We start from the raw sequence: 60,948 nt of genomic DNA on the forward strand, positions 1-60,948 counted from the left end.
AGTGTTATGAGAGCAGCAAATATGAATCATTATGTCCGTTCAAACGGAACCTCAATTCAATTTCATCTTATTGATGGAAACGGGATCTAATGTAAATCTAGTTGACAAATGGAGGTAATATTCCAGAGTATCATTTCCATCCCACTCAGCCCTGAGGTGGTTCACATTTTAGAGAATGTATTTCATAAAACACTGCCAAATGTTATAATGTTAAATGTTCGTTGTACAGTGCATTCGGAAAGTATTGACTTTTTCCACATTTTGTTACATTACAGCCTTATTCTAAAATGGATTCAATAGTCCCCCCCCCCCCCCCCCTCTCATCAATCTACACACAATACCCCATAATGACAAAGCAAAACAGGTTTTTAGAAATGCTTGCACATTTATTAAAAATTAAAAATCAGAAATATCACATCCCCATAAGTATTCAGACCCTTAGTACTTTGTTGAAGCACCTTTGGCAGCGATTACAGTCTTCTTGAGAATGACACCAAAAGCTTGGCACACCTGTATTTGAGGAGTTTCTCCCATTCTTCTCTGCAGATCCTCTCAAGCTCTGTCAGGCTGGATGAGGAGCGTCACTGCACAGCTATTTTCAGGTCTCTCCAGAGATGTTTGATGGGTTTCAAGTCCGGGCTCTGTCTGGGCCACTCAAGGACATTCAGAGACTTGTCCCGAAGCCACTCCTGCGCTGTCTTGGCTGTGTGCTTATTGTCGTTGACCTGTTGGAAGGTGAACCTTTGCCCAGTCTGAGGTCCTGAGTGCTCTGGAGCAGGTTTTCATCAAGGATCTCTCTGTACTTTGCTCCGTTCATCTTCCCCTCAATCCTGACTAGTCTCCCAGTCCCTGCCGCTGAAAAACATTCCCACAGCATGATGCTGCCACCCCCACCATGCTTCACCATAGGAATGGTGCCGGGTTTCCTCCAGATGTGAGGCTTGGCATTCATGTCAAAGAGTTCAATCTTGGTTTCATCAGACCAGAGAATATTGTTTCTATTGGTCTGAGAGTCCTTTAGGTGGCTTTTGGCAAACTCCAAGCGGGCTGTAATGTGCCTTTTATTGAGGAGTGGCTTCCATCTGGCCACTCTATCATAAAGGTCTGATTGGTGGAGTGCTGCAGAGGTTGATGTCCTTCTGGAAGGTTCTCCCATCTCCACAGAGGAACTCTGGTGCTCTGTTAGAGTGACCATTGGGTTCTTGGTCACCTCCCTGACCAAGGCCCTTCCCCCCCGATAGCTCGGTTTGGGCAGGCGGGTGGCCAGCTCTAGAAAGAGTCTTGTTGGTTACAAACTTCTTCCATTTAAGAATGATGGAGGCTACTGTGTTCATGGGGATCTTCAGCATACGTTTTTTGTTACCCTTCCCCAGATATGTGCTTCGACCCAATCCTGTCTCGGTGCTCTACGGATAATTCCTTTGACCTCATGGCTTGGTTTTTACTCTGACATGCTCGGTCACCTGTGGGATCTTATAGACAGGTGTGTGCCTTTCCAAATGATGTCTTATCAATTGAATTTACCACAGGTGGACTCCAATTAAGTTGTAGAAACATCTGAAGCATGATCAATGGAAACAGGATGCACCTGAGCTCAATTTCGAGTTAGCAAAGGGTCTGAATACTTGTGTAAATAAGGTATTTCTGTTTTTTTATGATTAATACTTTAGCAAACATTTCTATAAATCTGTTTTCGCTTTCTCATTATGTGGTATTGTGTGTAGATTGATGAGCCAAAACATGTATTTAATCGATTTTAGAATGAGGCTGTAACGTAACAAAATGTGGAACAAGTCAAGGCGTCTGAATACTTTCCGAATGCATTGTATATTACTGTACTCGCCCTTCTCCTTTACTGGGTGGCGCTGGGTTTTTTCTGTATGTATTATTCATGACAAAGTCAGCCATGGGTTATTCTGATTATTTTCATAACATATCAGAAAAGGGACAAGCCTCCCTGATGGTTTACATTGATTGTCATCCTGTATCCATCCCACTCCTGGACTACACTGTCTGAGTGGGTCTTACTGGACTGCCATAGGCTACTTGCACTCAACCGGAACATAGTTGAAAATTCATAGTGGCTCTTCTCACCGCAATGCTTTGAGTGTGTGTGTGTGTGTGTGTGTGTGTGTGTGTGTGTGTGTGTGTGTGTGTGTGTGTGTGTGTGTGTGTGTGTGTGTGTGTGTGTGTGTGTGTGTGTGTGTGTGTGTGTGTGTGTGTGTGTGTGTGTGTGTGTGTGCGTGTGTGCGTGTGTGCGTGCACACTGTGAGAGTCTAATGTAAGCTGATAGGGTTTCTCTGCATTTCCATCATGGGAAATTAGAGCCCCATTAGGGTAAATACTCCGTCTCAAACAATTTGCAGCTGATTAAGATGCAATTGGGCCCAATTTTTCTCTCTTCTTACTGCACCTCTCTCCCTCGCTCTATTTCTGTATCTCTCCCTTCCTCTCCTTCACCTTTATCTCTGAAGGTAGAGAACATGTTCAATCAACTTGTTGATATTCATCTCTCTACTCCTGTAATTGTGTCGCAGTTCAAACTGTGGTTGTGTAGTTTCATGTACAAAGTTATGAATCCCTGTAGTGAGCCACAATCCTAATAGACAGATTCTCCAAGATTCCGTGCCATTTTCATTTGATTCTTTCAACATAGGCAAACAGGCCAGAGTAAACACTGTGAGATAATATCTCTCTGAGGACAGAACAGATGATAATGGAAATTAGGAGAGAAAACAGACAGATAGTTATGTGAAAAAAAACAGGAGAGAAAAAGAGGTGACCTTCAAAAGAGCACAGGTCCAAAGGTTGAGTTCTATAGCTAGCTGGTCTCATGCTGTTTCATTAACAGTTCTAGAGTAAGGGAATTTAATACATGTACATGTGAATGTTTTTGACCATAAACACATTTTCAAAGGTTTTAGGGTTTTTTGAAACCACATTTCAACAAACCAAAGTCTGGTGGTAAAACACAATGTGGTCCAGTCTTCTGTCATTCAATACAGTTATCCAGCTGCTGTAAGAGATGATGCGGGTGTTGAACAGATAGGCACTTGGAGGGTCAGTCGGCATAATACCTGTGTGACTAAGGCATACACACCCAGATAGACGTCACCTTGGGCAGGTCGACGGAGAAGCTATATCAATAATGGGTGTGATTCCCGGGACCACCTGTACATAAAATGTATGCACGCATGACTGTGAGTCGCTAGGAATAAAAGCATCTGCTAAATGGCATATATATACAGTATACACATATAGTATATTATTAAGAGTTGGTGTCCTTTAGAAATGGTCTGATCATTCCCATCTGCCCAGTGTTGTGTTTACGCTTAGGTGGTTGGGTCTATCAGCATGTTGACCAGGCTGTGCATGTTGAGAAACATGTCAGAGTCAGTCTTCGTGGTGCAGGGGCAGACAGAGGCAAGCCTCTCCAGCCTCAGTCAGACCAACTGGGATGCATACTCTGACAGAAGGTTACTTCTCAGTTTCCTGACCCGTGGCTAATGAGATTAGTTCTTTCTCAACATATCAGCGTCCCCACTTATAGCCGTGGAAACACTTGTATCTTATGCAATTGTATATTGACACTAAACCAATCACCTCTAACCTTACACAGTATAGTATGTTTTTTACTAATACAAAGCTGCTCATTTTTGTCTATTCAAAATGACCCCATTTCAAAGGGAACAAGCACTCATTAAGATCAGGTGTTGGCAATTAGTGGGCTCGGGCCAACACACCTGAACACACTTAACAAGATAGAGGATAGAGTTTTCTTGTGGTTTTTATGGAAAGTTTTCTTAAAGTTCTCTGATCAATTTGAGACATGACTTGAAATAGAACCCTGATGAAACCTGTTGAAAAGGTTATGCTGAAGTACTGCAATTAAAACAGAAGACCATTGTCAGAACTATTTGATAACATTCCCAATGTCAAACCAGTTGGAGAACATTCCTAGAACATTACCAAAAATTGAAATGAAATGTAACCATATTTGAACTTATAATAAAACTTTCTGTTAAAGTAATGAAATACACTGTACCAAGGAAGTAACTTTTTTTTGTGAAGTTCTATAAATGTGCTGAGAATGCTCCAAAGTCAATCAACTATCCTGCACCATTCCCAGAAAGTTTTTGCGAAGGTTGTATGCAAAATAACCATAGAACAACCCCGCTCTCACCAAGCTCTAAGAAACATATTGTTCTCAGAACGTCATGTGCTAGCTGGGATTGCATTGCAGTGCCTGACTGTATATCCTTGTTTGAACTGTCCTATATCCAATCAAAGGAGTTAATGACATAGTATTGATTGATAAGTCTCACCTAGGGGTTCTGAGTTAAAACTAATTACCTGTCTTTTGCAATGACATTGTTCACATAAATCTGTAATCTCTCTTTACAACCTGCTCATGTCTCCAATATCTCTTCCTGGCTGAGGTTTCACACGTCTGATAATTGCCTGTCAATTCAATTCAATTCAATTCATTTCAATTCAATTCAAGGGGTTTTATTGGCATGGGAAACATATGTTAACATTGCCAAAGCAAGTGAAGTAGATAAAATACAAAAGTGAAATAAACTGCAATAAATTGCCTGTCTCTCTGTCTGTCTATTTGCCTCTGTCTTTGGGAAATGTAATCACTCACAGGATCTGGCAAGGATCTTTCCATCCCTTGTACAGACCTCTCAGTCTATCATAAGGACACATCATAACAAGCTACTGTCATTATAGTGCACTCAATAACATTTAAATGAGATTTCAATTACAGTTTAGGTACACGTATTGCATTTACTCATTGTTACAGGCTAGGGTTAATGGTTAGGGTTCAGCCGGGGTGTGGGCATGAAGCTAGGGTTAGGTTTAGGATTAGAATTAGGGTTGAGACTTGGGTTAGAGTGGAACCAGGATGAGATATGAAGCTAGGGTTATGGTTACGTTTAAATCTCAGCGTAAATGTATAAATAGTCCCATTGAGTAGAGTTATTAAGTTGACCTAACTCAAAATAATAACTACAGTCTAAATACAGTTTTTGTTTATTGCATGAGCCACTAATATCTCCAATAGCTTTCTACTGGTTGATTTTGGTGCATTTGATTACTTCTGTCAGTAACCAGAAGTCCATTGGCAAATTCTCTTCATGATAACACCCCCAGCTGGTCTAAACATGAAATGGCATGTGGACAAGTCACTTGGCACTTATACACTGAGTATACAAAACATTAAGAACACCTGCTCTTTACATCACATAGACTAACCAGGTGAATCCAGATGAAAAGTATGATCCCTTATAGATGTCACTTGTTAAATCCACTTAAATCGGTGTAGATGAAGGGGAGGAGACAGGTTAAAGAATTTAGACTATTGAGACATGGATTGTGTATGTGTGCCATTCAGAGGGTGAATGGGCAAGAAGATTTAAGTGCCTTTGAACGGGGTATGGTAGTAAGTGCCAGGCGCACCGGTGTGTGTCAAGAACTGCAACGCTGCTGTGTATTTCACGCTCAACAGTGTCCTGTGTGTATCAAGAACGGTCCACCATCCAAAGGACATCCAGCCAACTTGACACAACTGTGGGAAGCATTGGAGTCACAATTGGGCCAGCATCCCTGTGGAACGCTTTTGACACCTTGTAGAGTCCATGCCCCGACAAATTGAGGCAGTTCTGAGGGGCAAAAGGTACAACTCAATATTAGGAAGGTGTTCTTGTTTTGTACGCTCGGTGTATATCACTCACTCAGTTCATCCTCCTCTACTGTAAGATTAAGTATAAAGTATAAAATATACACATTAAAGTGTCAGCTTCTTGGCTTTCCGATTGTGTCGTCATACATACAAGCTGCTGCTCACAATTACAATTACATTTGAGGTACAAGTATTGCATTAACAAGTATTGCATTTATTCTACTGTACAGTAGAGATGTTGATAGAGCTTGGAATTTGGTTGACCTCCTCCCACTCCGTAGAATGTTATGCCACTGGGGATTGCAGAAATCAGTTTCTCCTAGTTGAATGAAATTTAACTGGGAATATGCCCTTTTTGAATAAATCTGGTGTTACATACAGTATAGTTTGGATCAGTGCCAGCCACCTTATGAGACGGCACACCTCAACTTAATGAAGTGTCATTAAAAGACACAGAACTACATGCATCGATTAATACCGAAGTAGCTTGACTTTTCACTTCACATTTAAAATCCAACGTCATACCTCTGTTAGTGGGTTCTCCTCTCCATTCAACCTTAATTTCCCAACTTTCCAATCAATCTTTATATGTTGACTCCAATTAAATAAAATGGTTAAATGTGATGAATTAAAACGACCTTTTAAGAGATAGGTAAAATGGAGGCAGACACAATCAAATGGTTCCAAGTCTGGAGTAGAGAGGGACAATGTGCTAAATGACTGGGGCTTTGGACGTAAATTGTTACATTTGATAGACCAAATAATCTGAAGAAGTGCTACGTCTTATAGCCTTATAGAGATATACTACTAAAATAATCTTTAGAGCTGGGTTTTGTGCATGCAGAGAGGCATCCATCTACCAGTGCAGTTAAAAGACATCTAATAAGCCCAAGTGTACCATTATGATTACATTATGACATTACTCAAATGTAGGATAATATGCCAACTATGCACGTTTGTTACATCATTCTAAATGATAGACCATATACAAGGAATTCTATGATTACAAGAGTCCCGTGTGATTGAAGTGGATTGGATCCTAAAACAATTCAAAACAACAGAGGGTGCATTTCAGTAGTGTACTGTAACTAAGTACCTGTCCTTATGATCTGTCTGTTAATCCCCTGTATCATCTAGATTACAGCCACAGCTGTCTAGGGGGCCCTAGCTGACTCCTGCCCTCTGCTCTCTGCGCCCAGTGTTTAATGAGACTTGGTGGCCCTTTAACCCATGGACTCAGTTCTTGGAGAAGAGGGTCACCTAACATAGACATACTTTCTGACACAAAGAGATCAGGTTAAAGAGTGGTAGCGAGGTCAAAACAAAGCTATGGCCATGCTGCTTCATTCATGCTAGATGAACTAGGGCTTGGAGGATGTGATCTTTATTATGTATGTAAAGACAGGTATTAAGAAAAGCCACATAGGATGTCTGCCAACAGAGTAATGCTACATTGTTGATTTGTATAGGTAAAGGCCCCTACACACTTTTCGGAAACTACGCAAACACAGCGAAGGAGCATCGTTGTCTACAGTTGAAATCGGAAGTTTACATACACTTCGGTTGGAGTCATTAAAACTCATTTTTCAACCACTCCACCAAATTCTTGTTAACAAACTATAGTTTTGGCAAGTCGGTAACATCTACTTTGTGCATGACACAAGTCATTTTTCCAACAATTGTTTACAGACAGATTATTTCACTTATAATTCACTGTATCACAATTCCAGTGGGTCAGAAGTTTACATACACCAAGTTGACTGTGCCTTTAAACAGCTTGGAAAATTCCAGAAAATGATGTCATGGCTTTATAAGCGTCTGATAGGCTAATTGACATAATTTGAGTCAATTGGAGGTGTACCTGTGGATGTATTTCAAGGCCTACCTTCAAACTCAGTGCCTCTTTGCTTGACACCATGGGAAAATAAAAAGAAATCAGCCAAGACCTCAGAAAAAAATTGTAGACCTCCACAAGTCTGGTTCATCCTTGGGAGCAATTTCCAAACGTGTGAAGGTACCACGTTCATATGTACAAACAATAGAACGCAAGTAGAAACACCATGGGACCACGCAGCCGTCATACAGCTCAGGAAGGAGACGCGTTCTGTCTCCTAGAGATGAATGTACTTTGGTACAAAAAGTGTAAATCAATCCCAGAACAACAGCAAAGGACCTTGTGAAGATGCTGGAGGAAACTGGTACAAAAGTATCTATATCCACAGTAAAACAAGTCCTTTATCGACATGACCCGAAAGGCCGCTCAGCAAGGAAGAAGCCACTGCTCCAAAACCGCCATAAAAAAGCCAGACTATCGTTTGCAACTGCACATGGGAACAAAGATCATACTTTTTGGAGAAACGTCCTCTGGTCTGATGAAACAAAAATTGAACGGTAAGGCCATAATGACCATCGTTATGTTTGGAGGAAAAAAGGGGGAGGCTTGCAAGTCGAAGAACACCATCCCAACCATGAAGCACGGGGGTGGCAGCATCATGTTATGGGGGTGCTTTGCTGCAGGAGGGACTGCTGCACTTCAGAAAATAGATGGCACCATGAGGAAGGAAAATGATGTGAATATATTGAAGCAACAACACAAGACATCGGACATCAGTCGGTCACAAATGGACCTTCCAAATGGTCAATGACCACAAGCATACTTCCAAAGTTGTGTCAAAATGGCTTAAGGACAACAAAGTCAAGGGATTGGAGTGGCCATCACAAAACCCTGACCTCAATTCTATAGACAATTTGTGGGCAGAACTGAAAAAGCGTGTACGAGCAAGGAGGCCTACAAACCTGACTCAGTTACACCAGCTCTGTCAGGAGGAATGGGCCAAAATGTACTCAACTTATTGTGGGAAGCTTGTGGAAGGATACCCGAAACGTTTGACCCAGGGTAAAAAATTTAACGGCAATGCTACCAAATACTAATTGAGTGTACGTAAACTTCTGACCCACTGGGAATGTGATGAAAGAAATAAAAGCTGAAATAAATCCTTCTCTATACTATTATTCTGACATTTCACATTCTTAAAATAAAGTAGTATTCCTAACTGACCTAAAACAGGGATTTTTTACTAGGATTAAATGTCAGGAATTGTGATAAACTGAGTTTAAATGTGTTTGGCTAAGGTATATGTAAACCTTTGACTTCAACTGTGTATTAAAGTAGTAAAAAGTTTATTATTTCGGAAGTTTACAGTGAAATAATCTGTCTGTAAACAATTGTTGGAAAAATGACTTGTGTCATGCACAAAGTAGATGTCCTAACCGACTTGCCAAAACTATAGTTTGTTAACAAGAAATTGGTGGAGTGGTTGAAAAACAAGTTTTAATGACTCCAACCTAAACTTCCGACTTCAACTATATGTACTTTTGTGCGGCAAAGATTTTGGAATGGACAGTATATGACTGGACTGGACATTGACCCCCCCCTCCGTTTGTTTTGTACACTGCTGCTACTCACTGTTTATTATCTATGCATAGTCACTTCACCCCTACTTACATGTACAACTTACCTCGACTAACCTGTACCCCTGCACACTGACTCAGTACCGGTGCCCCCTATATATAGCCTCGTTATTGTTATGTTTGTTATTGTGTTACTTTTTATCATTTTTTTAAACTTTAGTTTATTTGGTAAATATTTTCTTAACTCTTCTTGAACTACACTGTTGGTTAAGGGCTTGTAAGTAAGCATTTCATGGTAAGGTCTAGACTTGTATTCGGCGCATGTGACAAATAAAGTTTGATTTGCCGATGCTCCATCACTCTGTTTACGTAGGCTGTTTATGTAGGGTGTGTAGGGCCCTTAAAGAAAGAAACAACAACTATCTTTTGGTATTTATTTCATTAGTCCATTGTTGATATAGTCCCAAAATGTTTTGCATGTCAGCAATCAAGTTTTCAAGATATATAACTTTCAAAACACAGAAATACAGCTGGTATTGATGCATTTTGCATCATTTGATGCTGCGTCTTGGCAGCTTTATCTCACTTACACGGACTAATGTTTCAACCCGGCACATACCCTCTCTGATTGATCTTTTCAGGGAATAGGATAGGATATATCTTCCCAGAAAGACAAAAAACTACGACAACTGCGTAGTTGAGATTACTTGTGTTTTTATTTGGAGCCTAACAAAGTTAATTCTATGCCGATGGCTCTCTGTCTCCTGTAGATTATAAAAGGACTATGATCACTGCTCATCCAATATCCTCTTCCTGCCGGTCACGACGGAAGATGTGGTGGAGTGGCAAATAACTCCATGCCCATGACTCCAGACACTCAAGCAGCCAAATCCAGTGTTAGTCTGTGTGTGTCTTTGCATTTGTTGCAAAGGGAGAAAGAGAGAGGGTTTATTCAGCATGGGAGAGTCAGAAGCATCCATCTGAGATTTTTGTTTTAAGTACAGCTTTCAAAGCCTCTCAGAAATAAAATCAGCAGAGTTGAGCTCAGTACAGATGGGTCTAGGGTAGACAGATGGCTATGGCTTCCATTGGCCCAGGTCTGCACATTCTGATCTCAGATAGAGATTGAGACTAAAATTAAAACAATTATGTTGTGGGTGAGCTACGCAATATTTTCAGAGATAAAGACAGCCATGGAAAAAATTACTTTGGATTGGATCTTTTACTGCATCTTCTATTAAGTCTGTGATTAGTAAGCCTGCTGAGGCCTCCCTGTTCCTAGTGTGCTGTGAGGTCTGTGGGCCAGGGCAAGTGAGGCCTGTCTGTCTGCCTAGAAGGCTCCAGCTGGCAGCCTGGGGCTGTGGCTATGCTGGTTATTCCCTGAGACCACACCACCGTTCTCAAGAAGGGACAGGGACTCCAGAGAGCGAGTGCTCTCCGTGTCTGGGCACATGTGGCGCAGCCCTGGGGGAGGGAAGTCCTCGCTCCCCTCCTGACCTTCCCTGCTGGTTGCCGCCAGGGCCGCTGCAGCCGCACACTCCTCTTTGAACAGGCGGTTGTGCTCCTGCTTGAGCTCCTGGTAGCTCTTAGAGAACATGTGGAAGATGGAGGTGGCTGGGAAGGCCATGATGAGGATGCCACTCAGAATGCTGCTCAGCGCCACCACCTGGCCAGGGATGCTGCGTGGCACCATGTCGCCGTAGCCCACTGTTGTCATGGAGATAATGGCCCACCAATAAGAGGCGGGTATGCTGCTGAAGTCCTGGGCTCCGGTCAGCTCGCTCTCGGCCAGGTGAACCAACGGGGAGAAGAGGGTGACGGCCACACACAGGAAGAGCAGCAGAAGGCCAAACTCTCTGGTGCTCTTCCTCACCGTCAGGCCCAGGGTCTGCAGGCCCAGAGAGTGACGGGCCAGCCTCATCACATACAGGATCCTCAGGGCCCTCAGGATCCGGAGCACCAGGCCCAGCTTGTCCAGGTAGCTGGTCCCCCCGGCCTTCTCATGGTCCAGGGCCGGATCATCCTCATCCACCACCAGGGACACATAGTAGGGCAGGATGGCCATGGCATCGATGACGTTGAGGGGCCCTCGGATGAACTCCAGCTTGCTGCGAGCCTGAATGAAGCGCAGAATCCACTCTAGGGAGAACCAGGCCACGCACACCGTCTCCACGATGAACATATGGCGACACTTCTGAGAACACTCACCCTGTGGCACAGATAGACAGAGAGAGAGATTAAGAGATTGGGGAGAGAGAGAGAGGGGGGGGGGAGATTTGGACAAACGGAGAGAGGAGTAGGTAGAGAGTGTTGAAGAGGAAGAGAGAGAGAAAGGCACACACAAGGGGAGGGACAGAAATCAGCAGGTTAGATAATCATCTAGGGAGGAATTACATGTGCCTAAATGGAACTTCATTCCTTTTTCATGCACTTTCCTCTCTTCGAGCATTCTGACCTTGAACTTTAGTATGGGGAAACGCATGTGTCAGTCAGCTATTCATTTGGGGTGGAGATCACAGAAATGGGGGTGTGGCAGAGGTGCGTCTACAGATAAGCATATTCTGATCTTGACTTGATTCCCTAATAATTCCACCACCTTTACGTGCAAGGAAACCCTGAAAAAGGTCGAGCAAACCCTGTAGGTTTCCAAGTGGAAAAAGATCTGCTTTCTTTTCCAGAGAGAAATAACAGCATTCTCCATTCACTGCAATGTATAAATTGATAAGAGCTATTGATAAGCCCTAGTTAAATGAGTAATCCGCTTGAAGAAAGGGATTGCAAATACAATAGCAGTTGTTTTAGATTATTTTTCCTTAATTCCAGTAATACGGCAGAAAGCATATCAACATGACACGTATTTCTGCCCCTTTCCCACAGTGAAGTACAAAATGTGCTTTTAATGTGGGCAATGTTGCGCCAAATGTAACCTTTGTGCACTCTTGAATGTTCTAATTATATACCCTGACATTCTGTTTCCTACTATTTGTATCATGCTAAATATTATTAGCCTCTATCAGTAGCAACTGTGAGTAATAAACACACATTTAACTGCCAATTTAGTGTTAGTTCCCATTCAGTTGGTAGCCTACATTTAGTATCATTCCATTCAATGTTTTGTTTAACTTAATTTGCTTCCCTGTAAATTCTGTCACAGCCATGTGGTTGTTGCTGAGGATCACTAGTAATAGTGGATAATATTTTAATGCAATAAAAATTATACATGAAGGCCTACGAAGCAGAAACAAGAACTGCACTTCCCTACCTTCAGGCTATGCTCAAACCCTACACCCTAACCCGAGTACTAAGTACACCTCTGGTCTCTTGGCCCTCCCACCCCTATGGAAGGGCAGTTCCTGCTCAGCTCAGTCCAGTCCAAGCTCTTGTCTGTTCTGGCACCCCAACAATGGAACCAGCGTCCCCCTGAAGCTTGGACAGCAGAGTCCCTGGCAATCTTCCGAAAACATCTGAAACCCTAACTCTTTGAAGAGCTACCCTCCCCCACCTCCAAAGAAATAAGCCTTTCGTGAACTAACACTCGTACTTCACTTTTTTCCCCTTTCCTAGCTCTGACCTTGTTGATTGCTACTTTATTGAGGAAAAATGTACTTACTATGACTGTGATATGTGGTTGTCCCACCTAGCTAGCTTAAGATGAGTGCTCTAGATAAGAGCTTTTTCTAAATGGAAAAATTATATTAAATCATTATGGAGCGCAAACCAAACTGTTATTACAGTTTGAACCTGACGCATGGTGTAATACTTGGTGGTTGTCATTACACAGTTCCATGATCAGTGCGGGCAATAGGGTATATGAGTGCATTCAGAAAGTATTCAGACCCCTTGACCTTTTCCACAGCATTTTCCACATTACAGCCTTATTCTAAAAAAAAAATTTAAAATCGCTCATCAATCTATACACAATACCCCATAATGACGAAGCAAAAACAGGTTTTTAGAAAATGTTGAAATATAATTTACATAAGTATTCTGATCCTTTACTCAGGTCTTTGTTGAAGCACCTTTGGCAGCGATTACAGCATCGAGTCTTCTTGGGTATGACGCTACAAGATTGGCACACCTGTATTTGGGGAGGTTTTCACATGATTTTCTGCAGATCCTCTCAAGCTCTGTCAGGTTGGAGGGGGAGTGTCGCTGCACATCTATTTGAAGGTCTCTACGGAGATGTTTGATCGGGTTCAAGTCCGGGCTCTGGCTGGGCCACTCAAGGAAATACAGAGACTTGTCCCGAAGCCACTCCTGCATTTCGTTGGCCCTGTGCTTAGGGTCATGGTTACAGGATGCACTGAGCTCAATTTTGAGTCTCATAGCAAAGGGTCTGAATACTTATGTAAATAAGGTATTTTTTTAAATATATTTTTTTATTGTTTTCGCTTTTATTACGGGGATTTGTGTGTAGATTGATGAGGAAAACTAGTAATTTAATCAATTTTAGGCTGTAACATAACACAATGTGGTAAAAGGGAAGGGGTCTGAATACTTTCCCAATGCACTGTATTTATACTATTGTACACTATGCTCCCTATTATAATTCAATGTACAGTCCATCATAACCATGGGTTGAAGAATGGTAAAAAAAAGTCCTAGAAGTCTGAACTGGGCCCCTAGTAATTAATAAATCCTCAGCTAACACCTACTCTGCATGCTACACTGATAGCTAAGTGGGACACAATCAATTCATTACGCAGGATCAAAGATTAATTCGACACACTGGGCATGACCCCAAAAGACAAAAAAGCCAGAATCCCCTTTAACCGCCTTAAGTGGGGCAGGTAATTAAATACTCATAGGCCAAATGGAAAAAAACTGCCACCAGCTATATCCACTGATCACATACACACACACACACACACACACACACACACACACACACACACACACACACACACACACACACACACACACACACACACACACACACACACACACACACACACACACACACACACACACACACGCCTCATTCCTCACTCTCACCTGTCCCTGCCTCTCCCATCAGCCCTCTCATCCCTCACTCCCTCCCTGGCTGGCTTCTATCCCTCTTCCTCTCTTCCTACCCATCTCTCTCCCACCATCCCTCTCACACACACACATTCTCTGTTTTATCCCTCACACAAACACTTGTTTTCTCACCCTCATTTTTCACCTCCCTCCCCTACTTTCTCTCCTTCTCACACATCCCTCCCCCTAATCTCTTTCCCTCTCTCTCTCTCGCTCTCTCAGAGCGGGAGTCATTGTTATCTTTCTGTGTGTACTTCGTGCCTTCTTCAGTCAGTACAGTGGCGGTAGAGTTAGAGCTGCTTTAACCCGATGCTTGCTGTAGGGTTATTAGCCTCAATGTAGAGAGGTTACTCACTGTCCCTCCAGCTCCTACAGGCGATCATGCACCTGGCCACTGGAGGGGAGATTTGTACTTCTCTCAGTAGGACTTTTACCTTTCCTAAGCCAAAGGGATCTGGGAATCTTTCCCAACTAATGGATATTTAATCTCTACTCCTCCTGTCTCTCACTCACATTCAGTCCATCTCTTGCCCATTTCTCAACCCCTGGGACTTCTCAACCTCTACCCTATCTATTTATCACTCACTCATTCTCCCCCCTCCTCTCTTTCCAGAGGGCTGACCTGGGCTAAGAGGTAAATACATATTCCTTGTGCTCTGGGATTTTGAGCACATTAAGGTAGAGTGATGCTCTCCCACTCATCTGCATGATGCTTGATTTCTCAGAGCTAAGGCATTCCCTCTAATCTTATCTCGCTGACTTGTTCTGTAACAAATGTCAATGACGTCTCATTTTAACAGCAGCAGTCAATTTAATGCGGTTACTGCTAACTTGCCTCTGACTGGAAAACAAATCATCAAGATCAGTATTGACAAATTCCAAAGTCAGAATGTAACAAGTAGTGACGGAATTGAATAATTAAAAAGGGCCAATGGGAGTAACATAGTGTACAACCAACTGCCTGACATGTATGACAGCTTACTTGGCTACAGTCAGAAAGGGTTAGCAACATTCTCAGAGATGCTTCTAACAGAATAACAGTGTTGTATCATTCAATGGCACCACAATTTCTAGTGTGAAATGTGTCTACTCATTTCCAAGGCTTTGGATTTTTTTTTTTAAAGGGATAGTTCACCCAAATTACAAAATGACACATTGGTTTCCATACCTTGTAGGCAGTCTATGGACAACATATGACAACAATTCATGCTTTGGTTTAGTTTCCCTGGCATTGTATCCACATGCTAACATTTTAGCATTTGTGCCGCAAATCCCATTCAAATCATGGGACCGATATTAGCATGTTTCGTGCATGTGGAAACACTGCCAGGGAAACTAAACCAAAGCATGGATTGCTGTCACGTTGTATAATTCAAGATGAGCTGCTGTTCAGGAAAACCTGTTTTTTAACATCTGAGGTTAAGAGACAGTGAGACAATTCTGATCATGTTCAATGTATTTCTTAAGCCTTTAAGCCTTTAAGCAATGGAGAGATGATGAATTCAATCTTCATCCACATGGCTATAGAATCTATAGTATAGCGAGTGAGGAGAATAAATAGGATTAGCTACTGAGATTGGAACACCTAATTTTACGTCAGTCAGGATAAAGGCTCCATTAGTTAATTATTATTAAATTGTTTTAATAAATAAAAAAGAGAAGAAAAAAAATGTCTTCTGCTTGGTGAACTCTTCCTTAAAACCTTTGAGGTCAGGGCTTTGTGATGGCCACTCCAATACATTGACTTTGTTGTCATAAAGCCGTTTTGCTACAACTTTGGATGTATGATTGGGGTCATTGTCCATTTGGAAGACACATTTGCAACTGTTAGGGTTCGTTCCTTTCGTCCTTGTCAATCATCATTGGCTCATTGGTGAAATTAGCATTATGACAATATATTTAATTAAATAATTCAAAAACCTGTATTAATGCAATTGCAGACAGAAGTTGACAATCAGGAACATAGCACACATGTTTCCGAGTAAGTTCTGCATCAAAGGAAAAGTCCACGTTGCTTTTATCATGCTTGTAGTCAACCCCCTGTGATGTCACTGCATACATCATTACCTGCTACTCCTCAGACCAAGCCCATGCATACACAGCTATACTAACTTTCAAGAGATACAATAGTTCCAGGAAGTTTACATACACTTAGGTTGGAGTCATTAAAACTCGTTTTTCAACCACTCCACCAATTTCTTGTTTAACAAATTGTAGTTTTGGCAAGTCGGTTAGGACATCTACTTTGTGCATGACACAAGTCATTTTTCCAACAATGGTTTACAGAGAGATTATTTCACTTATAATTCACTGTATCACAATTCCAGTGGGTCAGAAGTTTAAATACACTAAGTTGACTGTGCCTTTAAACAGCCTGGAAAATTCCAGAAAATTATGTCATGGCTTTAGAAGCTTCTGATAGGCTAATTGACATAATTTGAGTCAATTGGAGGTGTACCTGTGGATGTATTTCAAGGCCTACCTTCAAACTCTATGTCTCTGCATGACATCATGTGACATCATGGGAAAAAAGAAATCAGCCAGGACCTCAGAAAAAAATTGTAGACCTCCACAAGTCTGGTTCCTCCTTGGGAGCAATTTCCAAACATCTAAAGGTACCACGTTCATCTGTACAAACAATACTACGCAAGTATAAACACCATGGGACCACGCACCCGTCATAACGCTCAGGAAGGAGAAGCATTCTGTCTTTTAGAGATGAACGTACTTCGGTGCGAAAAGTGCAAATCAATCCCAGAACAACAGCAAAGGACCTTGTGAAGATGCTGGAGGAAACAGGTTTGACCCAGGGTAAACAATTTACAGGCAAATACTAATTGAGTGTATGTAAACTTCTGACCCACTGCGAATGTGATGAAAGAAATAAAAGCTGAAATAAAATCATTCTCTCTACTATTATTCTGACATTTCACATTCTTAAAATAAAGTGGTGATCCTAACTGACCTAAGACAGGGAATTTTTACTCAGATTAAATGTCAGGAATTGTGAAAAACTGAGTTTAAATGTATTTGGCTAAGGTGTATGTGAACTTCTGACTTCAACTGTATATAGTCTCTTGTGACAGCCTTAGCTGATTCAGTTCTGGGTGTAAAGATGTGTTTAAATCATTGGGTAAAACTAGCCTAACTTCACACAAAACACCTGTAAAAACATTCAAGTCTCATTGTCACAGTCAAGACTTCCACAAAGTAATTACCCATTGAAATAGAAGCTTAAGTAGTGTAAGAGAAAGAAAATATTCTGAGGTATTGATTTTGTGATTGCTCATGTAGATTTACTGTATGATTCTGTCCATATTTTTCTCTCTCTCTATCATTTGTCTTCACATGTTCTCTGGCCCTAACAAGGAAATTGTTCCGGATGAACCCCATTACCATCATTTGCAGTGAAATTATGTTTTGTCTGCTATTATAACTGTCTGTGTCTATGGCTGTGTACATACAGTATGTGAATGTGAATACAGTACTGTATTTGGGCAGATTGTCAAAGAGCTGTGTATGTGCGTGTGCGCGTGCGTGTTTCTGTGTAGAGACACCCTGAGTAACAAGAGCAAGCTCCTCTTATTGAAGTAAGACTGCAGTATAAATAAGTGAAGACAGTAGACAGAGCCGGGAGCACAGTGGATAGATCACAAACCAGGGGCTGCTGCTTTATCTTAGAAGAAGGTCTTATAAGAATGTCTATACTCTGGCTTCTGCCTCTACTCTTTTTGTCAGCTGCTAACTGTCATGTATATAACTGCTGGTCTCACGGTAATTGACCGTTAATTAACATAAACACGTTTAGCATCTCCGGGCTAGTGCATAGCCTATAAGTCACTGATACAGACCTGGAATTCCTCCTTATGTTGGGCCCTGCTCTGGCTATGCCATATGGCAGTGGGCTACATTAGTTAATTTAGCAGACAATATTTTCTTATAATTCCCATGGAAGTATTTTATAGTAACAAGAATACAATTGAACATAGCTGAATAAAAAAGAAAGGATATTTTTCCCCAAACGATTTCTGAGGGAGTGCGCATGTAGCTATTCTGTGTTGAGCAGTTAACAAAGTGATCATTTGAAACAGGTCCTCTTATATGGTTAATTTAGAAATATTTATGGAACTTAAGTTGTGATACAAACTTTAAACTATATGATTTGATTTCTAATGCATTCTAAGGCTGCATGATGCAACTCATGATGTTGCATGAAAGGCATATGCTTGGCTCTGTTTCTTGAGCAGGCTACACACACCTAATCAGTCTCTTCACAATTTGACCAGCACTTAATAACATTCTAACCCATCAGTAAATTCTGATTTTAATCTGGTCTTTAGATATAGCCTACATGTGTGGAATATTTTTTTATTTGGAATGGGCCACAAAAAAACAACAACATGTAATCTGTTGCCTGCACTCCAATAGCAAATGGAGGTTATGTTTTTTATTATTTATTTATTTAAAATGTATATATATTTTTTTACCCCTTTTTCTCCCCAATTTCATGTTATCCAATTGTTTAGTAGCTACTATCTTGTCTCATCGCTACAACTCCCGTACGGGCTCGGGAGAGACGAAGGTTGAAAGTCATGCGTCCTCCGATACACAACCCAACCAAGCCGCACTGCTTCTTAACACAGCGCGCATCCAACCCGGAAGCCAGCCATACCAATGTGTCGGAGGAAATACCGTGCACCTGGCAACCTTGGTTAGCACGCACTGCGCCCGGCCCGCCACAGGAGTCGCTGGTGCGCGATGAGACAAGGACATCCCTACCGGCCAAGCCCTCCCTAACCCGGACGACACTAGGCCAATTGTGCGTCGCCCCACGGACCTCCCGGTCGCGGCCGGTTACGACAGAGCCTGGGCCCGAACCCAGAGTCTCTGATGGCACAGCTGGCGCTGCAGTACAGTGCCCTTCACCACTGCGCAACCTGGGAGGCGAGGTTACGTTTTTAAAATGCCAGATAGGCTACACAAGTTTTAAAGCAGACTAATGTGCTTACTTTTATGAATTGAGTAATAAATATAGCAGCAGAGAAAGCTAGGATCATAATTGAAATAGTGTCCAATCAAAACATGTTTCAATAGGCTCTGTACCGGCTATGGGCTCTCCAACCCTGTTCCAGGGGCCCTAGGCCTATTTGCTTGGAGTTATTTGGCCACTTTTGCTGTGATACTAACCTTATCAAAACATATAGGCCTATGGGCTAGGCTACTTGATGCATGTGACTATGATTTGAAAATGTGGCAAAAAAATGCATTTGCTGTTTCTTGCCTTAGACTGCACAAGCTGGGCATCATTCACAAGTGATGATATTCTCACCCATCAGACTATTCTCAATTTAATCTTGTATTTACATATAGCCTACTAAATAATATAATGCACCTGTTGGAACAGGGAGGGAAAAAGATGTCATCTGTATGCATTTGAATTAGAGGTCGACCGATTAATCGGAATGGCCGATTAATTAGGGACGATTTCAAGTTTTCAGAACAATCGGTATTCAGCATTTTTGGACACATTGGCCAATTTTTTATTATTTTTATTTTTTAAACCTTTATTTAACTAGGCAAGTCAGTTAACACATTCTTATTTTCAATGACATAACATTGAAGGTTGTACAATGTAACAGCAATATTTAGACTTAGGGATGCCACCCCTTAGATAAAATACAGAACGGTTCCGTATTTCACTGAAAGAATAAACGTTTTGGTTTGGAAATGATAGTTTCCGGATTTGACCATATTAATGACCCAAGGCTTGTATTTCTGTGTGTTATTATGTTATAATTAAGTCTATGATTTGATATTTGATAGAGCAGTCTGACTGAGTGGTGGTAGGCAGCAGCAGACTCGTAAGCATTCATTCAAGCAGCACTTGCGTGCGTTTTGCCAGCAACTCTTCGCTGTGCTTCAACCATTGAGCTGTTTTTGACTTCAAGCCTATCAACTCCAGAGATTAGGCTGGTGTAACCGATGTGAAATGGCTAGCTAGTAAGCGGGGTGCGCGCTAATAGCGTTTCAATCTGTGACGCCACTCACTCTGAGACCTTGAAGTAGTTGTTCCCCTTGCTCTGCAAGGGCTGTGGCTTTTGTGGAGCGATGGGTAACAATGCTTTGAGGGTGGCTGTTGTCGATGTGTTCCTGGTTCGAGTCAGGAGAGGGACGGAAGCTATACTGTTACACTGGCAATACTAAAGTGCCTATAAGAAAATCCAATAGTCAAAGGTATATGAAATACAAATGGTATAGAGAGAAATAGTCCTATAATTCCTATAATAAATACAACCTAAAACATCTTACCTGGGAATATTGAAGACTCATGTTAAAAGGAACCACCAGCTTTCATATGTTCTCATGTTCTGAGCAAGGAACTTAAACGTTAGCTGTTTTACATGGCACATATTGCACTTTTACTTTCTTCTCCAACACTTTGTTTTTGCATTATTTAACCTGTTTGGGATAGGGGGCGTCCGGATGAAAAGCATGCCCAAAGTAAACTGCCTGCTACTCAGGCCCAGAAGCTAGGATATGCATATAATTGGTAGATTTGGATAGAAAACACTCTAAGTTTCTAAAACGGTTAAGATTATGTCTGTGAGTACAACAGAACTTATTTGGCAGGGGAAACCCCGAGGACAAACCATCCAGGAATTTTTGTCGTTGTTGAGGTGACTGTTTTCAATTAATTTTCTATGGGAATCTAGGGAATCTGTTTTTCTTTTGAGTAATGAAGAAGTACGGCTGTTCAGAATGAGTGTTGAGTCTAGTGTACTGTTGTGTTTGGGGCGTGCGACCTAGCGCTCGCTCCACTTTCATTTTATCCACTATTGAACGCGGCTATTCCGTCTTTTATACATTATACATAAATTACGTTTTAAAATACCTAAAGTTGAATTAGGAAAGTTGTTTGAAATGTTTGGACCAAGATTACAGGTAACTTATTAGATAATGTGTAGTCATGTTGGGCGAGTTGGAACCGGTGTTTTTCTGAATCAAACACGCCAAATAAATGGACATTTTGGGGATATAATGACAAATTAATCGAACAAAGGGACCATTTGTGACGTTTATGGGACATATTGGAGTGCCAAAAGAAGAAGATCTTCAAAGGTAAGGCATGAATTATATAGTTATTTCTGAGTTTTGTGTCGCGCCTGGCGGGTTGAAATATGATTGTCATGTGTTTGTTTGATGGGGTGCTGTCCCCAGATAATACCATGGTTTGTTTTCGCCGTAAAGCCTTTTTGAAATCGGACATGGTGGCTGGATTAACAAGAAGTTAAACTGTATTTTGGTGTATTGCAATTTTATGAAAGTTAAATATTTTGAATAATTTATTTCGAATTTCGCGCGCTGCAATTTCACAGGATGTTGTCTAGCGGAACCCCTAGCCGTAAAAGGCTAAACCAAATTGAACAGGTTTCATTATTTATTTGAGGCTAAATTGGTTTTATTGATGTATTATATTAAGTTAAAATAAATGTTCATTCAGTATTGTTGTAATTGTCATTATTACAAATAAATAAATACATTTTTTTTGTGTAAATATCGGCCGATTAATCGATATCGGCCTTTTTGTTCCTCCAATAATCGGTATCGGCGTTGAAAAATCATAATCGGTCGACCTCTAATAGAGGCCATCAAAAACACTGTTTTCTCACGCCGTTGCATAGCATAGCCTATAGAAATGTTGCGCAACATGGGCTTATAGGAATGTTTATTTCATTGCATGCATCAACCAGCAATGAGGATGTCACGCCCTGGTCGAAGTATTTTGTGTTTATCTTCATTTATTTGGTCAGGCCAGGGTGTGGCATGGGTTTTTGTATGTGGTGTGTTGGTATTGGGATTGTAGATTAGTGGGGTGTTCTAGTTAAGTCTATGGCTGTCTGAAGTGGTTCTCAATCAGAGGCAGGTGTTTATCGTTGTCTCTGATTGGGAACCATATTTAGGCAGCCATATTCTTTGAGTGTTTTGTGGGTGATTGTCCTTAGTGTCCTTGTAACTGTCTTGTGTTAGTTTGCACCAGTTTAGGCTGTTTCGGTTTTCATGTTACGTTTATTGTTTTTGTATTGATTCGTGTTTACGTTGTTTTTAATAAACATGAATCTCAATAGCCACGCCGCATTTTGGTCCGATCCTTGCTACACCTCCTCGTCTGAGGAGGAGATAGAAGAAAGCCGTTACAGAATCACCCACCACAACAGGACCAAGCGGCGTGTCAACAGGCAGGAGCAGCAGGAGAAGCAACAGCGGCAGCAGGAGATACAAAATAAGGAATTCTGGACTTGGGAGGAGATCCTTGACGGAAGAGGACCCTGGGCTCAGCCAGGAGAATATCTCCGCCCCAAAGAAGAACTGGAGGCGGCGAAAGCGGAGAGGTGCTGGTATGAGGAGGCAATTTCACCTTGCCTTGCGCTCGGTGTCTCCGGTTCGCCTGCATAGCCCAGTGCGGGCTATTCCACCTCGCCGCACTGGCAGGGCGACCGAGAGCATTCAACCAGGTAAGGTTGGGCAGGCTCGGTGCTCAAGAGCTCTAGTGCGCCTGCATGGTCCGGTCTATCCAGTACCACCTCCACGCATCAGCCCTCCAGTGGCAGCTCCCCGCACCAGGCTTCCTGTGCGTGTTCTCGGCCCAGTACCACCAGTGCCAGCACCACGCATCAGGCCTACAGTGCGCCTCGCCTGTCCAGCGCTGCCAGAGCCTTCCTCCTCTCCAGCGCTGCCGGAGTCTCCCGCCTATCTAGCGCTGCCAGAGCCTTCCTCCTCTACAGCGCTGCCGGAGTCTCCCGCCTGTTCAGCGCTGCCAGAGCCTTCCTCCTCTCCAGCGCTGTCGGAGTCTCCCGCCTGTTTAGCGCTGCCAGAGCCTTCCGTCTCTACAGCGCTGCCGGAGTCTCCAGTCTGCAAGGAGCTGCCAGTCTGCAAGGAGCTGCCAGTCTGCAAGGAGCTGCCAGTCTGCAAGGAGCTGCCAGTCTGCAAGGAGCTGCCAGTCTGCAAGGAGCTGCCAGTCTGCAAGGAGCTGCCAGAGCTGCCAGTCTGTATGGAGCAGCCAGGGCCGCCAGTCAGCATGGAGCAGCCAGAGCCGCCAGTCAGCATGGAGCAGCCAGTCAGCATGGAGCAGCCAGAGCAGCCAGTCAGCATGGAGCAGCCAGAGCAGCCAGTCAGCATGGAGCAGCCAGAGCTGCCAGTCAGCATGGAGCAGCCAGAGCTGCCAGTCAGCATGGAGCAGCCAGAGCTGCCAGTCAGCATGGAGCAACCAGAGCTGCCAGTCAGCCAGGATCTTCCAGATCCGCTATTCAGCCAGGATCCGTCATTCAGCCAGACTCTTCCAGATCCGCCAGTCAGCCAGACTCTTCCAGATTCGCCAGTCAGCCAGACTCTTCCAGATCCGCCAGTCAGCCAGACTCTTCCAGATCCGCCAGTCAGCCAGACTCTTCCAGATCCGCCAGTCAGCCAGACTCTTCCAGATCCGCCAGTCAGCCAGGCTCTTCCAGATCCGCCAGTTAACCAGGATCTGCCAGAACCACTAGCCAGCCAGGATCTGCCGAATCCAACTACCTGCCTGAGCTTCCTCTCAGTGCTGGGCTTCCTCTCAGTGCTGAGCTTCCTCTCAGTGCTGGGCTTCCCCTCAGTGCTGGGCTTCCCCTCAGTCCCAGGCTACCTCTCAGTCCCGGGCTACCCCTCAGTCCCGGGCTACCCCTCAGTCCCGGGCTACCCCTCAGTCCCGGGCTACCCCTCAGTCCCGGGCTACCCCTCAGTCCCGGGCTACCCCTCAGTCCCGAGCTGCCCCTCAGTCCCGAGCTGCCCCTCAGTCCCGAGCTGCCCCTCAGTCCAGTGGGATTCTGGGTAAGGACTACTAGGCCATGGTCGGCGGCGATGGTGGACTATCCTAGGACGCGAGGAGGAGGGACTAAGACATTGATAGAGTGGGGGCCACGTCCTGCGCCGGAGCCGCCACCATGGACAGACGCCCACCCGGACCCTCCCTATTGTTTTGATGTGCGTCCGGGAGTCCGCACCTTAGGGGGGGGGGGGGGTTCTGTCACGCCCTGGTCGAAGTATTTTGTGTTTATCTTCATTTATTTGGTCAGGCCAGGGTGTGGCATGGGTTTTTGTATGTGGTGTGTTGGTATTGGGATTGTAGCTTAGTGGGGTGTTCTAGTTAAGTCTATGGCTGTCTGAAGTGTATCTCAATCAGAGGCAGGTGTTTATCGTTGTCTCTGATTGGGAACCATATTTAGGCAGCCATATTCTTTGAGTGTTTTGTGGGTGATTGTCCTTAGTGTCCTTGTAACTGTCTTGTGTTAGTTTGCACCAGTTTAGGCTATTTCGGTTTTCACGTTACGTTTATTGTTTTTGTATTGATTCGTGTTTACGTTGTTTTTATTAAACATGAATCTCAATAGCCACGCCGCGTTTTGGTCCGACTCTCCTTCTACAGAAGAAAGCCGTTACAGAGGAGCTAGTTCTTGCTGCGCAACAGGTGATCCTACTCAAATTCTGAATGCCAGCAGCTTAGTTGACCTGTTTCATCAGTCACATGGAACTTGACTGTGGTCATGACTCACTGTAACAGCCCTACCCATAAGGCAGTGAACTTTATTCATACAAAAATCGACCTCTGAAATGAAAACAGCAACAGATTTAATCTGAGCCCGGAATTTTCAAAAGTTATGCCTACCTCTCCACCCTAGACAGAGCAGGCCTACCGACACAGAAAAAGGTAAGCTTTAACTGCTGGCTACTCTTCTTCCGTGGCTTAACCCAACGAGAGAAGGTCACAAGTGTTTCTCTAAAAACTGTCTGGGTTTAAACATCTACACTGTAAAAACGTTTTGGGGATTAAGTCAAAATAATGTATTTAATCTATTCAAGTCAACTAAATGTGTTGATTTGACAAATCACGTTAATTTAAATTGACTTCAACTCAATAAAAGCTGTAAACAAAATAAATCAAGCTCAGTTAGCAAAGAACAATTTATTTTTTCAGAGGGCTAAAATACTTATATCCCTCATTAAAATGCAAATCAATTTATAACGTTTTTGACATGCATTTTTCTGGATTTTGTTGTTGTTATTCTGTCTCTCCCTGTTCAAATAAACCTACCATTAAAATTATAGACTGATAATTTCTTTGTCAGTGGGCAAACATACAAAATCAGCAGGGGATCAAATACTTTTTTTCCCTCACTGTATGTTAACTTTATTAACAGTTGACGTAACAAAATTGGAAAAAGATTCAACTCAGAATAGTAAGTTATGGCAAATGGTTAACTCTTATGAATTGAAGTAATTGGCTTTAGTTCAGAACTCAAGCTTTAAGGTTGTTTCAACTTGTTATTTCCAGTCATCCAGTTGAGTGGCCTTTTTCAAGCGCAGAGCACTGAACATGTCACGTTATCCTTGCTTAGACCATTTTGTTATGTAAACTTTAAATATAGGTATGATAACTGTGTTACTAGTTACAATAGCTTAATTTAAACTTGACTTAACAAAATGTGAAATTAATTCAACTAAAATGGTCGGTTATACTGTCATGATGTGGAATTAAAATTCTTATTTGTCAACATAAATGTTGCTTTAGTTATGATAACTCAACATTTATTGTTAATGTAATACAAGTACCTAATGCAGCCACCAGCTGCATCTCCTCCTCTTGGACTGCACCAGATTTGACAGTTCTTGCTGTGAGAAGTTACACTGAAATGAAGCAGTGGACTTAACTGTCTTTTATTTGTCAATAATGTAGCTTTAGTTATTAGAACTCCACATTTATTGTTAACATAACAAAGGTTTTAAGTTGCTTCAAATAATGTTAAATTAACAAACGTCAAATTAATCATCTCTTGTGAGTCAGAATAAATGTAATAAAGCTAGGATAACGTGAAATGTGAAGTACTCTGAGCTTGAAAAAGGCCACGCAACTAGATCACTGGATATATAATAAGTTGAAACAACACTTTTTTTGTGTATTGTACAGAAAGTACAATTGTGACCGAATGAAAGGACTTCCCAAGCAAAATCATGCTCTGAATGTCAAAGAAACAATACCATAATATCCCCATATACAGAGTACATTGGAGTCACCAATTTCCCCAATATTTTACTGCTTGTTTCTAGCATAAAGCACTGCTGACCAAAGTGCTGTTATAGATAACTTTCTAAACTCAGCAAAAAAATAATTATCCTCTCACTGTCAACTGTGTTCATTTTCAGCAAACTTAACATGTGTAAATATTTGTATGAACATAAGATTCAACAACAGAGATATAAACTGAACAAGTTCCAGAGAAATTGAATAATGTGTCCCTGAATAAAGGAAGGGGGTCAAAAAGTAACAGTCAGTATCTGGTGTGGCCACCAGCTGCATTAGGTACTGCAGTGCATCTCCTCCTCTTGGACTGCACCAGATTTGCCAGTTCTTGCTGTGAGATGTTACCCCACTCTTCCACCGAGGCACCTGCAAGTTCCCGGACATTTCTGTGGGGTATGGCCCTAGCCCTCACCCTCTGATCCAACAGGTCCCAGACGTGCTCAATGGGATTGAGATCCGGGCTCATCGCTGGCCATGGCAAAACAGTGACATTCCTATCTTGCAGGAAATCATGCACAGAACGAGCAGTATGGCTGGTGGCATTGTCATGCCACATGGAGGAGGATGTCTTCCCTGTAACGTACAGCGTTGATTGCCTGCAATGACAACAAGCTCAGTCCGATGATGCTGTGACACACCACCCCAGACTATGACAGACCCTCTAACTCCAAATCGATCCCGCTCCAGGGTACAGGCTTCGGTGTAACGCTCATTCCATCGACGATAAACGCGAATCCGACCATCACCCCTGGTGAGATAAAACCGCGACTTGTCAGTGAAGAGCACTTTTTGCCAGTCCTGTCTGGTCCAGTGACAGTAGGTTTGTGCCCATAGGCGACTTTGTTGCCAGTGATGTCTGGTGAGGACCTGCCTTACAACAGGCCTACAATCCCTCAGTCCATCCTCTCTCAGCCTATTGCGGACAGTCTGAGCACTGATGGAGGGATTGTGCCTTCCTGGTGTAACTCGGGCAGTTGTTGTTGCCATCCTGTACCTGTCCCGCAGGTGTGCCGTTCGGATGTACCGATCCTGTGCCGGTGTTGTTACATGTGGTCTGCCACTGTGAGGACGATCAGCTGTCCATCCTGTCTCCCTGTAGCGCTGTCTTAGGCATCTCACAGTACGGACATGGCAATTTATTGCCCTGGCCACATCTGCAGTCCTCCTGCCTCCTTGCAGCATGCCTAAGGCACGTTGACGCAGATGAGCAGGGCCCTGTGCATCTTTCTTTTGGTGTTTTTCAGTCAGTAGAAAGGCCTCTTTAGTCTTTCATGACTGTGACCTTAATTGCCTACCGTCTGTAAGCGGTTAGTGTCTTAACGACCGTTCCACAGGTGCATGTTCATGAATTATTTATGGTTCATTGGAACAAGCATGGGAAACAGTGTTTAAACCCTTTACGATGAAGATCTGTGAAGTTATTTTTTAGATTTTTATCTTTGAAAGACAGGGTCCTGAAAAAGGGACGTTTCTTTTTTTGCTGAGTTTATAATCGGATCCATTTTATTTTCTTTAATCTTAAGCTAACAAGCGGTAGGCCTGTGCTTTTAGACATTTTCTTTAATAAAAGGTAGACCTATGGCGTACCCTCTCATTCACCCTCAATTAGAGTCTTGGTTTTAACTTGGCCTACCTCTGTGTCAGTGAAGGGCTGTTATTTAAAGAGTCCATGGTGGGTCGAGGAATTGACCGACAAATCTATGGCTATAGCAGCCTATATCCTACTTTCGTGTCGAACAGGTAGGCTTACCTCTTATATCTTAAATAGGAAGAAAAAGGCTCCAACACAAAGCCCTCTTGCTGTTAGTAAAATTCTAATTAAATTGAAGATGGTTGAAATGAAATCCGATTGATTGTGCAGCTACTGCTTCAAGTTTCAGCACCACATGGAATCATGTAGTAACCAAAAAATGTTAAAGAAATCACAGCTTTGCTGTGACAGCTTTGCATACTCTTGGCATTCTCTCAACCAGCTTCATGAAGTAGTCACCTGGAATGTGTTTCAATTAGCAGGTGTGCCATGTTCAGTTAATTTGTGTAATATCTTTCCTTAATGTGTTTGGGCCTTTGGGCTTAATGTGTTTGTGACAAAGTATGGAGTGGTATACAGAAATTATCCCTATTTGGAAAAAGACCAAGTCCATATTATGGCAAGAACAGCTCAAATAAGCAAAGAGAAAGGACAGTCCATTACTTTAAAACATGAAGGTTGGTCAATGCGGAACATTTCAAGAACTTTTAAAGTTTCTTCAAGTGCAGTCCAAAAACCATCAAGCGCTATGATGAAACCGGCTCTCATGAGGACCTCCACAGGAAAGGAAGATCTCAAGCAGGTGATTCTACTTTACTTTGGAATTGTGTTGCAGGCAACTGCCATATAAAAATCATTAATTCAACTGGTTTGAATAGAGAAAATACTCATTCCCCTGTTTTGTATCACTGTGTACCACAATAAGTAAGGAGAAAAAAACCCCATTTAATTATGAGGTCAGACACAAGATTGTAGCCCAGCATGGACAATCTCAAGGCTACAAGTCCATCTCCAGAGACATTGATGTTCCTCTTTTTACTGGTACTGTGTGTGTGTGTGTATATATCAGGGTGATTATTATTTTTTTCTTCCCATACATGGCACCAATATATCTATTTGTGTTAACTTTCTGTAAAAATGTGTTATATAAAGTTCCTTTATTTCATAAGGGGTATGAATACTGAGTATGTCCACTTCATTGTCAGACCATTAATACATTTTATTGGTACACTGCACGGTAATGTACAAGTTAAGTATTTTTGTGATCCAATACATTATATGGTACTTATCATAGTTCGGTTGTAATCCAGAGAGGTTAGAGAAATTATCTAGATCCTCTATCTATTGTTTCAAGGTCTTATCTTTTTGCCACATTTTGCCTGTCAGCTGACTAGCTTTATATGTCATTTTTGAGTCACTGTATGGTTATAGCAGATGCTAAATGTTTTTTCTGGTTTGTTATTACTAAATATATGTGCATTTTTATTATAGGTAAATCAACCCCGTTTTCATGTTTTTTGGTAGATACCTAGTAGAATAATCCTATCAGATTTTGTAACCAGTCCTATAGGATAGATTCCAAAATCTGATTGGATTTTATAGAGGATTTTTTATTAGGGAAAATATGGTGGTGAATCTTTGATGTTATGCTTCAACTGGTCCCGGGGTCCTTGTTAAGGTCAACGGCATCATGAACCTTACCTAGTATCAGGACATTTTAGCCAAGAACCTGATTGCTTCTACCAGGAGGCTGACACTTGGCCGCAAGAAGATCTTCCAGCAAGACAATAACCTTAAGCACTAATCAAAATCCACATTTAAGAAGTGGTTAATTGACCACAAAATCAACATGTTGCAATGGCCATCTCAGTCTCCGGAGTTGAACCCCATTAAAAACCTGTGGTTTGAATTGAAGTCCATAAACGCAGACGAAGAATATCAAGGTTCTGGAAAGATTCTGTATAGAGGAATGGTCTAAGATCCCTCTCAATGTATTCTCCAATCTCATAAACCATTTAAAAAAAAACCTTAGTGTTCTTATCCTCGCAAGGGAAGGTGCTAGAGTATTGAAAACGGGTGCCAATAATTTAAATTAATTATTAAACAAAATCTCTTTCTCTGAGAAATTGTATTAGTATAGCATACAATAGCTCCGTTTTTGAATTATTTATTTTACACAGTCTGTTTTTGCTCGTTTTTATCATGGGTGTCATCTATAGACTTCACTGTATTGTGCTCTCTTTTCAATCTCCAAAGCACAAAGAGGAGGGGGTTTGATTGCCCTAATGTCTCATGTCCCCACTCATCTGTTCACTTCCTAGGTTATCATCACACACAGGAAATACTACAGCCAGATGCCAAACTGGTACACGACCAACTCAACAGACAAATATCATCACACACTGAGAGACTGAGCACACACATACCCATCTTAAAATCTTGAATATTTATAATCCCGACTTGATGCAGTGTACAGTAGATGAGGCAGACCGACACTAATGCCTCTATACTTTCCTGTCTGTCAGTGTAGTGTAGACTTTATGTTAACCTGGAGCGTTGTTTGGGAGGCTGGAGAGCATCCTGGCTCCCACAGGAGAGAACAGCATTCCCCTTAACAACGGCCTTTTGTGTCTTAATGGAGAAAAATGGCTCGCTCAGGGTGAGAAGTGGGATGAGGGGATGGATAAAGATGAGGTGACATGGAAAGCATGTGGTCCCCTTCACACATAAGTCTCTATTTCTGTTTTGACACTCAGTCACGCAGCAGCAGCGGCGGAAGCAGTAGCAACAGCAGTAGCAGGTGCCTTACCTGAAACGTCCGTTCTCTTTTATGTACAATCTCTTCAAATAGAAGAACACTTCTGGAAGTTATCTTTTTTTTTTTTTTTTACCAAACACTCATCAGGCACGTGGATTTTTTTTCTCAACACAATCACACACATGCGCACACTTACGCAAGTGCACATACGCACACACACACACACACACACCCTTGAGCAATTGCACACACACACACTACATCACCACAGGGGCATTAGGGCGCCCTGCTGGCAGAATGAGGAGGCGCTTGGTTGCGGTCTAGTTCGGTCTAGCTCCTGGCGGAATGGGATTCTAATGTGCTGCTCTGGTTAGCTGGGGACAGCAGCACTACAGGGGGGCTGCCTGCTGTTGAGTATGGCCCGAGGGAGAGAAGGCGACATGGGGAACAACTCTCTCATTGTCTACCCTATCTGTCTCAGTGAACACAAGTGTAATACACCTGCCTGAGCCTGGGCCTCCATGACCAGGGTCACCTTCAAACCACAGTACATCCACTATTACTTCTATAGTGTCTGTCTGTGTATGACTGCTTGTCTGCAGAAATATGTGCAGTGCCTGTACTGTTTGTGAATAGACACATCATGTGCTACTATGCTTTATCTAAACACAACTTGACAACCATAAAACACATTTACATACTGAATGTATGACCAGATAGGCTGTAATATCCATAATAGTCATTCCATACAGCTCTGCCTCTCTCTAAGGCACATCATTCCTCTACTCCTCTGTGGCTCTCCACGGCTCTATAGAGGGTTAAATCCCCTGTTCCAGCTCCATCTCAGCTCTTAAACCCAGACATGCAGACACCGAGCAGGCCTGAGTGCCTCTGTAGGTGTGCGTGTGTGTATGCGTGTGTGACTCATAAGAGAATGACTCATAAACACCTCTGTGGAGGAGAGGTAGAAGAGGTCAGCCCAGTGTGTGTTTACTCTATCCTATCTCAGCCGTCCCATCCACCAGTTTAGTCTGCTTGACTCCCACATTCCAGCACGGCACAGAAAGTTAAGAGGGAGACTTGTTTATACCCAATTTCATGTCAAATTTAAACATGCATCTTTAATTAGGGGCTGTTTTTACATGTAAAATGAGGCTGTTGATTGATGATACTGTTTGCTTCGGTGAGTATTTCTACATTTGGAGAATGGAAAATGATAGCAGAGGCGCCAGAGCCCCTCTGTCCCGAGCAGCTGCCCCTCTGTCCCGAGCAGCTGCCCCTCTGTCCCGAGCAGCTGCCCCTCTGTCCCGAGCAGCTGCCCCTCTGTCCCGAGCACCTGCCCCTCTGTCCCGAGCAGCTTCCCCTCTGTCCAGTGGGGTCATGGAGAGGGGTTGCCAGGGTTAGAGAGCCACGGAGGCGGACAATGAGGCGGACTAAGACAATAGTGAAGTGGGGTCCGCGTCCCGCGCCAGAGCCGCCACCGCGGACAGACGCCCACCCAGACCCTCCCCTATAGGTCAAGGTTTTGCGTCCGGAGTCTGCACCTTTGGGGGGGGGGGGGTACTGTCACGTTCTGACCTTTATTTCCTTTGTTGTGTATTTATTTAGTATGGTCAGGGCGTGAGTTGGGTGGGCAGTCTATGTTTGTTTTTCTATGTTTTGGGGCATTAATATGTTTCGGCCTAGTATGGTTCTCAATCAGAGGCAGGTGTCATTAGTTGTCTCTGATTGAGAATCATACTTAGGTAGCCTGGGTTGCACTGTTTGTTTGTGGGTGATTGTCTATGTCAGTGGCTTGTGTCAGCACAGGTCTAATTTGTAGCTTCACGGTCGTCATTTGTTTATTGTTTTGTATGCAGTGTCAGTACTTTCTTTATTAAAGATTTACCATGGACACTTACCACGCCGCATATTGGTCCTCTGATCCGTTTCGCCTCTCCTCTTCAGATGAAGAGCAGGATGACCGTGACACCCACTACCTCTCATCGCTACGGCGGTGGAATCATTTCACGGAGCACAGTTTTTCACAAAACTGGATCTCTGGTGCGTATTCGGGATGGAGACTAGTGGAAAACCGCGTTTAGTACCACATCGGGCCACTATGAGTACCCCGTGATGCCGTATGGGTTAAAGAATGCTCCAGCCGTCTTTCAATCATTTGTAGACGAGATTCTCAAGGACCTGCACGGGCAGGGCGTGGTTGTTTATATCAATGATATTCTGATCTATTCCGCCACCCGCGCTGCGCATGTGTCTCTGGTACACAAGGTGCTTGGTAGACTGCTGGAGCATGACGTATCCGTCAAGGCTGAGAAGTGTGTGTTCTCCAAACGAGCCGTCTCCTTACTGGGTTATCGCATTTCCACCTCGGGGGTGGTGATGGAGTGTGGAAATTTGGCCGACCACGGTGAAGGAGGTGCAGCGGTTTTTGGGGTTTGCCAATTTCGACCGGAGGTTTATCCGGGGTTTTGGCCAGGTAGCGGCCCCCATTACCTCACTGCTGAAGGGGGGGGCGGTGCGTTTGCGGTGGTCGGCAGAGGCGGACAGAGCCTCCAATAGGTTGACGGCGCTGTTCACGGATGCACCCGTGTTGGCGCACCCGGACCCCTCTCTAGCATTCATAGTGGAGGTGGATGCATCCGAGGCTGGGGTGGTTGCCGTGCTATCACAGCGCTCTGGTACGCCACCAAAACTCCGCCCCTGCGCTTTCTTTTCGAGGAAGCTCAGTCTGGCGGAGCGTAACTATGATGTGGGGGACCGGGAGTTGTTAGCGGTGGTCAAGGCCCTGAGGGTGTGGAGACACTGGCTTGAGGGGGCTAAGCACCCCTTTCTCATCTGGACCGACCACCAGAATCTGGAGTATATTCGGGCAGCTAGGAGACTGAATCCACGTCAGGCAAGGTGGGCCATGTACGTCACCCGATTCAGGTTTACTCTATCGTATAGACCAGGCTCCCTGAACGTAAAGGCTGACGGGCTGTCCCGTCTTTATGACATGGAGGAGCAGTCCACCAATCCTACTCCCATCCTTCCATGGCACCAGTGGTATGGGAGGTGGACTCGGACATCGAGCGGGCGTTACGGGTGGAGCCTGCGCCTCCTCAGTGTCCGGCTGGGCGTAAGTACATGTCGCTTGGTGTTCGGGACCTGATTCGGTGGGCTCACACCCTACCCTCCTCGGGTCATCCTGGGGTGGCGAGGACAGTGAAGTGCCTCCGGGGGAAGTATTGGTGGCCCACTTTGGCTAGGGACGTTAGGGTTTATGTCTCTTCCTGTTCAGTGTGCGCCCAGATTAAAGCTCCTAGGCACCTTCCTAGAGGGAAATTACACCCCCTCCCCGTTCCACAACGGCCATGGTCTCACTTATCAGTGGATTTCCTGACCGATCTCAGCGGAACACTACGGTTTTGGTGGTTGTGGATCGGTTTTCTAAGTCCTGCCGTCTCCTCCCGTTGCCCGGTCTCCCTACATCCCTACAGACTGCGGAGGCGTTATTCACCCACGTCTTCCGATGTCCTCCGGGTGCCGGAGGACATCGTCTCTGATCGGGGTCCCCAGTTCACGTCCCGGGTATTGAGGGCGTTCATGGAGCGTCTGGGGGTCTCAGTCAGCCTGACCTCCGGTTATCACCCCGAGAGTAATGGGCAGGGGGAGAGAGTGATCCAGGAGGTGGGTAGGTTTCTGCGTTCGTATTGCCAGGACCGGCCCAGCGAGTGGTCTAGGTACGTCCCATGGGCGGAGTTGGCCCAAAACTCACTCCGTCACTCCTCGACAAACCTATCTCCGTTCCATTGTGTGTTGGGCTACCAGCCGGTCCTGGCACCTTGGCATCCGAGTCAGACCGAGGCTCCTGCGGTGAAGGAGTGGGTGCAGCGCTCCCAGGAGACCTGACCGCCACTGCAGTGAGGCCCCAGTGTTTGTACCGGAGGACAGGGTCTGGCTCTTGAACCGAAACCTACCCCTCCGCTTGCCCTGCCGGAAGCTGGGGCTGCAGTGTGTAGGGCCCTTCAAAGTCCTGAGGTGGATAAACGAGGTGTGTTATCGATTACAACTCCCTTCCTATTATCGTTTTAACCCCTCGTTTCATGTGTCTCTCCTCAGGTCAGTGGTAGCTGGTCCCCTGCAGGACGGTGAGGTGCCGGAGGTCCCTGTTCCCCCTCTGGACATCGAGGGGTCCCCGGCGTACACGATACGGGCCATTCTGGACTTGAGACGCCGGGTGAGGGGCCTGCAGTACCTCGTGGACTGGGAGGGGTATGATCCGGAGGAGAGGTGCTGGGTACCGGTGGGGGACATCTTGGATCCGTCAATGTTGAGGGATTTCCATCACCTCCATCCGGATCGCCCTGCGCCTCGCCCTCGAGGCCGGTGTCGGCGCGCTGTATGAGCCGCGCGTCGGGGGGGGGGGGGGGGGGGGGGGGGGGTACGACTCCTACCGAAGGTGGCTCCCCTTCCCGTTCGGGTGGCGCTCGGGGGTCGTCGTCACCGGCCTACTAGCTGCCACTGATCCTTTTTTCCCCCTTGTCTCTTTATTAGTTACACCTGTGTTTAATTCGGTTTATTGGTGGGGCTTTATTATCCAGCCGGCCCGCCTACTGAGTGTGCGGGATTATTTACTGTGTACATTTTGTGCACGACTGTAGGTCACGGTTGTCCGTGTATGTGTGTATTTTCTGGACTGTTTAGTTCCCCGTGTGTTGGAGCATTTGTTTGGGTTGGCGTCGATTTCACCTGTGTGGTGAATTAAAAGTATCGCTACCCTGAACTCTCCGTTTCCTGCGCCTGACTTCTTCCTCCACTACATCCCGGGCATTACATACATCCACAGGTACTCCTCCAATTGACTCAAATGATGTCAATTAGCCTTTCAGAAGCTTCTAAAGCCTTGACATAATTTTATGGAATTTTCCAAGCTGTTTAAAGGCATACTTCGTGTATGTAAACTTCTGACCCACTGGAATTGTGATACAGTGAATTATAAGTGAAATAATCTGTCTAACCAATTGTTGGAAAAATGACTTGTGTCTTGCACAAAGTAGATGTCCTAACCGACTTGCCAAAACTATAGTTTGTTAACAAGAAATTTGTGAAGAGGTTGACAAATGAGTTTTAATGGCTCCAACCGAAGTGTACATAAACTTCTGACTTCAACTGTATATTTGGCCAATGTCACAGTTGGCAAATCCTCTCAAAACAATCAGATTGGCAAGTTGAGTTAAGATCATAGTTCTTCATTAGAAACCAAGTGCCTACTGGCACCGTGATTGAATGCCACAGTGCAATACCACGTCCGACTCTGAATAAAATGGGCATACATAGAAATAAAGATATCTGTGAAGAGATATTGTCCCAAATGATAGGAAAAGGGTTCTCCAGTTCCCTCCAATGCCTGCGCAAAATCAAATATTTGAAAACATTGTAGGCTAAAGAAAGGCCAAGGACTAATAGCAAAATTTAAAATGAACTACAAATGTATTGTGGATGCATGGGACGGACTATGATAGAGCGCAGTGCATGATAAGTGTATGGCAAGGTATAATGCATAGACCTAATTTTTACGTGTAGTCTACCATTAGATCTAGCCAGAATGAACAGTGGGAGGCTGGTGAATAGTCTTTCAGTTGCTATATCAGATATGAAAATATGTAATGCAATCCTTTTCGATTTTATTCCATTATATTCTGTGAATATTTTAGCATTTTCAGAGCTATCAATAAAGTGCAGAAGATGTCCAAACTGTAAATAAAGGCACATGGCTTTCTGTAAGCATGAGCGAAGCCAATGCCCAATATAATGTAGGCTTCAATACAAAATACTCTTTAGGCTACTTTTACAGGATATTGACACTTTATTAATTCATAAAGCAATTTGCTAACATGCATTCTCCTTTGTGCTTTTTATCGATTGTCGCTTTTATCCAAGTATGTTTAAAATTTGACTACGCGTCTTGCTATACATTATGTTATCATATTGCATGCATATTGATGTTCAGTTAGCGAATCATCACTGATCAATGAGGAAATTAAACCACAGTTGAGCTCCCAGCATGTCGCTTTTTCCACTTGGGCACTGTTTAGCAGGGGCGCAACTTTCACACATTCTGAAGTTGCAATTTTTTTCCCCCCACAGTTTTATCATTGCATTGTGATAAAATTGTAGCAACCTGTCAGAGACGTGTGTGTATAGGTGGCAGGGAAGTCAGGCGCAGGAGAGTCAAACGGAGTGTAAAATGGAGTCTTTTAATAAATGTCCAAGTAAAATGCTCCATAACACTAATAAGAAAAAAATGAATATAAACAAATGGGTACAAAGACCCGTCGCGCACCTATACAAATTACACTACACTGACAATAAACAATCTCTGACAAAGACATGAGGGGAAACAGAGGGTTAAATACACAACAGGTAATGGATGGGATTGAAAACATGTGTGTGGGAAGACAAGACAAAACCACTGGAAAATGAAAAATGTATCGATGATGGCTAGAAGACCGGTGACGTCGACCGCCGAGCACCGAGCACCGCCCAAACAAGGAGAGGCAATGACTTCGGTAGAAGTCGTGACACAACCGTGTACTTTAGGACCATGCGGACACCAAGTGGACAGGTAGGCTGTTTGAAGTGTTCAGTCAGCTGGATTTAGGACCACAGACAACACAGAGCAGGATGACAGGCTGTGTGAAGGCAAAGCTTCTGGAAGGCTGGCTGTCACGCCCTGACCTTAGAGAGACTTTTTATTTCTCTATTTGGTTAGGTCAGGGTGTGACTTGGGTGGGCAAATCTATGTTTCTATTTCTTTGTTGGCCTAGTATGGTTCCCAATCAGAGGCAGCTGTTTATCATTGTCTCTGATTGGGGATCATACTTAGGCAGCCCTTTTTCCCACCTTAGATTGTGGGGTCTTGTTTTTGTGTAGCTGCCTGTGAGCAGCCCAGAACGTCACGTTTAGTGTTTGTTTGTTTGTTTGTTTGTTTGTTTGGTGAGTGAGTTTCGATTTATTAAAATATGTGGAACTCTACACACGCTGCGGCTTGGTCCGCTCATTTCAACGCATGTGGCTGGACCAGAATGGGAGAGTTGAGCATAATTCAGTGTGTATGTGTTCCCCTCTTTCACCGAGTTGTAATAGAAAGCAGAGAAAAAAACAGCTCCTATTTAGTTGACTGATGTAGCTGGCAAAGTAACTGCTGTTTAATTTAACAGAAATAAACAACATTTTATTTGTAGTGCTGAGCTAGTATTGTAACTGACGTGTAACGTTAGCTAATGTTTCATCTCCTCTCGACTGAGTTGAATGAATAAGCTACACTAGCTAGTAGCTACCTCATCCAGGTCAGCTCTAGCCTCTAGTTATCTGTCAGATAGTAATAATAGCCACCTCATAACGCTATCTAACAGCTGTTGTTTGTATGGAAATGTTTTGTCCCGTTTCAGAGGTAAATGAACTTGGCAAGCTTTTGCCAGTTGATGTACCATTAGAGAGAGATCTGGTCAAAAGTTGGCTAACGTTAGCTATTATTTTTGCCTCAATCACAATAGACCTGAATCAAACGATGAAACCATCGGCCAAACGATTGAAAATAGATATTATGACGTTTTTTCAGTGCAATGTGAGTTTAAGAGTCAGTATGGCAATGTAACATTGTTGATCTGGCAGTTTCCCAAGCTAATTCCCTACTTTTCAGACTGACAGAGTAATAAACAGCTCTAACTTTACAGTCTTCACTGTCATGGTGCACAGTAGAGGTCTGAGCTGGACCAATTTCTTCATCCTGCTACGCCCCCACCTTCTGGCTTTCTGTCTGCCCAAACCAGACCGCCGTCCTGCAATGTTCTTTTTTTAGGTGTATGTGACAAAGCCATGTTTCCAGAAATGTTGCACCCTATAGGCAATATCAAATGCCCAAAAATATCTTAAGAAATAGGTTAAATTACCAGATATTGCCATTAAATGGAAGATGGGTTATCCTCCCACAATGTCAAGTTATGTATGACTAGATTTTATTTATTACAAGATTAAAGGTATACTGGGCAAGATTCATAAGGTCTGGATACCTTATATGGAATACAGTACGACTAAAGAAGTCTGTATTGAAAACATGCCCACGTCAGGGGAGATACCTAGCTGCTGGGCTGCTCAGTCCTGACCCTGGAGTTCTGCCGTCCTCTGTGTTGTCACTCTGGCCTTGGCCTGACACACCCGAACTAATAATGAATGTTTCACTAAGATCCTTAAGCTGAGTGGGGTGTGTTGGGTTTGGGCGCTGCAGGGTGGTGGACCCTGAGGGACAGGACAGGGCGACCCATCTAAACTCAGCAAAAAAAGAAAAGTCCCCTTTTCAGGACCCTGTCTTTCAAAGATAATTCATAAAAATCCAAATAACTTCACAGATCTTCATTGTAAAGGGTTTAAACACTGTTTCCCATGCTTGTTCAATGAACCATAAACAATTGATGAACATGCGCCTGTGGAATGGTCGTTAAGACACTAACAGCTTACAGACAGTAGGCAATTAAAGTCGCAGTTATGAAAACTTAGGACACTAAAGAGGCCTTTCTGCTGATTCTGAAAAACACCAAAAGAAAGATGCACAGGGTCCCTGCTCATCTGTGTGAATGTGCCTTAGGCATGCTGCAAGGAGGCATGAGGACTGCAGATGTGGCCAGGGCAATAAATTGCAATGTCTGTACTGTGAGATGCCTAAGACAGCGCTACAATGAGACAGGACGGACAGCTGATCGCCCTCGCAGTGGCAGACCACGTGTAACAACACCGGCAAAGGATCCGAACATCCAAACATCACAGGTTGGTACAGGGTGGCAACAACAACTGCCCGAGTTACACCAGGAATGCACAATCCCTCCATCAGTGCTCAGACTGTCCGCAATAGGCTGAGAGAGGCTGGACTGAGGGCTTGTAGGCCTGTTGTAAGGCAGGTCCTCACCAGACATCACCGGCAACAACGTCGTCTATGGGCATAAACCCACCGTCACTGGACCAGACAGGACCTGCAAAAAGAGCTCTTCACTGACGAGTCACGGTTTTGTCTCACCAGAGGTGATGGTCGGATTCGCCTTTATTGTCGACGGAATGAGCGTTACACAGAGGCCTGTACTCTGGAACGGGATCGATTTGAAGGTGGAGGGTCCGCCATGGTCTGGGGCGGTGTCTCACAGCATCATCGGACTGAGCTTGTTGTCATTGCAGGCAATCTCAATGATGTGTGTTACATTGAAGACATCCTCCTCCCTCATGTCCCTCCAGTATGACAATGCCACCAGCCATACTGCTCGTTCTGTGCATGATTTCCTGCAAGACAGGAATGTCAGTGTTCTGCCATGGCCAGCGAAGAGCCCGGATCTCGAGCCCATTGAGCACGTCTGGGACCTGTTGGTCTCGGAGGGTGATGTCCGGGAACATGTAGGTGCCCTGTTGGAAGAGTGGGGTCACATCTCACAGCAAGAACTGGCAAATCTGGTGCAGTCCATGAGGAGAAGATGCACTGGAGTACTTAATGCAGCTGGTGGCCAGACCAGATACTGACTGTTACTTTTGATTTTGACCACCCCTTTGTTCAGGGACACATTATTCAATTTATGTTCGTCACATGTCTGTGGAACTTGTTCAGTTTATGTCTCAGTTGTTGATTTTTTTATGTTTATACAAATAATTACACATGTTAAGTTTGCTGAAAATAAACGCAGGTGACAGTGAGGACATTTTTTAAATATTTTTTATATTGTGTGCAAGTAAAAAGAGTTCTACTATAAGTCCTATGAGATCATATGGAGGATTTACTGTTTGTGTGTTTTATTTATTTATTTGTATTTATTTCACCTTTATTTAACCAGGTAGGCTAGTTGAGAACAAGTTCTCATTTACAACTGCGACCTGGCCAAGATAAAGCAAAGCAGTGTGACACAAACAACAACACAGACTTACACATGGAATAAACAAGTGTACAGTCAATAACACAATAGGGAAAAAAAGAAAGATAACATACAGTGTGTGCAAATGGCATGAGGAGGTAAGGCAATAAATTGGCCATAGTAGCGAGGTAATTACAATTTAGCAAATTAACAATGGAGTGATAGATCAGCAGATGGTGATGTGCAAGTAGAAATACTGGTGTGCAAAAGAGCAGAAAAGTAAATAAAAACAATATGGGGATGAGGTAGGTAGATTGGGTGGGCTATTTACAGGCTATGTACAGCTGCAGCGATCAGTTAGCTGCTCAAATAGCTGATGTTTAAAGTTAGTGACGGAAATATAAGTTTCCAGCTTCAGCGATTTTTGCAATTTGTTCCAGTCATTGGCAGCAGAGAACTGGAAGGATAGGTGGCCAAAGGAGGTGTTGGCTTTGCGGATGACCAGTGAGATACACCTGCTGGAGCGCGGGCTACGGGTGGGTGTTGTTATCGTGACCAGTGAGCTGAGATAAGGCGGAGCTTTACCTAGCATAGACTTATAGATGACCTGGAGCCAGTGGGTCTGGAGATGAATATGTAGCGTGGGCCAGCCAACTAGAGCATACAGGTCGCAGTGGTGGGTGGTATAAGGGGCTTTGGTGACAAAACGGATGGCACTGTGATAGACTGCATCCAGTTTGCTGAGTAGAGTATTGGAAGCTATTTGTAAATGACATTACCGAAGTCGAGGATCGGTAGGATAGTCAGTTTTACGAGGGTAAGTTTGTCGGCGTAAGTGAAGTAGGCTTTGTTTGCGAAAAAGGAAGCCGATTCTAGATTTAATTTTGGATTGGAGATGTTTAACTTAAGTCTACCCCTTCCTTTTTCGAACATTCTGTTAAAAATCGCGCAACTTTTCAGCGTCCTGCTACTCATGCCAGGAATATAGTATATGCATATGATTAGTATGTGTGGATAGAAAACACTCTGAAGTTTCTAAAACTGGTTAAATCACGGCTGTGACTATAACAGATTGTGTGTTTCATTGAAAAACGCAAGAAAAACTGCTCTCTGAAAGCTAAAAATAATTTCCATAAGTCACTTTCATGGGGGGGACAAAATTTTATATCGACCTGCATGCAATTCATACAAATTCCACACGATGTCGCCATTGTCGTCATTTTCAATGGAATTTTTTGTTGGAAAATCCAACTATCTGGATTCCGTTTCTTCCGGTCTCCACCAGGATGTTTTCAATGTGGACATTGGCAGCCATTGATTTGCAGACGAGGAGCTATTGAATATACATCGCCCTGTAATCATTTTGATAGATTATAAACGTTTACTAATACCTAAAGTTGGATTACAAAAGGATTTCGAAGTGTTTTGTGAAAGTTTATCGTCGACTTTTTTAATTTAAAAAAATGACGCAGCGTTTAAAAACGATGTTTTTTTCTGAATGACACAGCTTCCATAGAAAGCTATTTTGGGTATATATGGACCGATTTAAACGAAAAAAAGACCCAATAGTGATGTTTATGGGGCATATAGGAGTGCCAAGAAAGAAGCTCGTCAAAGGTAATGAATGTTTTATATTTTATTTCTGCGTTTTGTGCAGCGCCGGATAAGCAAAGTCTTTGTTTACGTCGCATTCAGGCATTTTGAGGTGATGCATGCTATCAGATAATAGCTTCTCATGCTTTCGCCGAAAAGCATTTCAAAAATCTGACTTGTTGGCTAGGTTCACAACGAGTGTAGCTTTAATTCAATACCCTGCTTGTGAATTTTGATCAAGGTTTGAGTTTTAACGAGTACATTTAGCATTTAGCGTAGCGCATTTGCATTTCCAGGTGCCTAGTTGAGACATCTGCGTCTCAAGTAGGATCAAGAAGTTAATATGAGTCTGGAAGGAGATTTTACAGTCTAGCCAGACACCTAGGTATTTGTAGTTGTCCACATATTCTAAGTCAGAACCGTCCAGAGTAGTGATGCTAGTCGGGCGGGCTGGTGCGGGCAGCGAACGCTTGAAAAGCATGCATTTGGTTTTACTAGCGTTTAAGAGCAGTTGGAGGCCACGGAAGGAGTGTTGTATGGCATTGAAGCTCGTTTGGAGGTTAGTTAACACAGTGTCTAAAGAAGGGCCAGATGTATACAGAATTGAACCCTGTGGTACCCCCATATAGACTGCCAGAGGTCCGGACAACAGGCCCTCCAATTTGACACACTGTCTGAGAAGTAGTTGGTGAACCAGGCGAGGCAGTCATTTGAGAAACCAAGGCAGTTGAGTCTGCCGATAAGAATACGGTGATTGGGCCTCCCGGGTGGCGCAGTGGTTAAGGGCGCTGTACTGCAGCGCCAGCTGTGCCATCAGAGTCCTGGGTTCGCGCCCAGGCTCTGTCGTAACAGGCCGCGACCGGGAGGTCCGTGGGGCGACGCACAATTGGCCTAGCGTCGCCCGGGTTAGGGAGGGCTTGGTCGGTAGGGGTGTCCTTGTCTCATCGCGCACCAGCGACTCCTGTGGCGGGCTGGGCGCAGTGTACGCTAGCCAAGGTGGCCAGGTGCACGGTGTTTCCTCCGGCGCATTGGTGCGGCTGGCTTCCGGGTTGGATGTGCGCTGTGTTAAAGAAGCAGCGGCTTGGTTGGTTGTGTATCGGAGGACGCATGACTTTCAACCTTCGTCTCTCCCGAGCCTTGTAGCGATGAGACAAGATAGTAGCTACTACAACAATTGGATACCATGAAATTGGGGAGAAAAAGGGGTAAAATTAAAAAATAAAAAAATAAATAAAAAATAAAAAAAAGAATACGGTGATTGACAGAGGCTGCACAGTATTGTCTTTTATAATTTTAGAAAGAGAGGGTCCAGATTGTCTAGCCCAGCTGATTTGTACGGGTCCAGGTTTTGCAGCTCTTTCAGAACATCTGCTATCTGGATCTGGGTGAAGGAAAAGCTGGGGAGGCTTGGGCGAATAGCTGCGGGGGGTGCGGAGCTGTTGGCCAGGGTTGGGGTAGCCAGGAGGAATGCAGGGCCAGCCGTAGAGAAATTCTTATTGAAATTCTCGATTACCTAGCTTCAGAGCAGTGGGCAGCTGGGAGGAGGTGCTCTTACTCTTCATGGGCTTTAGTGTCCCAAAACTTTTTGGAGTTAGAGCTACAGGATGCACATTTCTGTTTGAATAAGCTAGCCTTTGCTTTCCTAACCTACTGTGTGTTGGTTCCTGACTTCCCTGAGCATGTTAAGGATGCTCTGGATCGACATGTTCCAGTTCCTGACGATATCCATCAACTATGCACAGCAAAGAGGTGTGGGACAACATACCACAGACCACAATCAACAGCCTGATCAACTCTATGGGAAGGAGATGTGTCGCGCTGCATGAGGCAAATGGTGGTCCTACCAGATACTGACTGGTTTTCTGATCCAAGCCCCTACCCTTTTTCCAAGGTATCTGCAACCAAGAGATGCATATCTGTATTCCCAGTCATGTGAAATCCATAGATTAGGGCCTAATTCATTTATTTCAATTGAATGATTTCCTGAAATGAACTGTAACTCAGTAAAATCTTTGAAATGGTTGCGTTTATGTTTTTGTTCAGTGACTGTAAGTGTGCTTCAACGCTTGCTTCTCGCTCAGGTCAGAGTGCTACCATAGAGCTTGTGGTGCACAGGTGATAGAAGGCTATTTCTGATAGAGACAGTCGTTAAAAAAAAACAGCTCTGCGGAGATGGAGAGATGCAGGTCTGGTTTACACTGGCCTCTTCTGATTAATGTCCTGGGAGGGATGCTATTAAACATCACATATAATTCCACTCAAATATACTGCAAATAAGAACATAAACCACCATTCAATTACTCCCTCTGTCTGAGTTGCTGAATTAAATACAGGAGCATATTTTAGGAGCTTTTCTGGTGCTACAAGGCCATGCAGTTAGGAGACATGAATCAGAGAGATACTTTAGTGTCTTACACACACTGTGCCGCAAAAGTATAAATAACTTGAGAAAAGGCCAATAGTTGTCTGACATAGGAAATAAAATGTTCACTTGGACATGCTGAGAATAGACCTAGTTCTTTGTCCGTGGGATCAAATTATAATAGTTTTTCAATATAATCCAAAGCATTCCAACATTGTCTGACAAAGTGGGATTCAATGAAGGTTTGTGTTGTTGGGGTCAGAGCATGGTTAAGCATTCTGGCCCTGTGGGTGTTGTTTGGGTCAGAGCGTGGTTAAGCATTCTGGCCCTGTGGGTGTTGTTGGGATTTTTTATTTAGCTGCTACGGACTCACTGGGGGTTTACACAACCACACTCAATTTACTCTCCCTGAATTTATACACTATGCATTTAATAAATACATCAGGGAATGCCCGCCTTTTCCTCAAAGTCTTACTATGTTGAATTTCTGGGCTCCCGAGTGGCGCAGCGGTCTAAGACACTGCATCTCAGTGCAAGACGCGTCACTACAGTCCCTGGTTCGATTCCAGGCTGTATCACATCTGGCAGTGATTGGGAGTCCCATAGGGCGGTGCACAAGCGTTGTCCGGAGTAGGCTGTCATTGTAAATAAGAATTTGTTCTTAACTGACTTGCCTAGTTAAATAAAGGTTAAATTGAGCAATTATTTAAATTCAGCATCATTCTTTCAAGGGAAATGTAGTATTTTTTTCTAACAAACATATCTGTATATATTTGAGGATGTTATGTTTCCCTGAAATAATCCGAATGCATGTAAACATTAGTTTTGAAAACATAGCTTGTCCAGAAAAAGTGTCTCTGTAAGGGTTTTCCGGTGGTGAAGGAGAGGCGGACCAAAATGCAGCGTGGTTATATTGATTCATGTTTAGTAAAAACCGATAAACACGAACACTACAAAACAATGAACGTGGAAAACCAAAAACAGCCCTATCTGGTACAAAACACAGAGACAGGAACAATCACCCACAAACACACAGTGAAGCCCAGGCTACCTAAATATGGTTCCCAATCAGAGACAATGACTAACACCTGCCTCTGATTGAGAACCATATCAGGCCAGACATAGAAATAGACAAACAAGACATCCAACATAGAATGCCCACTCAGATCGCACCCTGACCAACCAAAACATAGAAACATACAAAGCAAACTATGGTCAGGGTGTGACAGTCTCTTGGCACAATTTACACTGGTATGGTATAGGTTGAGCCGCGGGACAAGGTAAGTCAAGCCACCTACACATTTCTGTACTGAATGAAATATTTCTACTACCTTTTTCATGTCTATCTTTATTTCCCAAACACAATTCAACACAATCACTTTTTTGTCTTTTAATCATTTTGAGCATATTTGAACACTTTGTACTTTTTTTAACACCTAATATAGGTCAGGCCCTGTTGTTACCTCATATCCCAGAGATAATGCCTTGCATTACGTCTGGGAAGAGAACATTTGCTCAACTTGCCATTGGCTAAACCATTGGCTCAACTTGGCCATTGGCTCAACCAGTGGCGGTCGGCACCTTTTAAGTTGAGGGAGGACGATAATTGTTTTATGAATATGGCTTTATTTCTATTATAGCATACTAGATGACTGTCATTCATATTCCATTCATCCAGTTCAATGTTACATCGAAAGCTTTAGACTGCAACATGATACTCAAATTGTCCCCATCCCATCATGAGGTTGCTACAACCTAGCCTATGAACGTAGGTGCACACAGGTTGAGAGAAAAAGTTGAGGTGAAAGACAGTGACACATGGTCAAACAGTGGCACATTCACCTTGCACACTCTTGCCTGAATCTAGCTGATCTAGGGTGTAATCATTAGACTAACAGTTACAAACGACAGTTTCTATTGGCCAAATTCAGCTATGTCTATCCCCGTTTTGTTCCGTTTCCTTCCAATTAAGAAAAGTTTTTCAACAGAATCGGTGGAATGAATACCCCCCCGGATTACACGTAAGCACAGTTCACTTTCATAGCAGCCATGTTGTATTCCTTCTCACATCTACGTGCTCTTCTCCACTCACCTTTTCCCTTCACTTGTGGACTTCAATGCACAACACAAGGCGAAAAAACCTTTCCAAGCTGAACGCTACACACAGCCTACATCGTTGTCACCATATTAGCTAAAGTAACATCATAGTCAACATAGCAAATAGAACTAATGTGTTAGTAAACCCGCTACAATCATGTGGTACAGTGTGCAGTTTAGCAGTTACACCGGCTGGCCCGTTTTACAAATAAACCAAAAGCTTACCTTGACTTGGAAGAGTTCCAGTGTTGCATAGCCATAGCCAGCTAGCTAACATAGCATCCCGCTCTTTGCGCCGGGTGTTTGAGTAGGCTAAACTAGCTAGCTGCATTTGCTAGCTACAGTTAAAGTCAGGAATTTACATACACTTAGGTACACACACTACTCACAGTTTTTGCACTGCAGTGCTAGCTAGCTGTAGCTTATGTTTTCAGTACTAGATTCATTCTCTGATCCTTTGATTGGGTGGACCACATGTCAGTTCATGCTGCAAGAGCCCTGATAGGTTGGAGGATGTCCTCCGGAAGTTGTCATCATTATTGTGTAAGTCTATGGAAGGGGGTGAGAACCATGAGCCTCCTAGGTTTTGTAATGAAGTCAATGTATCCAGAGAAGGACAGAAGCTAGCTGTCCTCTGCCTACACCATGGTGCTGCCACACAGAGTGCTGTTGAGGCTACTGTAGACCTTCATTGCAAAACAGTGTGTTTTAATCAATTATTTGGTGATGTGAATATATTTAGTATAGTTTTATCTAGAAAGGATAACTTTTTTAATGTTTCACTCTTTGTATTTTTATAAATTTACTGAGGTGGATGGTTCTCCCCTTCTTCCCCTGAGGAGCCTCCAGTGGGCTCAACTTACCCCAAGGCAAACATTTTGACTATATTAGCCCCCCAAAATACAAGGATGCACTTTCATGCTAGGTTTAGGACCTCATATTGAAGCTTATAGAGACCCCAAATGATGGATGTAACAAACTTAAAAGTATTTACTTTGGTTTAGATGCAAGCATGATCAAAACTCTTAACACAATACATTAATTTGACTTTTCTTCGACATTACTTGCTTACCACATTTTCCATATGGTTTCCTAAATATTTGGTCAAATGATTAATAATTTTGTGTATGGTTTTCTCCCTCCCTCCCTCTCTCTCACACACACACACACACACACACACACACACACACACACACACACACACACACACACACACACACACACACACACACACACACACACACACACACACACACACACACACACACACACACACACACACACACACACACACACACACACACACACTACCCTCAATAGCACACTCACACATACACACAGAGTAGAGATGCCTGAGTGAATAGGGTAGTTTGGCCCATGCCACCATGCCAGCCAGAGACAGTGACTAACAGCCCTACTGTGTGAATTAAATATTACATGCCGGCAGCTCCTGCAAGACCAATCTTGCTGGACCTTCTCTAGCTTCCCTCAATTGGAAATATAAATGAGACTGCAGATCTTTTCCACATAGATAGACAAACAAACAACTTCACTCACGTGTACAGTACGTCACACCCCGCTGGCACACAAGCATACACTCCACACACACACTTTGAACATTCTCTCTTTCTCTCTCTCTCGCTCTCTGTCCAATACTGGGGACACTGCCAGAGAATACTATGATATGATTGTGAATGTGACTTCTGCTGTGATGATGTGATAGTTTTGCCCATAGAGCTCCAGTGTCTGAGGAAACCACAGTGTGTCAGCACCCGCTGACACACTGTGGTTACAATGCAGCGAGTTCATTATTAGCCGTGTGTGTGTTAGCTGACATTGGAAGGTCTGGCTGGTCCCAGTTCATTACTTCCCACTGTTGACTGACATTGGGGAGGTCTCGCTGGGCTGACTTTATTATTCCCTGCTGCTATGAGAAGACACAGATGGGAGCACACGCTAAGCTAGGGAACAGACCTCCACAGGCAATCTTCCTGGGGCATTAGAGTGGCGTGTGTGTCAAAATGAAATTCCATTTTATTGGTCACATACACATATTTAGCAGATGTTATTGCAGGTGTATCGAAATGCTTGTATTCCTAGCTCCAACAGTGCAGTAATATCTAACAATTCACACAAGTCTAAAAGTAAAAGAAAGGTATTAAGAAATATATAAATATTAGCACGAGCAGTGTCGGAGTCCGGAGTATATACAGTGCCTTCGGAAAGTATTCAGATTCCTTGACTTTTTCCACATTTTGTTACGTTACAGCCTGTTTCTAAAAATTCAATTGATCATCCTTGAGATGTTTCCACAACTTGATTGGAGTCCACTTGTGGTAATTTCAATTGATTGAGCATGATCTGGAAAGGCAAAAATCAAGCCATGAGGTTGAAGGAATTGTGTACCAAAAACATTCTGCAGCATTAAAGGTCCCTAAGAACACAGTGGCCTCCATCATTATTAAATGTAAGAAGATTGGAACCACCAAGACTCTTCCTAGAGCTGGCCGCCCGGGCAAACTGATCAATCTGGGGAAAGGGTCTTGGTCAGAGATGTGACCAAGAACCCGATGGTCACTCTGACAGCACTTCAGAGTTCCTCTGTGTAGATGGGAGAACCTTCCACAAGGACAATCTTCTCTGCAGCACTCCACTAATCAGGCCTTTATGGTAGAGTGGCCAGATGGAAGCCTCTCCTCAGTAAAAGGCACATGACAGACCACTTGGAGTTTGCCAAAAGGCACCTAAATGACTCTCAGACCATGAGAAACAAGATTCTCTTGTCTGCTGAAACCAAGATTGAACTCTTTGGCCTGAATGCAAAGCGTCACGTCCGGAGGAAACCTGGCACCATCCCTACGGCGAAACATGGTGGTGGCAGAATCATGCTGTGGGGATGTTTTTCAGCGGCAGGGACTGGGAGACTAGTCACGATTGAGGGAAAAGTGAACGGAGCAAAGTACGAATGTTATTTTAATTTTCTGTTTGAGAGGGACTGAAACCCCTTTCTATGAAACTAATGACGTCAGTCCCACCACTGACCCGATGACTCCCACTGGTGAAACACTGTCGATATCGCAGACAAATATCCTTGTCTCAGTTCGCAGGTACTGGAATGGTTGCCACACGTGGACGCTGTGGTGACTGGAAGGACACAACAGCCACTGAACGTTTTGAAGCACAAACACCAGGAGATTTGGTTGAAAGGTTACAGCCAATCTACTAACAACGTGGCTGCTGACAACTCGTACAAAGGGTTCAACTGTTTTGTTTGTGCCTTGGACACCAACACCAACCACTGGTGGGGGGAATACTAGCACAAAGGGGGGGGGGGGGGGGGGAATACTAGGCCAGTGGGGGCGGGGGGGTCGAGACTACGTGCAACACTTTACGAGGCCACCTGATCAGGAAACAAATCAAGTTGTAAACTTCCCCACGAGAACAGAGAGGAGCGGGCCGACAAGTCCCTCAACGGGGATAACCTTAGAATACACCTGAGATATCACTGATGTGTACCACACTGGTCGTAAAAGAAGTCCAGTGGACTTTCCACCTCCAAAAACAAATGGTAACATTAATCATTCCTTACCATACGTCTCAACTATAATGCAACTAGTAAAATGCTCTAATCATGTGTTCCGATAGGATAACATTTCTGAATGAATTGGTAGGATAGCTGGTCCCCTTGGGTACCAGTACCAATGCCAGCAACGGTCAGTCCGGCCACAGTCAGTAAGAAGGTTAGAGACCGAACAAATTGCCCTTGATAACAGCGACAGAGGAGGTAGTAGTCACTCAGATTGCAACACATAGAAGGGAATCTCCAAAACACACTTCTGATGGTTAACCTTTTCACACGTACCAACACATGGGTGTGATCATTCTACAGTAGTCCCTGTAGTGTAAGATCAAACCGGTGTGATTAGAACGTCCAGTTTCGAATAACTCATCAGCATTTGAGCTGGCCACACTGTTTTTTCAGAAACATTTTGCACAAACACAGTCCTTACAAAGTTATATCCAGAATGTGAGCAGTTTATTTTTGGATGCAATGTTCAGACATTCACAGAAGTAGCTTCAGCATAACACAATCATCCAAACCGGAAAAATGTAGGCTACATTTGTCCTAGCGCTAACTGAGGAAAGATTGACAACACAAGCAGTCATATTTTTATAACACTCAGCTGACAGAAACTACAATATGCTAATAGCAATTACTATTTATAATTAACTTCTTTGGGGTACCCCCCCTTCTTCTCAATTTCCGCCTAAAGACATACCCTAATCTAACTGCCTGTAGCTCAGGCCCAGAAGCAAGGATATGCATATACTTGGTATCATTTGAAAGGAAACACTCTGAATTTTGTGGAAATGTGAATTGAATGTAGGAGAATATAACACAATAGATCTGGTAGAAGAAAATACAAAGAAATTAATTTGGCGCCCTCTATTTTCACTGGTAGTTGTCATATCGATCCCGGTATCGGGAATGCAGCCATAACAGGTTTAAAAACAAATCATTTTTACAATGATGGCCTAGGAACAGTGGGTTAAGTCCCTTGTTCAGGGGCAGAATGACAGATTTTTACCTTGTCAGCTCAGGGATTTGATCTAACAACCTTTTGGTTACTGGCCCAACGCTCTAACCATTAGGCTACCTGCATCCCCAATGCTGCCCCAATGTTAATGTTGTGTGTTAATAACGTCTGTCTAAGTTACTGCCTAGATCCACCAGCCTGGACAACCGGACGACGGGTCCGGAACGACAATCCACAACCTTGACATCCCGTGGCCATTCTTGTGGGGGTCTGCAGCTTGCAGAAATCCTACCAGGGTAAACCACCAGAGGGGGACTGCTACGATGATCCACAAACCAGGACATCCCGTGGTCATTTTTATGGTAAGTTGCAACTTGCAGAATCCTTCCAAGATTGAACCCACCAGAGGAGGACTGTAATGACTGTCCTGTGAGGATCAGGATGGGTCAGATAAGCTTGGCGGTGGATGACAGTAGCCAGGCCCTCTCTTTCCCCTCCAGTGTGATCCAAAGGAATGACTTTGGCTGTTCACGCTGAAACTCTAACACGTTCAAAAAGTGAATACTGGAAAAATATTTCTAACATAAGAATGTGGGGAATGTTCAGAGGGGATCTGAAGAAAAATAATGTCCTATTGGTTTTTATTTTGTGATGTCTTTAAAAGGGTTATAAAGGAAATACTGTACATGAAATATGAAAAATGTAGAAAGTATTTTTGTTAAGATATGAATGTGATTTTAAGAGCCATAAGAGAATCTATCCCTTAAAAACTGTGAATAGTAAGTAGCCGCACCCCGAGTGAGGTCAGAGAGTGTGTCAGACTGACGGAGATGTCCCCTTTGGCCAGAGTGCATAAAAGGATTGCCAACAGAGATTAACATTAGAACAGACAATCACTGGTACGGCTGATCAGCTGTTCCTAAGTCAAATATCTAGAAAAGATAATCTAAGTTGGACCATCCTACTACTCTTCAAATCATCCTACTGTATTACTCTTCTTAAATCACAGTATCTTACTACACTCATCACCAATGGGAACCGTCGACACGGCTGGCTAGCTATCTTCCAGAGTGAACAACAGTAGAAAAGGGGAGACCCCTTTCGGACATTCGGAGCCATACAAGCTTGTCGCTGAAAGGCCAACAACCTTCCTAAGGAGGGCTGGTTCCGACAGAGATAAACGGCGAACGAAGGCATTCACACTTAACGTTAAATACATTAATGATTTCATACTTAAAATGGGCGGCGGTTCGTGTGCAAAGTATATGATTACTGTGGGAATAGTTCTAAAATCTATCAACAATAAGTGTCCTTTTTTCTCTCTCTTTCCCCCCTCTTCATTTTCTATGTAACAAGCCGCCATATGTTGTCCGTCTATTTGGGACCTATTTCTCAAGTATTATGTGTGTATGTTTATTGTGTGTTATTATTTAGTTAGCTAGTAAATAAATAATTTAACCGATTTGTGTAGTACTGAATCATGAGTAAGTCTGGGGATTTTGCATATCCTAGAACATTACGACTGTTCAGAATGATATGATAAGAGGTTACGATTTAATACCTTGACTGTTTGATGGATGTGATAGGTAAAGACCTTTAGAGTTTAATTTGGGAGATGGGTAACTCTTTAAAGAATCGCTCTTGTAGTGCCCCAAATTCCTAATGAGTTAATTGTTACATGGTTAATTTAACTCCTTGACGCACCCATCCCGTTAGCGGGATCATTTTCGTCAACATCCGCTGAATTGCAGAGCGCCAAATTCAAATTAAATTACTAAAAATATTTACATTTCATGAAATCACAAGTGCAATATAGCAAAACACAGCTTAGCTTGTTGTTAATCCACCTGGCATGTCAGATTTCAAAAGAGCTTTTCGGTGAAAGCATGCCAAGCGTTTATGTAAGGACATCTCTCTCAGCAGACAAAACATTACAAACAGCTAGCAGCAAAGTAGATTGGTCACGAAATTCAGAAAAGCAATAAAATGAATCGCTTACCTTTAATGATCTTCGGATGTTTGCACTCACGAGACTCCCAGTTACACAATAAATGTTCCTTTTGTTCAATAAAGATTATTTTTATATCCAAAATACCTCCATTTGGTTGGCGCGTTATGTTCAGAAATCCATAGGCTCGAGCAGTAACGACCGGGCAGACAAAAATTCCAAATAGTATCCGTAAAGTTCGTAGAAACATGTCAAACGTTTTTTATAATCAATCCTCAGGTTGATTTTACAATGTATAATCAATTATATTTCAACCGGACTGTAGCTTCTTCAACAGGAGAGAGAGAGAAAATGTCTGCTCCACTCTGTTGGCGCATGCAAAACGCTGCTGGCACCCAGCCATCCAATGACGCGATGTGATCTTTTTCAGAATAAAAGCCTGAAACTATGTGGAAGCCATAGGAAAAGGAATCTGGTTGATATCCCTTTAAATGGAGAGAAGGCATGCAATGGAACAGAGAACTTTCAGGAAAAACAGCACTTCCTGGTTGGATTTTCCTCAGGTTTTCGCCTGCACTATCAGTTCTGTTATACTCACAGACAATATTTTGACAGCTTTAGAGTGTTTTCTATCCTAATCTGACAATTATATGCATATTCTAGATTCTGGGCCTGAGAAATAGGCAGTTTCATTTGGGTACGTTTTTCATCCAAACATCAAAATACTGCCCCCCCTACACTCAACAAGTTAATCAGGTAACAATTAAACATAGTTAGTTGATACGATAAATAACAGTCATCAGATTAATGAAAGTAAAGTCACGGCAAAGTGATATGATCTTTAACTAGTCTCTCAAAGCACTTCATGTTGACAGAAGTGAGTGCTACGAGGCGATGGTCATTTAGTTCAGTTACCTTCGCTTTCTTTGTGACAGGAACAATGGTGGACATCTTGAAGCAAGTAGACTGGGATAGGGAGAGATTTATAATCTCCGTAAACACTACAGCCAGATGGTTTGCACATGCTCTGAGGACGCGGCTAGGGATGCTGTCTGGGCCAGCAGCCTTGCAAGGGTTAACACGCTTAAACGTCTTACTCAATTCAGCCACAGAGAACAAGAGCACACAGTCCTCGGGAGCGGCCCGCGTCGTTGGCACTGTGTTATCCTCAAAAAAAGGCGAAGTTGGTGTTTAGCCTTTCTGGGTGCAAGACGTCGGTGTCCGCGACGTGGCTGGTTTTCCACTTGTAATCCCTGATTGTCTGGACTCCCTGCCAACATCCCCTATACACTTCCTGATGAACTCAGTCACAGTGTCAGTGTATACGTCAATGTTATTCTCAGAGGCAACCCAGAACATATCCCAGTCCATGTGTGTGTGTGTGTGTGTGTGTGTGAGAGAGAGAGAGCTTGTGTGTGTGTGTGTGTGTGTGTGTGTGTGTGTGTGTGTGTGTGTGTGTGTGTGTGTGTGTGTGTGTGTGTGTGTGTGTGTGTGTGTGTGTGTGTGTGTGTGTGTGTGTGTGTGTGTGTGTGTGTGTGTGTGTGTGCGCGCGTGCGTCAATGTGTGTGTGAGAGGGAGAGTGTGTGTCAATATGTGTGTGAGAGGGAGAGTGTGTGTCTGTGTGTGCGTGAAGGAAAGCGTGTCCTGCATGCAACTTTTGATGGTCAGTGACTGAAAGACCAATTTAGCTGCATTATACTGTATGCAGCCAACAGAAGAATATGAATCAGTTGAAACGCACACAAACACGACAAAAACTATACACATACTGCACACACACACGCATGCATACACACACGCGCACACATACGCACACACACACACACCTGACATTGGGTGCAGGGTAATAAAGTGAGAAGTAATTCCGGAGCTTGTCCATGCCCTGTTTGTGCTATGGCCAGCATATTGATAATTGTTGTTAATGGACATACTGTCTTTCAGAATAAATCTGATGTGAGGATGAATCACTGTGGCTTTAAGCAATGTCCTTAATCACAAGTCATTATCAATCTGAGTCCAAGGAAAACTAACCTGTCGAGGAGGCCCCAAACACACACACACACACACACACACACACACACACACACACACACACACACACACACACACACACACACACACACACACACACACACACACACACACACACACACACATAAACGAGACACACTCCAGTGAGGGTGACAAATGTAAGTTACCTTGGTGGATATTTCTAAAGCTACAGCCTTTACAGCACTATGGAGGTCATTGTTAATGTTTTGGGGGTTGCGGGGGGTTGCGGGGGATTGGCCTCACTCACCCTGTCCTCCTCCTCCCTGAGGTCTGGCATGGTGCTGATACACAGGCTGATGACGGTCACTGCTACCATCACCACCGACAGGCAGGCAAAGATCTTTCCTGGCAGGCCAGACTGGGGATTCTCCACCATATCCCTCAGCTGGTTCATGAACTTGCGATAGCGTGTCTCCTCAACTGGGGGGCGCAGCATGGCATGCCTCTGCCTTTGCTCTTCCTCCTGCCGCTCGTGTTCCTTCATCTCCTCGATGCGCGTGTACATCTTCCTCTTGCAGCAGCGCTCCATGTAGGTCATCTCTACGCCCCAGTAGAGCAGCTCATCATGTAGCGACAGCACACACATCTCCCTCAGCATGCGCAGCTTCCCCGCCGCCAGGAAGTTGAGGATGACGCGGAAGGCCGAGGGGCTGCGGTCAAAGAAGAACTCTCGCCGTGTCTCGTCGTAGTCGTCACACACGCCGGCAATCTCCTCTGGGCTGCTGAGGCCACAGAGCCGTCCCAGCCGGGTCAAGGGAAACTGCTCCAGCGTGCTCCAGGGAAAAGTGTAGCGGTTGCCTCCCACGTTGATGACCGCTAGTAGACCGTGGTCCACCGACAGTAGGTCCTCTGGTCGTCTGATGAACTGGGCCCTCTGGTAGTAGACACCCTTGACCGTCTCCGTCTCAGGGATCTGGGTGAAGATAGCATCGAGGCTGCTATCATCGCTGGCCGAGAGGTTGCTGAAGTCGTGGTTTGCATTGCTGATGATAGGCATGGCGGCATCGGGGTGAGTGGCCGGCTGGGCTGGTCACACTGGGGGCTCAGTGGCTGGTCTTGGTGTTGGGCATCCCGGGGCTGGGGATCAGGTGAGTCCCTTCAGGCTCTGCAGAAGGATGGTCCCAGGCAGGTGGCGTCATGCAGACACTCAGAGAGAGAGAGAAGAGAAAAAGGACATTAAATCTCAGTTAGACTGCAGTGGTGTAGAGGCTCCTCCTCATCTACAGTACATCCCTAGTCCAGAGACTGACATCAGTGACTCCGTAATGGATCAGAGCTCAGTACTGCACTGTCAAATAAAATACAATTGTATTTGTCACATGCTTCGTAAACAATAGGTGTAGACTAACAGTGAAATGCTTACTTACGGGCCCTTCCCAAAGTTCAGAAAAAAATAAATATTAATAACACAAGAAATAAATACACAATGAGTAATTATAACTTGGCTGTATACACGGGGTACCAGTACCAAGTTGAGGTGCAGGGGTACAAGGTAATTTAGGTAGATATGTACATTTAGGTAAGGGTAAAGTGACTATGCTAGATAATGATAGATAATAAACAGTTGCAGCAGCATATGTGATGAGTGAAACGAGTTAGTGCAAAGAGGGTCAATGCAGGGGGTCCGGGTAGCTATTTGGTTAGCTATTTAGTAGTCTTGGGGGTAGAAGCTCAGGATCCTGTTGGTTCTAGACTTGGTGCATCAGTATCACTTGCCATGCGGGAGCAGAAAGAACAGTCTGTGACTTGGGTGACAATTTTTAGGGCCTTCCCCTGACACCGCCTGGTATAGAAGTCCTGGATGGCAGGGAGCTCGGCCCCCGTGATTTATTGGGCCATCCCCACTACCCTCTGTAGCGCCTTGCGGTAGGATTCCAAGCAGTTGCATACCAAGCGATGATGCAGCCAGTCAAGATGCTCTCAATGGTGCAGCTGTAGAACTGTTTGAGGATCTGAGGGCCCATGCCAAATCTTTTCAGCCTCCTGAGGGGGAAGAGGCATTGTCGTGCCTTCACTACTGTGTTGGTGTGTGTGGACCATTCCTTAGTGATGTGGACATCGAGGAACTTGAAACTCTTGATGCGCTCCACTATAGCACTGACGATGTGGATGGCGGTGTGCTCTGCCCTCCGTTTCCTGTAGTACAGTACAGTACAGCAGTATGGTGGGGGGCGGCAGTGTAGCCTAGTGGTTAGAGTGTTGGACTAGTAATTGAAAGGTTGCAAGTTCAAATGCCTGAGCTGACAATGTACAAATCTCTCGTTCTGCCCCTGAACAGGCAGTTAACCCACTGTTCCTAGGGCATCATTGAAAATAAGAATTTGTTCTTAACTGACTTGCCTAGTTAAATAAAGGTAAAATAAAAAATGTAAGAAAATGGTCAGTAGAGTCACTGACTATCCTCATCAGACATCACCCTTCAGAGAACACCTCTACTCTTCCCATCAAACTAGCCCAGACACATCACCTGTCATAATGAATGGGTGTGAATCTCTACCTGTGAGGATGAGTAAAGCTGAGGATTAAGCTTGAAATGTGTGGTCCTGTTTATGCCATATGGTATAGTGACAGATATCTAACAGGGCTACTCTTGTCTCAAGATGTTTATGACTCCAACTGATCTGACTACTACTTAGATTTGTTGCACAGTGGAGTGCTTTTCACACCTCTACTACTGCACATTTTAATTGTGATATAAAATGCCACCGTCAATTTAGCATGTGGGGCTATTAGCATATACCTTCGAGAACATTAGGGAGGTGGATAATAGTTGGTGGATAATTACAGTTTAAATCAGCGGTGGGCTACATAATGTAACTCCTCTAGTTCTGCATAGGGGATTCAATAAATCACTCCTGTCAAGGTGTTTCATTTCCATCGTGGTGGGAGAGAATTATACACTGTTTATTAATAGAATAACTGGCAATACAGTATTCCCGTCTGGTGGTTGGTTGCTTTGCCGAGTGGAAAGTTAATTGAAATAAGTGTTTTAGCGGCGCAGTGGCATTATCAGGAACATTCCCTCCACTGCGCTCACTAGTGACAGACACAGGAGACACAAGTTTCCATCTGCTATAGGTCCATTACAAATCCATTGCGTGCCATTTCATGAAATAGCCTAAGAACCATGTAGCCTGAGAGACACACACACACACACACACACACACACACACACACACCACCGGCATAACGCAGTTTCTCTGGAATCCTGTGAGGTCGAAGTTAGGCCCATATAGACCACCAATCGCTGTCCATGGTGCTGAAATTGAATGGATTATAGGCTTTCTGTGTTGCCACTGCACGTATATACTTGCTTTAGTTAACGGATACATGTTTATTGGTAGGCCTATTTGGTCAACATTTTCTAATGTTAAGCCTAACATTTCACGAAACTGTCTCGCAATGCTGCCATTTTTAGACTGTGGGCAGGTGGCAATAATGTAGACCCAGACAGTCTTTCCTGAGACATTGTGCATTATATGTCCATTGCGCTGCGCAAAATGTAAAGGTAGTCTTGCATGATGCATGCTAAGATATAGCATAGACTGTTGATACTGCAACCCCACAACTCAAACTCCGATTCACCAGTAGCCTATGCACGAAAGCACAAACCGCTTTTTTTGTTCAAGCCCTCAAGAACTGTTGTCCGCTAAATATAATCTGTTTGCATCTGCCAATTTAATGGCTGTCCAGAATCCAGACGACCTGTCCCCAGAGCTTCCTATACATGTAATCTCTTTCTGTAACGTGTTGAGGCCGGCAATTAAGGAGAATGAGACGCTGTATTTGAAGCACAACCCAGTTTACCTGATGTTGCTATGGCAATCAAGCTGTTTTTACATCACCGTAACTGTCGCTTCTGCGAACTGATCGTTTTATAAACTAAAACTCATAAAGAACTAGGCCTACCTAAAAAGGATGAGTCTATCAGTCTGATATGTACTTTGACCACGTGAGTAAGCTCCGCTCATTGCACTGGCGCCGTCATAACCTTGACCACGGCATTTCTTCACCAATATCCCCCTATTCTTTCAAACTGTTGAATTGTTTCTTTTTAAAGGCCCGAGTCACTTTTTCAGTCACATTCCTGAAGCCCAAGAAACAAACACTTATTTTCCTAGTAGCCTACATATGGAAAATAAAAAGGTTTCTGAATTCGTTTTTGGAGGGTTACTATCAAAATGATTTATATATAGCCTATGTAAAATAAATGTACAACGATGACAGGCGCATGGGCCCCCAGAACTCGTGGGCCCACCCGCCTAGCTGGGGGCTGCGGAGGTGTCCGACACACACACACACACACACACACACACACACACACACACACACACACACACACACACACACACACACACACACACACACACACACACACACACACACACACACACACACACACACACGGGTGATTCTGCATAGAAGTAATCTTTAAAAAGTAAAGGAATTTCTACGTCAAGTTACAAAGCTACATGGCGACAATAATAGGTTATTACAGACTATTATAACAAGTAGCCTATTTTCTGGAACCCATAGCCTAATCGTCTTTTAATGTTTTATTATAAAGCTTATCGGTGTGTGTTGAATGCCTTGTCTTATTGTCTTGAACGTCCCACTAAATCATTGGCTGTCACTGTACAATACTGTAGGCTACATCATGTTAAACAGCGGAGGCAGCTCTCACTATATATCATATAGACTATTGGTTATTTATTTTTAAACAGATCAAACAGCTGTTTTGGTTATTCCAATTTATCAAACGAGGAGTGTAAAGGTGATTGCACTTTATATAACATCTAAGCTACTTACTATTCTATCATAATCATGTTATTACTTCCAAGATATGATCAGATTTGTAATGACATTAAACTCCAATAAGCACAATGACCATGACAAATAGGCCTACATTATTTGACCGTGAACGTTGAATAATAAGAATGAAGACTGAATAAACTTCTCACGTACCATATTAGTGAAGAGAAGAGCTCTCTAGTTCTCAGTCCGTTTGATCATTCAACATCAGTCACTCTCACCGAAAAATACCAGATGCTACATGTTGTATCCACGGGATCCACAGTGTCCCAACCTGTAAACGCGATTAAAAAGTCTTCAAAATACGAAGAGAGAAAATGAGACAAGCGGAGTGTCCCGTTACAAGATCCGTACTGCAGAGGCGTTGCGATGCGCGCTCTCCACAGATGAGCACGGGTAGGGTATAGCTTACCCCAAGTTTGCGAAGAGTAGGTGAGTGTCGTGAGTAGCTTAAGTGCCTTTCCCTTACCAGTTAAGTCACCTCACAAAGCCTAACTTTGAGTACCACATTTCGCCTTTCCCTTTACTGCTAATTTCTACGTTAATACAATGAGATAGATTCGATGGACCCTCTCGTACCATACAGCCCCAGCAAAAAAAAACGAATGTAGGCTATCCTGATGTAGTGTTTGGTTTTCAGTGCAGCACTGCCTATGCTAGTCTTGTTCTGCGGGCAATAGGGTTATTCCATCGACTGACAAACTCCGGCGCCAAGCTAACATTTTCCATCCCGTAGCCAGCAAGCGGTTCTGCTGCTTTGTTACTCTTCATACCTCCCACTGGGGAGCGCGGATCATTTCGATCCCAATAATGTTTTTATGCGGCGGTGGATCATGGTCGCAGTGGGAAATAAGGTCATTAGTCTGATAATACTAGGCATTAATCTGATATAGACCTATAGGTACAGATAAGCTCATATCAAATGTAACATATTTAGCAGGAGTATGAGGTAGCCTATGATCATCAAATCATTCTAAAGGAATGTGGTGAATTCTGGTAAAGGGTTTCATCATGTCTTACCATCCATGTTTTAGGATGTGTCTTTATTACAGTCAACATGGGTTATACAGTTAGTTTAGTCACTTGTCAGTGTATCAACATCAGCACTGCTCCCCAACAGAACAGAAAGAACACGAAAACCATCACCTACTGTACCTGGAAGGCAGATC

General features: G+C 43.8%; 1 protein-coding gene across 1 annotated transcript; it reads right to left on the reverse strand.

Annotated features, from left to right (window-relative positions):
* Nucleotides 1-9,317: 9,317 nt before the first annotated feature.
* Nucleotides 9,318-60,467, reverse strand: LOC139381892 (potassium voltage-gated channel, subfamily G, member 4a). The gene is made up of 3 exons (XM_071125747.1): nucleotides 59,933-60,467; nucleotides 55,215-56,113; nucleotides 9,318-11,306 (listed from the first exon to the last, which is right to left on the reverse strand). The coding sequence occupies exons 2-3, from the start codon at nucleotides 55,962-55,964 to the stop codon at nucleotides 10,428-10,430; spliced, it is 1,629 nt and encodes a 542-aa protein (XP_070981848.1). The 5' UTR covers nucleotides 55,965-56,113; nucleotides 59,933-60,467; the 3' UTR covers nucleotides 9,318-10,427.
* Nucleotides 60,468-60,948: the final 481 nt, after the last annotated feature.

The sequence above is a fragment of the Oncorhynchus clarkii genome, chromosome 2 (assembly GCF_045791955.1).
Source record: "Oncorhynchus clarkii lewisi isolate Uvic-CL-2024 chromosome 2, UVic_Ocla_1.0, whole genome shotgun sequence".
In the NCBI taxonomy this organism is placed as follows: domain Eukaryota; kingdom Metazoa; phylum Chordata; class Actinopteri; order Salmoniformes; family Salmonidae; genus Oncorhynchus; species Oncorhynchus clarkii.

Coding starts and splice junctions, on each gene's coding strand:
- LOC139381892 (XM_071125747.1), bottom strand. CDS start 55,964: ATGCCTATCATCAGCAATGCAAACCACGACTTCAGCAACCTCTCGGCC. Junction 11,307..55,214: donor TCAGGGAGGAGGAGGACAGG/GTGAGTGAGGCC, acceptor TCTGTGCCACAG/GGTGAGTGTTCTCAGAAGTG.